This window comes from Polyergus mexicanus, unplaced genomic scaffold (genome assembly GCF_030449975.1).
Source record: "Polyergus mexicanus isolate NDT 795.1 unplaced genomic scaffold, iyPolMexi1.0 SCAF_25, whole genome shotgun sequence".
Taxonomy (NCBI): domain Eukaryota; kingdom Metazoa; phylum Arthropoda; class Insecta; order Hymenoptera; family Formicidae; genus Polyergus; species Polyergus mexicanus.
The window spans coordinates 1212618-1284706 of NW_027223345.1; the positions used below are offsets into that span (position 1 = coordinate 1212618).

Here is a 72089-nt window from a genome sequence, read left to right on the forward strand (position 1 = left end):
TAAAGGTTGCAAAAAGCAAGTGACAGAAGATTAAAAATATAATTATTTCTATCAGTTCAATTACTGATACAATCCCAAACATAGGGAATTAAGATATTAGACTGATTATCTCTCTTAAATCGGACAGATAAATGTCTAAAAAAGTTTAAATCATTCGTTTATTGTTTACTTAAAATGTAAATATATATATATATATATATATATATATATATATATATATAAAATTCATATATTCATTATATTATGAATTCATTTTCAATTATTTATATATTATCATCATCTCATAATTATAATAAATGCCACCTAAGACTCTTGTCTGCTCGGTCGCATATTCTTAAATGACGCGTCAGAAAACATGATAGATTGCTTCACAAAAAATATTCCTCTCTGCGAGATTTATCGTTCCTCAGAGTTTGTCGCAGAGTTTCTGAATCATCCTATACAGAGAATTATCACAAATTTGCTATCATGCCGTACACGGCAAGGTTTGCTCTATTATTTGCGTAAAATGTGCATCACACTATTGCGACAAGCCTTGCCAGCAAAAGCTAAGCTTTATCCGGACACACCTTGTTACAATTTTGCTGTAAAGACATGCTCGGGTTTGCTGCGAACTTTGTGCAAAGTTTGCATCATTTTGCTTGCTGGGTATATTATACTGTTATCTATACGCTTAGATACGCTTAGATACGCGTGCGCGCGTGCGAGACAATAGAACAGTAGAAATACACAATGTTGTCTAATTTCAACATATTGAATACAATGCGAAGTTGCTTTTAATAACACGCATAAATCATGCATAAATATTAGTATTGGTAACAGCAGAACCAAAATTGTCGGTATTATCGATAATTGTGTCGATAATACCGACAATTTTAGTTTTGTTTAGATGAATTTGCGCTAACTCATCAGAGTTCGCTCGTCGCTTTTGGATTCCCTTAAATAGTATATAAAGATTTATAAAAATGCTTGTATCTTATTAAGAATTGTACTATATGTACAACCTATGTTCAAATAATATTTTTTATTTTTTTAATATAAACTACGTGAAACAGTACGATAATAGACCTCGTTTCGTACCGAAAGTGATATCCCAGACAGCACAAGGATGTCCTTAGGACATCCAAAGGGCATCCAGGACATATATGTAGGATATCCTCAGGATATCCCATTGTAATCCTCAGATTTCCTCTGGATGTCCTGAGGAAGAGTAAATGATAGCCGTATATTGACCTCTGGAGAATCCAGGGAGATCCTGTGGAACATCCTAAGGATTTTTATAGGATATGTTAGGGATATTTTTCGTATGTTTCAAGGAGCAAATTTTAAAATTTAAATATAAATTAAAATTATTTTGTGTTATTTACTGCCAATATTAAAAATCTAATATTAAAAATAGTTCACCGTTCTTTAATATTTGAGGCTTTCGTGCTGTACATGAATATTTTAGGTTTGGCTCCCGGGTTTGAGTTGTGTAATATTTTCTAAACAACCCAATATCTGAATTCCCTATATTGGGATTGCATCAGAAATTGAACTGATAGAAAATAATTACATTTGTAATTTCCTGTCAGTTGCTCTTTGCAAGCTTTATATAATTCTCATGACCAAATCTCAAATACGAGTTCGCGTGTCGCATAGCGGTAAACAAACGAACTAGCGGTTGAATACTATTGTTTGTAAAGTTTTTGGAATGTTGCGAACAGTAACATTTCTCATGAAATATTAAATAAATAATAATTTTGGATATATGAAAATGTGCGCATCAAATTCAATTATTAATATTAAACGAAATTAATGTTAACAATTAATTGCACATGTATATGTCCTCTGGAAATCCAAAAGACATCCAATATAATAGACAGGGCAGATATATCCTACAGACATCCAAGGGTTATCCAGTGGACATTTATAGGACATTAATACTTATTATAATACTTAAGATTTCTAAATTATATTAAATAGCCCACACAACTAAAAATAATTATGTATGCATATTAAATTTTTATAAATATATTTATAATAATATCTTAAAACATCCTACAAATATCCTGAACCGTCCCGGACATATTCAGGATGATCCTGAGAATGTTTTGTGCTGTCTGGGATGTAGTGGACCTCGCCTCGCATGGAGTTGGAAACCTATATGGAACTGTGAATTAATATGATTCCTTTTATTAAAATGTTCAATAATTTGTAAAACATTATAATAGTTATAATTATTTAACTAATTATAAATATTGTAAATCTTATGAATCAACTGAACTTACTTAACAAATCAAAGAAAAGCAAATAAAAATATTCTTAAATCATATTATAATTCCAAAAATCTGATTCTGAATTCTGAAAAGTATTAAAGATAAAAAGTATTAAACATAAGAAAAATTTCTGTTTGAATTGTTATTTGATTCGATGAATAAATGACATTTAGGTAAACCTTCGGAAAACCCACCTATATGAAATAATGGGTAAGAATACCCAATTCTTATCTATTTTTGCCTCTTGAACACGAATATGAAACTTAAAAATAGCGATCGGACTCGCAAATCGAAGAAAAACGCAGAAGTCCAACCAAACTCGAAAATTCAACTCATGTCCGAGGGATGCATTTTTATTAGTAATAATTTACTCCTGGGATATAGGTTTGGGTTATGTTTCGGAAGCCCCCCGTAAAGGAGGGGGAAGGATGGAAGTCACTGCATCTACGCATACACTTTTCCATCCATGCAACATTGTGAGGTGGACTTTGCGTCGCGTTGTAAAGTATATGCATGGACAGAGTGGATTTCGCCCTCTCCCCCCCCCCCACCCAACGAGTGGGCATCAGTTCTGGAAGATATAACCTAACCCAAACCTATATTCCAGGTATGAATTATTACCAATAAAAATGCATCCCTCGGACATAGATTGGATTTTCGCGTTTGGTTGGATTTTTGCGTTTTTCGTCGAATTGCGAGTTCGAACGCCATTTTTAAGTTTTATATTCGTGTTCAGGAGGCAAAAATACATAAGAATTGGGTATTCTTATCCATTATTTCATATGGATGAGTTTTCCATAGGTTTACCGACATTTATTACAAGAAAACAATTTTTACCATTTTTCAACGAGATGCTATATTTCTTTAAAACGATTCGATCAGCAAATGCAATAATAAGATATATATTTTATATGTACATATAAATAATAATATAATTTCGTGATGCTTTACAATTTATAATAGTTTTACATATTATAATTTAATCAAGATATATGATCTAAAATATTTCCTTGAAACACAATAGAAGTGCGTGTTGCAATATTGAAATATACTCTTTCATCATTGTATTTATTTTGATCTAATTAAATATTCAAAATGCGTATATCCTATAAATTGTGATACCACGTGTAACATGCTAATTTAAATTGAATGAATAATGTATTTTATATTACATTCTCTACTTCGAATCATATTTACTTTGATTTATTTAAATATTTAAATATATATGTGCATCTGATAAATCTTGATACCACGTGTAACATGCTAATTTAAATGAACGAATAATCTATTTTATATTGCATTTTCTATTGCAAAAAATTAAGAATCAAGATTCTTAAAGTTAGTAGTTTTACTACACATATACATGATTGCTGAAATAAAGGATAAAATTTGATCAATGATTAGGTATGCATTATAGTAATGGAAAAAAAATGTTATTAAATATAAGTAAATTGATGATTAAATTATAGTCTAAAGTCTGAAAACAAAAGCCAAATAATATTGGTTATTATTACAGACCAAAACCAAATATTTTGAGGCTTGCTTATAGCCAAAGTAACATCGGTGCAACTGGACCTAAAATGTCTCTTCTCGGTATGCGCTTGTACTCGCGCGAATTGGTAGTTGTTTTAAAATGAATGTCTCTATAATTATTGCAAAAATTGCAGAATAATACAGAATTTTCCTACTCGATCTATCCGAGTAGAAGTATATCCGATGTACCTTGATAAGGTTTTCTTCGGGTCCAGTAGGTTTGGCCCGAATAGGGCATGAACGGGACCAAATAAACTTTTTTTTATTACCAGCTAACAAAGTCATTTTGGTCGGGATTTAATCCGACCTAATAAAGTCGGAACCTTCTCAGGAATGCCTTAATGTGAATATGAAAATTCATTGAGGTGTTTCAGATGTTATCTCGCATTCTTTTAAAAAATATAATTTTTTACCATTAAAAAGAGATATTCAAAACTCTATAATGTTCAATAATGTGAAGGATTGTACGTACTAAAAGGTATTACTTTGTTTATGTTTGTTCCGTTTTATTACATTTATGAAACATGTTAAATCAATATGCATTGCTAGATTATATAAATATATATAAACTTTATCAAAATTATTTGTATTACATTTACTTGCGTTATATAATGAATATACTTATATCTCATAATCACCCGATAAGAATCTCGATTATATAAACTAAATTCCCGGTAAGATCCTCAGATCAATTCTCGATAGGAGCATTGCGTTACCAAACATCTCAGATCTTGATCGGATGTACTCTCATCAGGATCCGATCATTAATTAAGGCTTGTCTAATCAGTTCTTAATCGGGACCATATAATTATCTCCACTCGCGTTTAATCCGCATACGTTGATACGATTATTACCGCGCGTGCACACTCTGCATGTGTATGTATAAATAGATATATCTTTAAACGCGTTATATGTTTTTAAATTTTTAAATTTTTATGATTTTTAAATCTTTTTCCTTAAAAATAATTAACAAACGAGATATTTAATAAAAATATGATAATTTTGAAAAATGTGCAAAACTATTAAAAGCTTTAAATGCAATAAAATTTGTTACCAAAAATATTCTTTAATGAATAACTTAATATTTTCAACGCAAAAAAAATTTATTGCGTATTCTTTTGATTTTTTTATAACTGCGCATATGTTTTATAACTGCGCATAAGTTTGAACAAACAATGCATCCCGCATTTGAATATAATTTTTAAAATATATTAACTCGCACGTTTGTGATTGCGTAGCCGCTGAACTTTAACACAATATGTAAAATGAGTTGAATGTATAATTGTACTGATTTCTGTTTTTTCCCCCGGAAGTGAATCTGTTATATATTGAGTGATTATCACACAGTTCATATCTGATTTTACAGATAGTATGGCATGTTTTGCTCTGTGGTATAGGTTGTCATTATATTAGTCAAGTTTATAAAGTTCTGTTTTTAATAGAGTTACTGTTAGTTAAAAAAGAAAAAAAAATTATTTAGAAATTGAACGTGGTGAGTATAAATTTTTCTTGTTTTTTTTTTCATAAATATATTTTTTAATTTTTAAGTAAATGATCTCAAAGATTATTTCTATATATAACTGAATTATGTACATAATATAGTGCGCACAATTTGAGCAAACTTGAAATAAAGTTTATAGCTTTAACGGTCTTCTTTTTGCTTTAAATATTCTAAATATCTGTGCTATGTTTTTATTCTGCTAATTATTTTGTTCAAATCTGCTTTTCTGTAAAATTTGGTAATCTTTTTTGTTCCTTGATAATAATGCTACACTTTATGTCTTTTAATAATTATTCTTACATAATAATGATACATTTGTATAGTCATAATTTATTTTAGAGAAAGAACTTTTTCTTTATCGGCAAATTCCTAAATAATGATGTTGAATTTATGAATAATTAAACCCATTTTGTTATACTACCATTAAGTCATTGATAAGAAAACTTTAAAAAACTTTTATTTTATATATGGATCGTTTATTTTGAAAGTGGTGCAAGTCCATTTTCTTTTGTTTCGAGAAAATTAAATGTTAGCAGATCTGACAATTAAAAAATATAGGTTAATTATGTGAAGTCTGGGAATGTTTGTACTAATTTATCAATATGTAATTTGATTATATAAATTTCTTTTAGGCGAATTTAACTAAAATAATATATATTTCCAGGCTGCAAATGGACTTACACCACTTTCATAATTAGTCAATTGTAAATATCATTTAATTTCAATTTTGAAATAACAAATATCACTTAAAATATATTTCATATTAATCCAATTTTATTTATAAATAATAACAAGAAATAAAATAGAATTAGTATTTTTTATTTTGAACGTTAATTATATTTATATATTGTTAAACTTAACACAAGATATTGGTATTATTAATTATTTATGCTCTTCATGTGGCAGTGTTTTGAAATATTCATGATGCACAGGAGGTATATAAGGTAATAGCTGCTGCATATCCTTATATTTTTCGTATGTAATAGGCCTGGCATCGTGATGGAAATTGGACTTACACCACTTTCATAATCAATGGTTACGCAATTTCTTTTACCGGCCAATTTTAAATTGAACAAAGCATTGGTATTTCTTAAGATATTAAATACTAACTAGTTATAAACAAAAAGTTTACACTAAATTAAGCATAAATTACGTCATATCTCATTTTTTTAAAAAAAGGACTTACACCACTTTCAAAATAAACTGTCCATATATTTACTTGGAAAACCATAAGCAATTTAAAATTGTACGACTATTCTCTTTTTCTATACATTTTATGCTAAATTTTCCGTTGTATCAAAAACAGTTTTTAAAATTTTATTTTCTGTTATTCTAAATACATATATATATGTATACCCCTAAAAAATAAACAATAAAAACTAAATATGAAATCAATAATTAATTAGCCAAGTACTTAGGAGTAATTCAGTTTGGGAGGATTTGTAAATTGAAATAGTATTTGTCATAAAATCAATCTTGCATTTATAGAAATATTATAGATCCTCTGGAGAAAATTAAAATGCATTATATTTTTATTAAAAAATTACATTATTATGTTTACCTATGTTCCCCTTCCAAATTAATATTTTGTATAATATATAAAATAATACTATTATATATATTGCAGATTTTATTACAGATAGTAAATCATATAACTACTTAACTCTTACTGCAATAATTTCGATCACATCGAGTCCAATTTCAAATTTAAAAATGCCCCTTGCCAATCTGATCGATTTGTTCTGAAATTAATCATAAGCTTTATCAGATAGGCCCAGAACGAAAAGGATCAAAGTTAAAGTGACATATAGAAACTTGGCGTGCCCGATTTGAAATAAAAATTTGCAAAAGATTATCAGAAATCATTATCAATATATTAATAAAAATATATGATTTATAATGCGACCTGGGCACGCCAAGTTTCTATATGTCCTTTAACTTTAATCCTTTTCGTTCCGTGTTAGTATTTATTTTTTAATTTTTAGGGGTTTTATATTTTTTAGAGGCAAAATTATTTTTTGAGCTATTTTTTAATTTTTAAGGTTTTTTATTTTTTACAGGAAAATTTTTTATAAGCTATTTTTCAAATTTTTTATTTAAAAAAAAAATTTTTTTATAATCTGTTTTTTAGAAGTAAATAATTTTTTAAGCTTTTTGTTGCGTACGCAAGTTGAAATATTTTTTATGTACTTGGCGTATTTTTTTTTACCTTTTTAATGTCTTTTTTAGTGGGACGTCACTGCTTTTTGTAAAAATTTATATTTTCTCTAAAAAATATAAATTACCACATTATACAGTATATACATGGATGTGATTTTTTTAAAGATTTATTTAATAAAAATAAAATTTTTATGAAAGGGATTATATAAAGAGTAAATATTTTTACAAAGCTTATATATACCATAATGAATTTGAGCGGACGCAGTCACGAAGTGTCTTAATGCGCAATCTCTTATTGTCAATTATTCAACAGATTTTAAAACACGATATGATTTTATTTTTACAGATATAGTTTTAATCCAGAAGTTAAACTGTATAGGTATTTTATAGGTATAATTTTAATATAAATGTTAAACTGTATACAAACTGTATAATCAATAATAATATATAAATGGTATAAGTGAATAAATATCAAAATATAGAAAGCAATAGAAAGGAATTTTTTTATTACGAAGCATTATTTAATATGAATATACATTATTATTTTCTCACACGTATGTACCCGCATCCACATATGATCTTGTCTCTTAAAACATTCTGCACATTCAAGCGAATAATCGTACATGAGCAATGTGAACATCGCTTGTGGGACAAAATCGCTTTGTGTGTGTGCGTGCGAGCATAGGTACGTGAGTTGTCTAAAGCTGAAAGAAATATCAATTCAGGTATACGATTATCTTTCCTCAGGATTGACTGCACCAATCTTATTCAAATTGGACGCAACCGAAACCTTGCATCCACATTGTATAAGAAAAGTGCCGTTAGATTTTTGATTACGGCTTTCATTCCTGAAGATTTTTAATCGATTGTTTCTGAGACGTAAAACTGCGGATAACCTACTTGATAGAACCGCAGCCCCTGTACATAGGCAAAACTATTGACAAGCCGGAAGAAATTTTTTTATATATTGAACTTGGCGTCGCGACGTTACCGCGTCGCTTGACAGTAACACTGAAATAAAATTCTGATATCTCTTTTCAGAATTACTTGACTTTGTGGAAAATGGAAACTAACAAGCGGTTCAATCCATATGTCAGCGTAGATGCTGAAGAAGAAATAGTTATCTCTGGCATTGCCGGACGATTTCCTAATTCTAACAACATAAAAGAATTTCAGGACAATCTTTTCAATAAAATCGATCTTGGTTCGAGCGATCATCAACGTTGGAACAACTGTAATAAAATTTTTTCTCAAAATTATTTGGGGAAATCCACATATAAAATAATTAATTTACATAAATAAATAAAATTACATATTTAAAATATGTTATTAAGTATAATTTTTTAGTATAATTTATTATTCATGACTTAATAATATGATAATATAATTATCCAAATTATTTTAAATTTTAAGATATCTTCGAGATGCCTCCTCGAATAGGAAAAATGAATAATATACAAAAATTTGACGCAGAATTTTTTAATATATCGGTCGAAGAAGCTCAGATAATTGAGCCTGGATGCAGAATGTTACTTGAGCATACCTATGAAGCGATTATTGATGCGGGTATAAACCCCGTAGAATTACAAGGAACAAATACAAGCGTTATCTCAGCAATATTTACTTGTGATACATCTACAGATTTAGTATACAAAAAATCTCAGGTATGTGGTTCACATTGTTTATTCTCTCAATAACTTAATATCAGAAATTGATAAAACAAATGCGTTTTTAAAAGTATATAATTATATTAATACGTAAGGAAAAATATTTATATGAAAATTGTTTCATAACACACATAATTGTTAATAGATTGCTGGATTACCCATTCTTGGTTGCAATAAAGGCGTGATAGCAAACAGAATTTCTTATTGGCTCGGCGTTACTGGACCATCGTATAATATCGATACTGCATGTAGCTCGAGTCATTCCGCTATGGTGGAAGCTTACAGAATGATTCGATCTGGCATTTGCGAAGCGGCTATTGTCGCTAGTGTCAATTTGTGCGCCCATCCTAATGCAACTTATCAGTTTTTTCGTTTGGGTATGTGAAAAATAATATTATTGTGTTCAGAGTTGTGTGTTGTGTTGTTAAATAGAATAAATATTTATTGATACATTTACATATAAAATAATAATATGTATATAATAATAATGTTTGTTAATTCATGTTTTGTTGAATGTAGCAGTTTTTGTTTTCGAATGATACAATTAATTCGCTTATATATATCCACATTGAATTTTTCAAGCACTTGGTATATTATTAGAGAAACTGGAAACATAATTATATCTTTTATATCTATTGAATATATAAACTATAAACATAAACTGTTAATATTATTTTAGGAGTTTTATCTAATGATGGTTACTGTAAACCTTACGATGAAGAAGGCTCTGGTTACATGCGTAGTGATGCAGCTGTAGTAGTATATCTACAAAAGGCAAAGGATGCAAGAAGAATCTATGCGACCTTTGTCTATGGTAAAACCAACTGCGATGGCTTTAAAAAAGAAGGAATTACCTTTCCATCACTAGATAAGCAAAAAATATTATTGGAAGAATTTTACGAAGAATGTGATATTTCGCCTCTTGAATTATCTTACATAGAGGCTCATGCAACTGGTACTCTAGTTGGCGATCCTGTGGAACTTCGAGCCATCGATGAAGCTATATGCGCTAAAAGACAACTTCCTCTGTTATTGGGTTCAGTGAAGTCAAATATGGGACATTCAGAGCCAGTTAGCGGTCATTGTCAAATTGCAAAGGTGAATTTATAACAAAACAGGGTTAATAATAACAGCAATAGGCTTAGAGTACAAATAATTAAGTAGGAATACTGACAGATAAGAGCTAAGGCGCGGGTATTGGTGTGCAAACTTATTATTGTTAAGTTTTATTAACAAATGTGCATTAACAATGTAGTCGGACTGTTTTTGATCCATTTTTAGCATAGATATAAATATGTAGAAAATAAATTGGAATTTTATAATCCGACATACCCCACATTTGTTGTTGCAGTTAAATTCTAAATTAAAATTAATAACCAGAATGAAAGGCTCACTAAAACCCGCGTAGAATCTGTACAAATTAGTGAACAACGTCTAAACGTCATATGTATATTATTGATTGTTTACAATATAATGACGACGAATGTTGGTACGGACGGCACGATCACAATAACAACGGTCATAAAAATGGTCATAAACACAAGTCAAAAAGTAAATATGCCATAAGAGAAAGGCTAATGCGGCAAATTTACTTAATCTTTAAATTCAATTCAAACTTTAAAATCAAATTCAAATTTAAGTTTCCCGATCAATCAATTCTTGAATTTTTGGCAAGTTTTCCATTATAGAGGAAATACGTACAGATCAGAAAAACAAATCATAAAACGAAGTAAATACGAAAAAAATGGCGAAAAAATGGCAAATGCATTAATTAATTTTAATTAATTTTTTAATTCCATCTAAATTTTTAGAATTTAAATTTAAATTTTCAAATCTATCAACTTTTTATATTCGGCAAAATAAGGTTAATACAACTACATAATATAATATAATGCCACATGTACCACATATTTTTTTTATTTAAATGTTATTTTTGGATAAAGGTTTTAATAGCGATGGAAACTGGTATAATGGCTCCTACTATACATTTTAAACATCCACGTAAAAATATGGCTGCTATCATTGAAGGAAGAATAAATGTAGTCACTGAACCGATAGAATGTAAGGGTGGTTATATCGGTATCAATTCCTTCGGATTTGGCGGTGCTAATTGCCACATATTACTGAAATCAAATCCAACAATTAAAGTCAATAATGGAGGAGACGATAATTTACCTAGACTCGTAGCTATATCTGGATGTACGGAGGAAGCAGTTAAAATTATATTAGAAGACGTAAGTATACATTACAATTTATTTCACAAATAATCTATTCATTCTTATGCTTAGCTTGTATGTTATTACTGTCATTTAAAATTATTTAGAAAATTAAACTTTTTGTTAACAAAAAATCATAAAGAAATAATTTCACGTGTATTGCACGCACAAAAACACAAATACATTAAACAAATTTATGATAATATATTAAATGCATAAAATATATATAAGATAATATATTAAAATAAAAAAAAGTAAGAGAAAAACTATACGATATAATACTTATATGTAGTACTTTAAAATTGCAATCATTTAGTATTATAAAAAAATATGCAAATATTGAATAATGAACGTAAGGAATAAAAAATGTATTATTATAAAATGAAAGGGAGAAAAGATTAATGAGACTGCTTAAATTTATATAAAAAATTTAAAAAAATTATTGTTATAACTTAAATTACATTTAATTAAAGTATATTAATTATTTTAAATTATTAATTCTAATAATAGAATCTAAATGTGAAAGTTGAAGATAAATTCAAGTTTATTTTAAACCGGTAAAAGCGGAGAAAAGAGCAGAGTATTATTAACAGATCTAAGGTATATTGCATCTGTTGAAGCAAACGCATTAATAGTTAATGTAGCCATTATTCAGTTTAAAAATAGAATATTAGTTGTGTGCAAATTTCAAAGATTTATAATTGAAAATAAGATATTTATATATATATATATATACATATGTATCATGATTATAATATACACTGCTCAAAAAAATTATGGCATAGAAAATATTTGCCGAAAATTGACCAACTTTGACTGTCGATCACTTCACGAAAAATTATCTGAAGAATAAATGATTTTTTTTTTAAATGAAGCTTAACGTTTTTTACTTTAAGAATGTATCTCTATTATTTGCTTGCGATGCATCCCTACTTCTGTAATCTGAAGGCATGTTTGGCATACTGAAAATTGCAAAGTTTGACGGAATGCACGAACGTGAAAAATTTTTTAGCCAGGCTTTATTCAATAATAACTCTTTTATTAAGCGTTATAGGAAAAAATGGTACAGGACTTTTCTGCTTAGTTTACTGTGCTTAGTTTACTTAGTGCTGAGTTTACTACCTGCTCACAAATGTTGGCACAATCTTTATCCCAGACATCCTGTATAAATACATAAACTTTTTTTAAATTAACTTTAAGAGTAATCTGAAAGCTACTTGATAGCGCCGCGACCCTTGTACATAGGCAAAACTGATGCCAAGCCGGAAGGAATTTTTTATGTACTTGGCGTCGCGACGTTACCGCGTCGCTTGATTAAGATATAAAATAATTATCGTATACTTACGATTAGTAACGATATCTCTACAGGTACAGAGCCGGCCAATAGATGTAGAATACATCTCTTTGCTACATCATATTCATAGTGACAATATAAAAGGACATTTCTACAGGGGATATATGATTGCTGGATCTAACGTATCCGATAACGCAATAATTGAAATGAAACGCGACGTATGTACGAGAAGACCGATTTGTTTCATATTTTCTGGAATTGGATTTCAGTGTCTTAACATGGGTAAATAAATCACAAAAGTATCACATTACAATGGAATATTCAACAATTATTAATATGCAATATGTTTGCTCGCATTTTTGGAACATTTAACAATTTTTAATTTACACATATATTAACATTCTTAAGTATTTGTTAAAACATGAAACAAAGTTAACAAGTATATAATATATCTCTCTAGTTTGCAAATTTTGTAATTTTATAAGTTACATTTATTAAGTATGATAACTAAATTTTGATTAAACTAAACTAAAATAGTAATAATAGTGTAGGAAAAATTTGTAAAATAAAGATAAACAATTTTTCAAAGATTTTATATATATATGTTTAAATCAATTAGATAAAATTATTATTTAAGACAATGTATTACACAACATTATAAAATAATGTAATTATATACGAATATATTTTTAAAATATTGGTAGGTCGAGCTTTAATGAAGTTTCCAGCATTCATTAAAGCAGTCCAGAATTGCGATAAAATTTTGAGACCTCACGGTATATCGGTGACAGATATTCTAACAAATAAAGACAAAGATATTGTCGATAACATCGTCAATTTATTTGTAGGCCTTATTGGATTACAGGTATAAACGTATATTTATAAATAAAATATATCTTCTATATATGCTGCAGCATTTTTTTGTATTGTCTAATTCTCTAATTTTTTACAAAATGTTTTATATTTGAAGATTAAGATCTTATAAAATACTAAAATTATTTGTAAAATATATAACTAAAATCAGAAAAAGAATCTCTGAAGGAGAGACATCTCTCAAGAAGAGACATTTCTCAAAGAGAGATAATTATATGTATATAATAATATTCAGAATGCTGAATTTATAATATTTTATAATATTATTTAACAGAAAAGTATATTAGAAAGTTGTAATAAAAATTATACGTATTGCAGATCGGAATAGTTGATCTTTTAACAAGCATTGGTATCACTCCTGATATTATAATAGGTCATTCTATTGGCGAGTTGATTTGTGGATATGCCGATGGATGTTTGACAGCTGAAGAAACGATCATGTTGGCATATTATATCGGCTTAGCATTTCTTAACTCAAAAATAATAGATGGCTTAATGGCTGAAATTAATGTCGATTCTAAAATTATGAAAAATATCTGTCCATCGGATATAGATATAGCTTGTTACAATAATTCACGTAATTTTATCGTGAGTGGACCAACGACCTCTGTAAGAACATTCCTCGCTATGTTACAGGTTTGTAAAAACGCTTAAATAATATTAAATAATCTATCTATACACGGAAAAAAAATGTTCGCTACCATAGCTAATTTGCTAAAGAAATTTCTAAACTCTAGCAAAATGGTTTGCTACTGTACCTAATAAATAGGTATCAAGCTAAGATGTTCGCTGTACATATATTGTATTACGTCTGAAATCTAGTTACCACGTGCAGTTTTTAGCTGCGGCAACTAATTATTTTCCGTGTATGCTTATAATTATATGTTTAATTTCAAATAAATGATAAAGTTTATTCCTATTCAGAATGACAATATTCCTGTAAAAGAAATTTCCTTCGGACGTATACCTTTTCATAGTCGTTATGTCGAGCCCGCAAAAGTTAAACTTTTGGAATACTTGAATCAAATACTGCCACAACAAGCGTCTCCAAGCGCAAAGTGGTTGAGCGTGTTGAATGAGTATTATGAATGGTTCGGCGCATCTCCAAAGTCAAGTGTAGCCGAATATTATGCAAACTATTTGCTAGCACCGGTATTATTTTCAGAAACTCTGCGCTTTATTCCAAACGACGCAGTGACGATTGAGATAGCGCCGCACGACATTTTGCAATACATTCTTAATGATTCCTTAGAGACAACAGTGACAAATGTCGCCTTATACAAATTCTCTCACAAACCAAATATTGAATTATTTTTATACGGAATTGGTAAACTTTATAATGCAGGATTGCAGCCGCAAATCGCAAATTTATATCCGGAAGTTAAGTTTCCTGTAAGTCGTGGCACACCGATGATTTCACACCTTATAAGGTAAATTCTACTTAATATAACACAAGATTTTTCAGTCATATTTGCTATAGAAAAATAGTGAAATTTTAAAAGGCAAAAACGCGAACTAATATTTTATATATTGTTTGATTAATGATAATTATTGTAGATGGGATCATTCCAAAGATTGGTATACGTACCGTTATGTCGGACAAGGAACAATTGACAAAGGAGAAATAATTGCTACTATTAATGTAGAGGAAGATTTTATATATATGACTGGACATGTTATTAATGGAAAAAATTTATTACCGGCTACAGGATATCTTTTACTTATATGGAAAATGATCGGCTGGTTAAAGAAGCAACATTATCTCGATATACCAATTATATTTGAAGACGTCAATTTTCTACACTCGACAATATTATCAAAACAAAGTCTAGTCGATTTAACTCTTATGATCCAAACAGGTAAATTGTATAATTAAATTAATCTTGCAAATAAGAAATATACAAGGAAATAAAAAGTTTTTGCATCAAATACAAATGAGAGATAAGATTTTATAAAATATAAATTGAGATAAGATTTGTATCCAATAAATAAGAGCAATCTGTCAATAGTGTCACCGCATATTTGAACTGGAAATGCAATATTAGCACTAACTGCGTTTACAAGAAATTGATATCGATATTTTTACAGATAGTGGCAAATTCGAGATAATCGAAGGAAGCAATGCTGTCGTTACTGGAACAGTACGAATTCCAATTAATTTCGAAGACGAGAAAATATGTACTACATTTATTGATCGAAATGATAATGATGAAGAGAAGATGAGTACGAAAGATATCTATAAAGAATTGAAGCTTCGCGGTTATCAATATACTGGCGAATTTCGTGGATTAAAAAGCGCGTCAATTAGGGGAAAGAATGGTCATATTGTCTGGACTGACAACTGGGTAACATTTATTGACAACATGTTACAGTTGATGATTTTAGGACTGGATTCGAGAAGTCTCTTCGTACCAACAAGAATTCGTAAAGTAGTAATCGACCCAGAATCTCATATGAAAAAAATTGAGAAGCTTCCAAATGAAGAAAATCGTATGTTTACAGTAATATAAATAAGCACAATATTTAGCCCAATATCATTTTTCGAAAAATATATGTATAAATTCTCGCTATTGTGTCATATTGCAGAAATCCTTGTACAAAATTATAAGCATTTAGATGCTTTGATATCCGGAGGAATTGAAGTAAGCGGCGTCGTGGCTACAGCTATATCTCGCCAACAAAGAGCGATTCATCCTATTCTTGAAGAATACAAGTTTGTTGCTCATCGGGATCTAGATGTAATGTCTTTAGAGGATATAACAAGAATGTCGGTGCATATTGCACTCGAGTGTTACAATATGATAAATGTAAAAATCATCGAATTTGTGGAGAATAGCGATCAAGTGATGCCGGAGGATTTAAATTGTTTATTTGTGAATAAAGTTCTAGATGATTTACCGCAAATTCAATCCGATATCAAACTGGTAGCAACACACGAGCGGTTCAAAGATATCGCTTTGCCTGATAATATTTCCACAATAGAATTCGATAAACTGACGAAAAATGAAAATTGTTTGATGATTCTAGGTTTCGGAATTTTAACAAAAAATAAAAACAAATTATATGAACAATTATTATCTGTCATGATGCCAAAGGGATTTCTTCTAACATTCGAAGAATTCAATGCTATCTACGACTACTCATGTCTTGATAAGTATGGGTTAAAAGTAATTTTGGAGAAACGCACCAACGATAAGACAATTATATTATTAAGGAAAATACACGATATTAATAAGAGGAATCTACAGATTGTGCATGTAAACAATTATGAATTCTCATGGATAGACAGACTTAAATCATTCATGGACGGAGAAAATGAAACTACGAGAATTATAGTCGTCGCAGAAGGGGACTTCGAATGCGGACTAATCGGCCTTGTGAATTGTTTGCGAAAAGAACCGGGCGGTAAAATGATTAGAGGTGTATTCATTCAAGATAGAGATGCGCCTACTTTTTCATTGCGAGAATCGTTGTACATAAGGCAACTACAGCTGGATTTACCCATCAATGTTATACGATCTGGTAGCATTTGGGGTTCTTACAGGCATTTTCCATTACCATTACTACAACCAAAACTCGTACAGAGTGCTTATGTTTCTCAAATGGTACGTCAGAAAGATTCAGTACATAAAAAAAATTGCAATAATGCTTTGTGATATTTTTATTTATAATGATTGAGTAATGATTTAATGTAATTTTAATAGGATTAAAATAATGATTATATTTATTTATTTTAGGTGCCAGGTAATCTCAGCACTTTTTGTTGGGTGCAAAACAGAATATCTTTGATCAACAATGACGAAGAAAATCTGATAAGAAAAGTCTATGCGTCTATCAATTTTAAAGATATCATGATAGCTAGTGGTAGGCTCGTTTCGACTTCTGTCGAACGAAATAATAGCATTTTAATCGGAATGGAATTTGTTGGTTTTAATAAAAATGGACAAAGAATAATGGGATTGTGTTCAAATGGGTAAGATAGTCATACGCACAGATGTCAATTAATATATTTTTTATAAACTGTTTAACATATTTTTGTTTATTTAAATTAAAGAAACTATTAATGAAGTAAAAAAAAAATTGAAAAAATTGTTATATCTTGCAAGTTTCTTTGTATTACTTTACTACAATACATACAGAATGTTTAAGATAAAAAAGATTTTTTAAATGTAATTTTAATATAATAAATAATAGAAATGACTATTTTTAGTGGATTCGCAAATATTTGTAAAGCTGATAAATATCTCAGTTGGATCATACCTGATGAGTGGACGATGGAAGACGCCGCCACGGTTCCTTGCGTATATAGCACATGCTATTATGCTTTGTATTTGAGAGGTAAAATGAAGAAAGGCGACAAAGTGTTAATTCATTCTGGTACGGGAGGCGTTGGTCAAGCAGCAATTCACCTTGCACTTTACGAAGGTTGCGAAGTGTTTACAACGGTTGGGAATATGAAGAAACGACACTTTATAAGGGAAACATTTCCTTCTATTTCCGAGGATCGTATCGGAAACTCTCAAGACACGAGTTTTGAACAAATGATTATGCAGAAGACGGAGGGTCGCGGAGTAGATATCGTATTGAATTCTTTAGCTGAAGAAAAACTGCAAGCATCCATCCGTTGCTTAGCAAAAAGTGGTCGTTTCCTCGAAATTGGAAAGTTTGATATGATTTCCAATAATCCTTTAGAAATATTTGCATTCTCAAAAGGCATTAGTTTCCACAGTATAATATTGGACAATTCTTTTTGTGCCAGACCAGAAAGTAAGATGATATTGTCGAATAAACTAGTAGAAGGTTTAAAGCAAGGAGCTATCAAACCATTGTGCAGAAAAGTCTTTGAAAGAGATGAAATAGAAGCTGCGTTTAGATATATGGCTGCTGGAAAGCATATTGGCAAGGTATGATCATTTTTTGGTATATGTACAATAGAGAGTAACTAGAATTGAAATATTAAATTCACAAAAAATATGATATATATATATATATATATATACATATTCCATAAACAAAAAATAAAGACAGTTTTTATTAATATTTAATATGAAAAACAACATACAGAGAACAAAAACTGTCTACCCTTTTTTTGAGAATTTACAAAAAATAACGAACATACACTTAAGGATAAATATCCTAATAAATTAGTATTATTTGCAGATAATGATAAAAATTCATAAAGAAGATGAACTCTTGGATGCACCTATACTCGCACATCCCCGGTACTACTGCCTGGAACATAAATGCTATATCGTTTTAGGTGGTCTAGGTGGTTTTGGTCTAGAATTAATTGATTGGTTGATTTTACGTGGTGCAAAAAATCTTGTAGTGACATCGCGAACTGGAATAAGGAACGGGTATCAGCGATCAAGAGTAACATTATGGCAATCTTACGGTATAAATGTACAAATCGTTACAGCTATTGATACTTCGAGATATAAAGACTGCGAATCTATATTAAAATTTGCCGAAGAACAAGGTCCTGTGGATGCTATATTCAATCTCGCAGTAGTGTTGAAAGATGGCATATTCAAGAATCAGTCCCCGCAAACATTCGAAGAGTCTTTCGTGTCAAAGGCATGGACGACGAAAAAGATGGACGAATTATCGAGAACAATATGCACTCAGCTTCAACATTTTGTCGTTTTTTCTTCCGTTTCATGCGGAAGAGGTAACGCAGGCCAAACAAATTACGGAATGGCAAATTCCGTAATGGAAAGAATTTGTGAAAGAAGAATGAAGGAAGGTTTACATAGTTTGGCTATACAGTGGGGTGCAATTGGTGAAGTTGGGCTTGTCGCAGATATGCAAGAAAATGACGAAGAACTTGTTATTGGAGGTACATTGCAACAAACAATATCCTCTTGTTTGGACACATTAGAAATATTTTTACTACAAGATCGGCCAATCGTAAGCAGCATGGTTGTTGCTGAGAAAAAAAATTCTAACCAAGCAATGAATCCACTTGAAGCGGTTGCAAATATTATGGGTGAGTTTGTAAACAACTGTAATATAAAAAATTTGTGACGAAACATTTATAGAAAAAAAATTTTTATTCAATAATGTTATTAAAAATATATTATATTGATATAACAAAGTGCATTAAAGAATATACAAGAAATGTAGGCTTCAATAGTTGTTAAGATAAAATAATGTTTGTTTAAAATTATATCAAAATATATAATTTTTAAAATAGGATTAACAAATATAAACATAGTTGCGCCAAACGTGATACTGGCTGAGCTAGGCATGGATTCAATGATGGCGGTAGAAATTAAACAGACATTGGCGAGAGAATTTGATATTTTATTGACAGAACAAGATATTCGAAATCTCACTTTTGCTGGACTTCGAAAAATGACAACCGAGCAAGACAAGATGTACGATGCTACTGAAGCTGCTACAAATAATTTGGACAGTTTCGAATTATTAACACGAAAACTTAAGGATTCTGATTTCAGTCCAGATAATTATGTAGAACTTGATACAAAAAGGGAAGTTACTGAAAACATAATATTTCTTATACCAGGACTCGACGGATCTGCAAGGGTATATAAATTGATAGAATCGGAAATTAAATCTTTGGCGATATGTTTGCAACACGGTGCACTTAATATGCCGGACGTTACTTTTTCAATAATGAAATCAGCAGCATATCTTCTGCCTGTATGTAATTATAAGATAATCTATTTGAAATCATTACTTAAATTGCTGTGTATTTAAATGATAATATTTGATTATACACACGCTCTCACTTTTTCTTTATATACTATTTTATATATGCTTATGTTTATTTTTTTAGTACATAATGGAGAAAATGGAAGATCGAAAAGAATTTTTAATAGTGGGTTATTCATTTGGATCCTTAATTGCTATTGAGTTAGCAAGATTATTAGAAGCTAAGAATTTCGTTGGACGGTTATTACTTATAGATGGAGCTCCTGATTGGTTAAAATTTTTGGTTGAATTTCATAATTATACTTCGCAACAAGAACCACAAAATGCCATTCTACTTAATCTCATGAAAATGTATTTCGAATCTGACAATGAAATGGTAAGTCAATTATTGAGACCAAATTATGATTTTTTACTACGAAAACGGTTTACGTAATAGTGTTTATATACGATTAATATATATGAAAATGTATAAAAAATTATTTATTAAAATATTTAAATATTCTGAATGCCTTATGCACTTTTATATGATAAAATATCTTTTATAAGGTAATATCTTATTTACATATAATACAAATTATAGAAGCTTTGAAGGACTCGTTTAAATGGTTTTCAATGAGTAAGAAAGAATGATAATAATGATAGTATATAAGAATTATATAATATTTACAATGATTGAAATATAATGTCTATTTTTTGAGCACATGTGTAAAATGGATATCAAATTGAAACAATAATCCTTGACTACAAATTATGGCTAATAATTAAAAGATAAAATAATTTGACTTACGTTGTTCAAAACAGAAAAAGTAATTAAGTAATAAGAATATGAACATGTAGTTTGTCCGAAATGTGAAAATATAGTCTCAATTTTAAGTGTAGATTATCATTTTATTAGTATTTATATAAAATACAATATATTATTTACAGTCTGCGTTAGAGCTGAATAAGTGCAGTACATGGGAGGAAAAATTAGAATTATTTACAGCTCATTTTCCGGAGAAGACCAATGTATTAAGTGTTGAAAATCAAAAATTCTTATTTACAACAATTTACGATCATCTATTGGCTATAGAAGATTATGATATATCTTTCTTGCCACCTTTAAAATCATCTATAATACTGTTAAAACCTACACTTATGCCTATTACTTTTCCTGAAGAGGATTATGGTTTACATAAGGTAAACTTTTGATTAAAGAGTACACAAACATATTTCGTCATTTTTAAGATATTTTTTACAAGAGAAATTATCTTTAGGTTACTGAAGGTGCAGTGAAAATACATTACGTACAAGGTTCTCATATTACAATGATGGACAAAGTGGCACCATTTATTAACGAAGAATTCTAAAATAAATAGCTTTGTATCAATATTAAATTATCACTTAAAGAATATTATTGGAAGAATTATATAATCAAATATGTTTCTATTAAAAAAATATATAATATTTGTAGAAATGTGAATACGTGTAAAAGTATTTGACAAAATAAAAGTTAGATGTATATATATTTGTTTATATGAATATGCTGTTTGTCCGATAATAACTGTACCACGGGTACCACTGTACAGCGGGTTTGAGGACGAGTAGGGAAGTTTTCTATCATTTTGCCATAATTAATGAGAAATTAATTTAAAAAAATTGACTAATCCGTGCGAGTATATGTACGCTAAGTTTTAGCTATCACCGGCGCACGGATTAAAATTAATATTAATCGGAAGATAAATCGTTAAAATATCCAATCAATATTCATTAACTTTCGTCCCAGTAATGGAGGAGTTGGCCATTCTATCAACAGCAGTGATGCGGCTGAATATATCATGACGATTGAGAGATCTTGGTTGTACGGTTTTTGCGGTTAATCGATTAACAAGGGAACCTCGCAAACTCGGAAATTCTGATTTTGCTGAAACTTTACAGACATGTAGGGGGGGGGGGTCAATAGATAAATTTAGAAATTTTTGGTTGCTACCCAAAAACTGTTCTAATAGGTGAAAGCACCCCTCATATATAGAGCGGCTTTTTGCTTTTCTCCATATATCTCAAAAACTATTTAAGATATCAAAAAGTGTTCTATACAAAAGTTTTATAGTAAAAGCAGCTCTATTTAACTCCATTAATAAACATTTGAAAACATTATTTTTTTAAAAGATTTCTGAAAAAATTTTCGTTTTAAATTATTTTTTAAAATTTTTGTTAATGTGGTTAAATAAAATTGTTTTTACCATAAAACTTTCGTGTAAAACATTTTTTGATATCTCAAATAGTTTTCGAAATATATCGAGAAAAGCAAAAAGCCGCTTTACTTTTACCCCTTAGAACCGTTTTTGGGCAACAACTGGAAATTTTTAAATTCATCTATTGACCCCCTACATGTCTGTAAAGTTTCATCAAAAACAGAATTTTCGAGTTCGCGAGATTTCCTTGTAAAAATTTGCGATACCTATTTTCCGATTAATTTTAATTTTAATTGCGCTGATGATGATTAAAAGATTAGCCGAAACGTCCGCTCTACCCTAATTTATATTACATTAAGTTGTTTTTACAATAAACTTTTATGCACCCTTAATATTGCGCTCTTATTGCTATTATATCCCATTTTTAATAGATTTTTATATTAAGAGTCTTATTCTTATATTTAATAAAGAAATGTGGTTATACACTTTTCTTCTGAATAGCATTTCTGGATAATTCAATCAGGTAATCAGTTTACATTACTTTTTATACATTATATCCAAATAGTATTTATTTATGATAAAAAAATTATTATAGATATTTAAAAATTTAGAATTTCAGATATCTTTGTCTATACGATTACATCTCCAATACATTTAATACCTTAAATATGTATTACTTTTAAGATGTCTAAAAATATATTTCTTAATAATACATTTTCTTCCTTTTATTACTTTTTTTAAGCAGCGTGAATACATAACATAATCGAAATACAGTCGAAATCTGCTATCATATCTATAAACTTTTTTATTTAATATTTTATACATTAAATATGTTCAATCATATGTTAATACTAATATAAAAATATACAGAATTTTAATAGAGAAATGTCTATTATTAAGGAAAATTATTTGCTTGGACACATTCTATCTTAAGTATACACAAATTGTTTAATAAATTTGGTAAAAATGACGAAAATATGTAAAGTGATAAATTAAACACTGTTTATTAGTAAAAGTATGTTAGAAAGATTAAACTCTCTCTCTCTCTCTCTCTCTCTCTCTCTCTCTCTCTCTCTCTCTCTCTCTCTCTGCAAAATATTTTTTGTTTAACAGCTTGCGTGCATTTTGAAATAAATTATCCAAAATTTATATTTTAAATATGAATTTGATTATATGCTTAGTATTTGAACTTTGATTGATCAACAAGATACGTATTAACGATTTTAGAAGTTGTTGACATAACGTACCTATTTATTGTAATGTCGTATACCAAACACTGTTAGTCTTTGATAATCTTTTGGGATGGTAAAATCGTGGAGATCACATAGATAGTAATGCGCTGATTTATTCCAATTAATTATCACAAAGAGACGTATATATATATCTGCATACAATTCGGTACATGTGTCTCAATATATAGGGTGAGTTATTAGAAATCAAACACTTCTATCTTCTTCCTTTTCTTCTTCTCTTTCTCTCTCTCTCATACGTGTTTAAATATCTAGGCTTAAAATCTTTTTAAGATTTGTATTTATTTTACATCAGAGGTACTATCAGAAATTGATTACTATTAGAAATTGATACTACTGGCATATATTTAAGATTACATTTATTTTACATCACAGAGATTAAATATAATGTTAAAAAGGTGTTTATTTGCTATTTAATAATACATTAAAAATACAAAATAACTATATAATAACAACATATAGTTAAATATACAATATATGTTATTGTACATATAGTATAAATATTAAAATATAAATTAGTATAAATATTAAAATATGTTGTTAAATATAATATATATATTGTGATAAATATAAAAATAAGAAAAATTGAGGAAATAATTAAGAAAATAATTAATTTGATTCAATTTATTTATGAAAAGATGTATTAAAGTTTGGATATCTTTAATCTCACTAAAGTAACGACCAAACGTATATATAACATAAAATAAATAAACTAAGAATTGTATCGATCATATAGGACAGATATATGCGGAACAAAACAACGTGTAACTTTCAAAATATGTATAAAATAATATATTGAATCATATAATTTCTTTGTTGCAAATTCAATATGGTTTTCCATTAAAGCTGAAAAGTTTTCAATTTTTAAATTAATAGTTATAATTTGTTTAAATTTTGGTTATAACTAAATATAAGCTTATTTTATAAATGATATATATATATATATCGAAAATATTATCTCAATTAGATGAATTTGGTAAGGAAGAAAGTTCTGTGCTAAGTTTAGTTTTCTTATTTCTTCTCTTTCTAACAAAGGAATATTTCAGCAGGTATCTGAGGCAAAAATTAATATGGTATTCCTAAAACTATTGTTAAATAGCTGTTTAACATTTATTGCTGCGAAATCTTTTCTAACTGATGCCCATATTGAATTATATGAAAAACATTTACTCAATCTTAACAATATAATATCAGAGCATTATAATGTCCAACTTACTGTACCAGATATCGAGTTAAATATTTTCTACAGCGAATGCAATATTAGCATTAAGATTCTTGTACCAACACAATATTTAACATTGTATTCAAAAAGTAAATGTATAAATGATATAATTGTGACTGATAATCCACCAAGATTTCACGTGTACAATAAGGAAATAATTGTTTATCCGGTAAAATATTTTTATAATGATACGAATGAAAGTTTCGAGATTTTTTTTATATATCAGATATCACCGGGACGTTACATTTTGAATATAAAATATGATGGTATTATTGATGATAATACGAAGCTAACAACTTTTTACAAACAGAAATGGTAAGTATTTGTTAAAATGCTATATACAGGGTGTCCCATTTTAAAGGACCCACTCAAATATCTCAGAAACACTGCGTTAAATTGAAAAATGTTTCAAACAAAAGTTGTGTGGCTTCAAGGGGGCCATAAGATGGTGACAATGATTTGACCTTGGAAAATCATTTGAAGGTCATGTGAAGGTCAACTTTAAAATCTTAAATGGAAATCCCCACTTTTTATTTAGTATTCTTATAGCTGATATCGAGAGCTTTCCAAAACACTATAATAAAGTATTTTTTCATTAAGTACTTTTTGAGTTATTTTATATTTTAATCTGACATATTTTGATATAAAAAATAAAATATTTCGTAAAATATTCAGTTTTCGATAATTTTACCGTAATACTTCTGTGTACAGAATAATAAGACAAATTAATTAGTGCCAAACAAAACAAATAATTGTTTAAAAAAATACATTGTAAATAATTTTCTTAAAAACAATTTTTTTTTTATACTAATTGATTTGTCTCATTATTCTGTACATAGAAGTATTACGGTAAAATTATCAAAAACTAAATATTTTACGAGGTATTTAATTTTTTATATCAAAATATGTCAGATTAAAATATAAAATAACTCAAAAAGTACTTAATAAAAAAACACTTTATTAAAGTGTTTTGGAAAGCTCTCGATGTCAGCTACAAGAATACTAAAAGATGGGAGTTTCCATTTAAGATTTTAAAGTTGACCTTCACATGACCTTCAAATAATTTTCGCAGGTCAAATCATTATCACCATCTTATGGCCCACTTGAAGCCACCCATTTTTTGTTTGAAACATTTTTCGATTTAACGCAATGTTTCTGAGGTATTTGAGTGGGTCCTTTAAAATGGGACATCCTGTATATATATATATATATATATATATATATATATATATATATATATATATATATATCATTAATTTATAAACATGATTTATTACACACATAAACATATATATACGTACACTCTTTTTGTATAAACTATATTATCTTTAATATGCAGATACATATATTATATGTATTAGGTGTACAACTTTGCTTCCGTTTTCCTATAGATGGCTTTAGCGGTAAGTAGTGGTCGAAATAAATAGATCATAGACGTCATGCAATAAACTTGGGCATCTGTCAACATAACCCCATAGAAACATTAGTCGATTTGTGTCTGCATCATAAAGTTATTCTCGATTGAAAATGTCAGTTTACGAGCTAAATTCTCGTCATTTGCGGGAGGTTTTAATTTTCTGCTTTAATATGAAGAAATCTGCGGCTGAGGCTCATCGAATGCTCTCAAATACTTATGGTGAAGCCGCTATTAGTGAAAGAACGTGTCGTGAGTGGTTTCAACGCTTCAAGAACGGTGATTTTCACGTCGAAGACCGGCATAGCGGTGGAAGAGAGAAGGTTTTCGAAGATGCAGAATTGGAGGCATTACTTAATAAAGACTTGAGTCAAAGTCAAAAAGTGGCCAGCGATGGACAATACTTTGAATCATAAATGTATAACCAGTTTTTTTACAATAAAGCCTCGAATTTCGGGGAAAAAACGACGGAAGCAAAGTTGTACACCTAATAATATTAAATTAGTATATTATAATTAATACTAATACATGAATTCTTAATATTAATATAGAAATACCAAGTTTATACATTTTTATACTTCTTTATTAATTTATAATATATATAAACCATACAATAAACTATATAATAATATAAATTCTTAATTTCTTAAGGTAAATCACAATCTTTTCTTTATCAAATAAATTTTATCAAAATGTTTTATTTATTTTTAAGAGAAGTTGATGCTCCACGGTATCATCATTTAGATGACATCTTTGCGGCTTTAATATAAGGAGACGATTGATTGGCTATGGCATTCTTATCATGCGTAACGCGTGACGCGTTCTATGTTCCAGAGCCATTAGTAAAAACAAAGTAACGATAAAAGTAACTGTTAAAATCGTTACTCATTATTGAAAAAATGTAACGGCGTTACCGTTACCGTTACTGACAACGAAAAGTAACACCGTTGCCAATCCGTTACCAAAAAAAACTGTAACGGTAACGCGTTAGTTCTCAACCCTGATATATTGTATATATCATACACATACATCTGTATACGTTTATGTACATATTATATATATACATATTATATACACAGCCAAATATTATTCCTCTTGGAAGATATATGGGAAGACACATAGCCCGTATGAACAATGTGAAATTGTGTTCAAATATGTGATAAAGGCAGACACGTCTATTTACATATACCCAGATAGCCAAGAATGTTAAAATCACGTTTTACCAAAGCTTTGTGACAAGGTGTGCTTTAATTTTCACAACAATTGTTTAGCAAACATTTGTCTTGTTTTGGTTTGTCAAAAAGTTTGAAGCAAATTGACGGCAAAATTTTTTGTCTCACGATGCTGTAAATAATAGAAAAAGGCTTGCGTAAATTTTACGCAAAGAAGAACACGTATGATGCTATTCACGGTGTAACACAAACTTTACATCAATTAGTAGCAAATTTTGTTATACACGCTATAATAGCAAATTTACGACAAGAACAGAGCAAACCTTATTGTACACAATATGATAACATATTTACGAAAAGAACATAACAAAGTATACTCTGGCACAACGAGATGCAAAATTCACGCAAATAACAGAGCAAACCTTGCCATGCATGGCATGACAGCAAATTTACAACTTTACTTTATTACAAACTTTACAAAAATATAGTATTCAGCCGATAGTTCGTTTGTTCATCGTTATGCGACGCGCTATATGCATCCATCTCGTATTTAATTTTTATAATAATTTTATAATAAATTTAATATAAATTTATAATAAATTTTATAATAAATTTTATATAAAGGTTGCAAAAAGCAAGTGACAGAAGATTAAAAATATAATTATTTCTATCAGTTCAATTACTGATACAATCCCAAACATAGGGAATTAAGATATTAGACTGATTATCTCTCTTAAATCGGACAGATAAATGTCTAAAAAAGTTTAAATCATTCGTTTATTGTTTACTTAAAATGTAAATATATATATATATATATATATATATATATATATAAAATTCATATATTCATTATATTATGAATTCATTTTCAATTATTTATATATTATCATCATCTCATAATTATAATAAATGCCACCTAAGACTCTTGTCTGCTCGGTCGCATATTCTTAAATGACGCGTCAGAAAACATGATAGATTGCTTCACAAAAAATATTCCTCTCTGCGAGATTTATCGTTCCTCAGAGTTTGTCGCAGAGTTTCTGAATCATCCTATACAGAGAATTATCACAAATTTGCTATCATGCCGTACACGGCAAGGTTTGCTCTATTATTTGCGTAAAATGTGCATCACACTATTGCGACAAGCCTTGCCAGCAAAAGCTAAGCTTTATCCGGACACACCTTGTTACAATTTTGCTGTAAAGACATGCTCGGGTTTGCTGCGAACTTTGTGCAAAGTTTGCATCATTTTGCTTGCTGGGTATATTATACTGTTATCTATACGCTTAGATACGCTTAGATACGCGTGCGCGCGTGCGAGACAATAGAACAGTAGAAATACACAATGTTGTCTAATTTCAACATATTGAATACAATGCGAAGTTGCTTTTAATAACACGCATAAATCATGCATAAATATTAGTATTGGTAACAGCAGAACCAAAATTGTCGGTATTATCGATAATTGTGTCGATAATACCGACAATTTTAGTTTTGTTTAGATGAATTTGCGCTAACTCATCAGAGTTCGCTCGTCGCTTTTGGATTCCCTTAAATAGTATATAAAGATTTATAAAAATGCTTGTATCTTATTAAGAATTGTACTATATGTACAACCTATGTTCAAATAATATTTTTTATTTTTTTAATATAAACTACGTGAAACAGTACGATAATAGACCTCGTTTCGTACCGAAAGTGATATCCCAGACAGCACAAGGATGTCCTTAGGACATCCAAAGGGCATCCAGGACATATATGTAGGATATCCTCAGGATATCCCATTGTAATCCTCAGATTTCCTCTGGATGTCCTGAGGAAGAGTAAATGATAGCCGTATATTGACCTCTGGAGAATCCAGGGAGATCCTGTGGAACATCCTAAGGATTTTTATAGGATATGTTAGGGATATTTTTCGTATGTTTCAAGGAGCAAATTTTAAAATTTAAATATAAATTAAAATTATTTTGTGTTATTTACTGCCAATATTAAAAATCTAATATTAAAAATAGTTCACCGTTCTTTAATATTTGAGGCTTTCGTGCTGTACATGAATATTTTAGGTTTGGCTCCCGGGTTTGAGTTGTGTAATATTTTCTAAACAACCCAATATCTGAATTCCCTATATTGGGATTGCATCAGAAATTGAACTGATAGAAAATAATTACATTTGTAATTTCCTGTCAGTTGCTCTTTGCAAGCTTTATATAATTCTCATGACCAAATCTCAAATACGAGTTCGCGTGTCGCATAGCGGTAAACAAACGAACTAGCGGTTGAATACTATTGTTTGTAAAGTTTTTGGAATGTTGCGAACAGTAACATTTCTCATGAAATATTAAATAAATAATAATTTTGGATATATGAAAATGTGCGCATCAAATTCAATTATTAATATTAAACGAAATTAATGTTAACAATTAATTGCACATGTATATGTCCTCTGGAAATCCAAAAGACATCCAATATAATAGACAGGGCAGATATATCCTACAGACATCCAAGGGTTATCCAGTGGACATTTATAGGACATTAATACTTATTATAATACTTAAGATTTCTAAATTATATTAAATAGCCCACACAACTAAAAATAATTATGTATGCATATTAAATTTTTATAAATATATTTATAATAATATCTTAAAACATCCTACAAATATCCTGAACCGTCCCGGACATATTCAGGATGATCCTGAGGATGTTTTGTGCTGTCTGGGATGTAGTGGACCTCGCCTCGCATGGAGTTGGAAACCTATATGGAACTGTGAATTAATATGATTCCTTTTATTAAAATGTTCAATAATTTGTAAAACATTATAATAGTTATAATTATTTAACTAATTATAAATATTGTAAATCTTATGAATCAACTGAACTTACTTAACAAATCAAAGAAAAGCAAATAAAAATATTCTTAAATCATATTATAATTCCAAAAATCTGATTCTGAATTCTGAAAAGTATTAAAGATAAAAAGTATTAAACATAAGAAAAATTTCTGTTTGAATTGTTATTTGATTCGATGAATAAATGACATTTAGGTAAACCTTCGGAAAACCCACCTATATGAAATAATGGGTAAGAATACCCAATTCTTATCTATTTTTGCCTCTTGAACACGAATATGAAACTTAAAAATAGCGATCGGACTCGCAAATCGAAGAAAAACGCAGAAGTCCAACCAAACTCGAAAATTCAACTCATGTCCGAGGGATGCATTTTTATTAGTAATAATTTACTCCTGGGATATAGGTTTGGGTTATGTTTCGGAAGCCCCCCGTAAAGGAGGGGGAAGGATGGAAGTCACTGCATCTACGCATACACTTTTCCATCCATGCAACATTGTGAGGTGGACTTTGCGTCGCGTTGTAAAGTATATGCATGGACAGAGTGGATTTCGCCCTCTCCCCCCCCCCCCCACCCAACGAGTGGGCATCAGTTCTGGAAGATATAACCTAACCCAAACCTATATTCCAGGTATGAATTATTACCAATAAAAATGCATCCCTCGGACATAGATTGGATTTTCGCGTTTGGTTGGATTTTTGCGTTTTTCGTCGAATTGCGAGTTCGAACGCCATTTTTAAGTTTTATATTCGTGTTCAGGAGGCAAAAATACATAAGAATTGGGTATTCTTATCCATTATTTCATATGGATGAGTTTTCCATAGGTTTACCGACATTTATTACAAGAAAACAATTTTTACCATTTTTCAACGAGATGCTATATTTCTTTAAAACGATTCGATCAGCAAATGCAATAATAAGATATATATTTTATATGTACATATAAATAATAATATAATTTCGTGATGCTTTACAATTTATAATAGTTTTACATATTATAATTTAATCAAGATATATGATCTAAAATATTTCCTTGAAACACAATAGAAGTGCGTGTTGCAATATTGAAATATACTCTTTCATCATTGTATTTATTTTGATCTAATTAAATATTCAAAATGCGTATATCCTATAAATTGTGATACCACGTGTAACATGCTAATTTAAATTGAATGAATAATGTATTTTATATTACATTCTCTACTTCGAATCATATTTACTTTGATTTATTTAAATATTTAAATATATATGTGCATCTGATAAATCTTGATACCACGTGTAACATGCTAATTTAAATGAACGAATAATCTATTTTATATTGCATTTTCTATTGCAAAAAATTAAGAATCAAGATTCTTAAAGTTAGTAGTTTTACTACACATATACATGATTGCTGAAATAAAGGATAAAATTTGATCAATGATTAGGTATGCATTATAGTAATGGAAAAAAAATGTTATTAAATATAAGTAAATTGATGATTAAATTATAGTCTAAAGTCTGAAAACAAAAGCCAAATAATATTGGTTATTATTACAGACCAAAACCAAATATTTTGAGGCTTGCTTATAGCCAAAGTAACATCGGTGCAACTGGACCTAAAATGTCTCTTCTCGGTATGCGCTTGTACTCGCGCGAATTGGTAGTTGTTTTAAAATGAATGTCTCTATAATTATTGCAAAAATTGCAGAATAATACAGAATTTTCCTACTCGATCTATCCGAGTAGAAGTATATCCGATGTACCTTGATAAGGTTTTCTTCGGGTCCAGTAGGTTTGGCCCGAATAGGGCATGAACGGGACCAAATAAACTTTTTTTTATTACCAGCTAACAAAGTCATTTTGGTCGGGATTTAATCCGACCTAATAAAGTCGGAACCTTCTCAGGAATGCCTTAATGTGAATATGAAAATTCATTGAGGTGTTTCAGATGTTATCTCGCATTCTTTTAAAAAATATAATTTTTTACCATTAAAAAGAGATATTCAAAACTCTATAATGTTCAATAATGTGAAGGATTGTACGTACTAAAAGGTATTACTTTGTTTATGTTTGTTCCGTTTTATTACATTTATGAAACATGTTAAATCAATATGCATCGCTAGATTATATAAATATATATAAACTTTATCAAAATTATTTGTATTACATTCACTTGCGTTATATAATGAATAAACTTATATCTCATAATCACCCGATAAGAATCTCGATTATATAAACTAGATTCCCGGTAAGATCCTCAGATCAATTCTCGATAGGGGCATTGCGTTACCAAACATCTCAGATCTTGATCGGATGTACTCTCATCAGGATCCGATCATTAATTAAGGCTTGTCTAATCAGTTCTTAATCGGGACCATATAATTATCTCCACTCGCGTTTAATCCGCATACGTTGATACGATTATTACCGCGCGTGCACACTCTGCATGTGTATGTATAAATAGATATATCTTTAAACGCGTTATATGTTTTTAAATTTTTAAATTTTTATGATTTTTAAATCTTTTTCCTTAAAAATAATTAACAAACGAGATATTTAATAAAAATATGATAATTTTGAAAAATGTGCAAAACTATTAAAAGCTTTAAATGCAATAAAATTTGTTACCAAAAATATTATTTAATGAATAACTTAATATTTTCAACGCAAAAAAAATTTATTGCGTATTCTTTTGATTTTTTTATAACTGCGCATATGTTTTATAACTGCGTATAAGTTTGAACAAACAATGCATCCCGCATTGAATATAATTTTTAAAATATATTAACTCGCACGTTTGTGATTGCGTAACCGCTGAACTTTAACACAATATGTAAAGTGAGTTGAATGTATAATTGTATTGATTTCTGTTTTTTCCCGGGAAGTGAATCTGTTATATATTATATTGTTATGATTGATTATCACACAGTTCATATCTGATTTTACAAATAGTATGGCATGTTTTGCTCTGTGGTATAGGTTGTCATTATATTAGCCAAGCTTATAAAGTTCTGTTTTTAATAGAGTTACTGTTAGTTAAAAAAGAAAAAAAAATTATTTAGAAATTGAACGTGGTGAGTATAAATTTTTCTAAATATATTTTTTAATTTTTGAGTAAATGATCTCAAAGATTATTTCTATATATAACTGAATTATGTACATAATATAGTGCGCACAATTTGAGCAAACTTGAAATAAAGTTTATAGTTTTAACGGTCTTCTTTTTGCTTTAAATATTCTAAATATCTGTGCTATGTTTTTATTCTGCTAATTATTTTGTTCAAATCTGCTTTTCTGTATCTTAAAATTCAAAATTTGGTAATCTTTTTTGTTTCTTGATAATAATGCTACACTTTATGTCTTTTAATAATTATTCTTACATAATAATGATACATTTGTATAGTCATAATTTATTTTAGAGAAAGAACTTTTTCTTTATCGGCAAATTCTTAAATAATGATGTTGAATTTATGAATAATTAAACCCATCTTGTTATACTACCATTAAGTCATTGATTAGAAAACTTTAAAAAACTTTTATTTTATATATATTTACTTGGAAAACCATAAGCAATTTAAAATTGTACGACTATTCTCTTTTTCTATACATTTTATGCTAAATTTTCCGTTGTTTCAAAAACAGTTTTTAAAATTTTATTTTCTGTTATTCTAAATACATATATATATGTATATCCCTAAAAAATAAACAATAAAAACTAAATATGAAATCAATAATTAATTAGCCAAGTACTTAGGAGTAATTCAGTTTGAGAAGATTTGTAAATTGAAATAGTATTTGTCATAAAATCAATCTTGCATTTATAGAAATATTATAGATCCTCTGGGGAAAATTAAAATGCATTATATTTTTATTAAAAAATTACATTATTATGTTTACCTATGTTCCCCTTCTAAATTAATATTTTGTATAATATATAAAATAACACTATTATATTGCAGATTTTATTACAGATAGTAAATCATATAACTACTTAACTCCTATTGCAATAATTTCGATCACATCGAGCCCAATTTCAAATTTAAAAATGCCCCTTGCCAAACTGATCGATTTGTTTTGAAATTAATCATAAGCTTTATCAGATAGGCCCGGAACGAAAAGGATTAAAGTTAAAGTGACATATAGAAACTTGGCGTGCCCGATCTGAAATAAAAATTTGCAAAAGATTATCAGAAATCATTATCAATATATTAATAAAAATACAATATATGATTTATAATGCGACCTGGGCACGCCAAGTTTCTATATGTCATTTTAACTTTAATCCTTTTCGTTCCGTTTTAATATTTATTTTTTAATTTTTAAAGTTTTTTATTTTTTAGAGGAAAATTTTTTATAAGCTATTTTTCAAATTTTTTATTTAAAAAAAAAAATTTTTTTATAAACTTTTTTAGAAGCAAATAATTTTTTAAGCTTTTTGTTGCGTACGCAAGTTGAAATATTTTTTATGTACTTGGCGTATTTTTTTTTACCTTTGTAATGTCTTTTTTAGTGGGACGTCACTGCTTTTTGTAAAAATTCATATTTTCTCTGAAAAATATAAATTACCACATTATACAGTATATACATGGATGTGATTTTTTTAAAGATTTATTTAATGGAAATGAAATTTTTATGAAAGGAATTATATAAAGAGTAAATATATTTTTACAAAGCTTATATATACTATAATGAATTTGAGCGGACGCAGTCACGAAGTGTCTTAATGCGCAATCTCTTATTGTCAATCATTCAACAGATTTTAAAACACGATATGATTTTATTTTTACAGATATAGTTTTAATCCAGAAGTTAAACTGTATAGGTATTTTATAGGTTGTGACATGACGTTTTTGGGACGCCCGTCACAAGGGCCGAATGGCCCGATCGGGGGCGGTTTTTCGGGGGCCTGCGTCTTCCTAATTTAGGGAGAGAACGGCCCGATGGTCAGATCAGCGGGATCTGACTTTCGGTTAGAAAAATCGAAAATGTAAGCTCGAGAGTAGCCCGCGAATTGGTTGTCGGCACGAGGTCGAGCGGCGGGATTCCATCCGGCGGAAGGAGAGGAGGAGAGAAGAGCGGGAGTCCAGGACACCAAGGACACAGGAGACGTCAGGTCGTATTTGTTAACTATTAAAAGACACTTTTGGTGGCTAGTAAACATCGCTGCCAGTAATGTATATTTCTTACGGCAGGAAAGGAGAGCGGAGGGCCGGAATAATCCGGCCAAAGGGGAGGCCACTCCACCCGCACGAAGCGAGGGAGTCCCAAGGACGGGGCGACGAGCGGACTCTCCGGAACCTATTCCATCAAATAGGGAAGAGAGCCGATCGGGCGCAGCCGTAAGCCCGCACCTTTAAGCCGAACAAGAAAATCTGGGAAATTCCGGGGCGATGAACCCACCAACACGGCCGTGATGACAACAAGGATCGCGAGGACCGCAGGACGGCCCTGCGTAACGCGAAAGCGCCACAAGTGGCGCGATAGCGATTTATCGCGCCGACGTGTCTCCTGCAGGACTCTCGCTCGGCACTGTTCGGCGAGCCTTTAGAGAGGACGCAGGTTTTCCCAGGAGCGAGCGAAATACCGAACCGATTAAGGGAAGCACCGAGAACTTCCTGCCGGTGGGACGAGCGTCGTCGACCGATTTGGTTGCCGAATAATTGTAGGTAATTAATTCGGATGAGTCGCGCCCTTAATAGTTGTCGAGCCACGCGTTTTGGTGGATTAACTTGGTGAATATTTTTGGTAGATTAAGTCGCACGGCCGACGGGCAAATGTCGCTCATCCGAATTAGGTAAAATAGGCTCTCTCTATTCACTTCGCCGTCGCCGACAGTCATTAGTGTTATTTTCGTGTTTGTCTGTATAATATGTTGTGAATTATCGGGATTTTTGCGTTCACGCGATCGATATTCCGACTCGCGCAAAGTATTGCGCCGTGCGACTCGTACACCACAGTCGTTATCGATAGTTTCCGTATTGTTTCTGTGTATTGTTAGCGCGTGTTTTGTGAGTATTGTAAGAAATTAGAGTCAGAAGGAAGCGAAATCCTAAAATTTCGTACAATAAATCTATCGGGTGTCTTGGAGCCCGCTGTTAGTTTCTGCGAGTCATTCGAGCTAGAGATTAAGCATTTCAACGCAAAGGTCACCGTCATTGTTATTGAGACGTATATCGGCTTACCGCGAGACGGACCAACGGACCGATTTGAGTCGTGCAATCTAGTATTTTTTATTATATCGAAGCGGATTCACGAGCGTGCGTAGAGTAGTTACCGGCGTATTCGAGAGATTTCTTTAGCTGTCGCGGCCTAATTAAGTCTCGTACAGCGGAAATCCTCGCGGCCGAAAAGTCGAGTTAAAGCGCGTAAGACGCCCGGTAATTTGATACTGTTGCGCACGGTCGTGTCGGTCTCCGTGGAAATAATATATCTTATTCGCCTGTAAAATAATTACTGTCACCAAAGGCTATTATTTATACGAACGGCTCTATACGCTTGTTTCTTTCGTTTTAAATATATTATTGTTATCTTTGTTTTAACCGACCGAATGCTCATTTTGGCTCCCGTGTTCTCGACTCTCAAGATTTCTCCCGTCTTCCCCGAACCCCCCCCCCCCTACCATTTCAGGTATACTGAATAGCCGCGTAATTTTGCCGTCGCGTTAATTATCGGTCGCGCGATTATCTTTTGGTGTTGCGTTTTTCGTGAATGGTGCGGCCTGCCGTACCTGGCGCCCAACTTGGTTTATTTGTGATTCCGGGAATTTTTGTGGATCGCGAGATCGATATTCGAAATACGCGCCGAAGGTGTACCGTGGGCATCGGAGAACCGCCCGCCGAATCAATAATTATTAATTAAATAATTTAAAAAGAAATATACGGTTACAAGGTATAATTTTAATATAGATGTTAAACTGTATACAAACTGTATAATCAATAATAATATAAATTGTGTAAGTGAATAAATATCAAAATATAGAAAACATTAGAAAGGATTTTTTTTATTACGAAGCATTATTTAATATGAATATACATTATTATTATCTCACACGTATATACACGCATCCACATATGATTTTGTCTCTTAAAACATTTTGCATATTCAAGCGAATAATCGTACATGAGCAATGTGAACATCGTTTGAGGGACAAAATTGCTTTGCGTGTGTGCGTGCGAGCATAGGTACGTGAGTTGTTTAGAGCTGAAAGAAATATCAATTCAGGTATACGATTATCTTTCCTCAGGATTGACTGCACCAATCTTATTCAAATTGGACGCAACCGAAACCTTGCATCCACATTGTATAAGAAAAGTGCCGTTCGATTTTTGATTACGGCTTTCATTCCTGAAGAATTTTAATCGAAAGTTTCTGAGACGTAAAACTCCGGATAAGCTACTTGATAGCACCGCGGCCCCTGTACACAGGCAAAACTATTGACAAGCCGGAAGAAATTTTTTTATATACTTGGCGTCGCGACGTTACCGCGTCGTTTGATGTAACACTGAAATAAAGTTCTGATATCTTTTTTCAGAATGACTTGACTTTGTGGAAAATGGAAAATAACAAGCGGTTCAATCCGTATGTCAGCGTAGATGCTGAAGAAGAAATAGTTATCTCTGGCATTGCCGGACGATTTCCTAATTCTAACAACATAAAAGAATTTCAGGACAATCTTTTCAATAAAATCGATCTTGGTTCGAGCGATCATCAACGTTGGAACAACTGTAATAAAATTTTTTCTCAAAATTATTTGGAAAAATCCACATATAAAATAAATAATTTACATAAATAAATAAAATTACATACATATATAAAATATGTCATTAAGTATATTTTAGTATAATTTATTATTCATGACTTAACAATATAATAATATTATATTTATCCAAATTATTTTAAATTTTAACAGATGTCGTCGAGATGCCTCCTCGAATAGGAAACATGAATAATATACAAAAATTTGACGCAGAATTTTTTAATATTTCACTCGAAGAAGCTGATGTGATTGATCCTGGATGCAGAATGTTACTTGAGCATACCTATGAAGCGATTATTGATGGGGGTATAAATCCAGTAGAATTACAGGGAACTAATACAAGCGTTATCACAGCAATAAATTTTTGTGATACATATATAGGATTAGTATACGACAAACCTCAGGTATGTAGTTATTCTCTAAATTCATTAGTTATTCTCTAAATAACTTAATATCAGAAATTGATAAAACAAACGCGTTCCTAAAAGTGTGTGTATAAATATATTAATACGTATACAAACCTATTGCTAAATATGAGGAAAATATTTATATGAAAATTGTTTCATAACACACATAATTGTTAATAGATTGCTGGATTACCCATTCTTGGATGCAATAAAGGCGTGATAGCAAACAGAATTTCTTATTGGCTCGGCGTTACTGGACCATCGTATAATATCGATACTGCAAGTAGCTCGAGTCATTTCGCTATGGTGGAAGCTTACAGAATGATTCGATCTGGCATTTGCGAAGCGGCTATTGTCGCTAGTGTCAATTTGTGCGCCCATCCTAATATGATTTACCAGCTTTTTCGTTTGGGTATGTGAAAAATAATATTATTGTGTTCAGAGTTGTGTGTTACGTTGTTAAATAGAATAAATATTTATTAATACATTTATAAAAATAATAATATTTACAATATATAATAATAATGTTTGTTAATTCATGTTTTGTTGAATGTAGCAGTTTTTGTTTTCGAATGATACAATTAATTCGCTTATATATATATCCACATTGAATTTTTCAAGTACTTGGTATATTATTAGAGAAACTGGAAACATAATTATATCTTTTATATCTATTGAATCAATGAACTATAAACATAAACTGTTAATATTATTTTTAGGAGTTTTATCTAATGATGGTTACTGTAAACCTTACGATGAAGAAGGCTCTGGTTACATGCGTAGTGATGCAGCTGTAGTAGTATACCTACAAAAGGCAAAGGATGCAAGAAGAATCTATGCGACCTTTGTCTATGGTAAAACCAACTGCGATGGCTTTAAAAAAGAAGGAATTACCTTTCCATCATTTGATAAGCAAAAAATATTATTGGAAGAATTTTACAAAGAATGTGATATTTCGCCTCTTGAATTATCTTACATAGAGGCTCATGCAACTGGTACTCTAGCCGGCGATCCAGTGGAACTTCGAGCCATAGATGAAGCTATATGCGCTAAAAGACAACTTCCTCTGTTATTGGGTTCAGTGAAGTCAAATATGGGACATTCAGAGCCAGTTAGCGGTCTTTGTCAAATTGCAAAGGTGAATTTACAACAAAATAGGGTTAATAATAACAGCAATAAGCTTAGAGTACAAACAATTAAATGGGAATACTGACAGATAAGAGCTAAGGCGCGGGTATTGGTGCGCAAACTTATTATTGTTAAGTTTTATTAACAAATGTGCATTAACAATGTAGTCGGACTGTTTTTGCTCCATCTTCAGCATAGATATAAATATGTAGAAATTAAATTGGAATTATATAACCCGACATACCCCACATTTGTTGTTGCAGTTAAATTCCAAATTAATAACCAGAATGGAAGGCTCACTAAAACCCGCGTAGAATCTGTACAAATTAGTGAACAACGTCCAAACGTCATTTGTATATTATCGATTGTTTACAATATAATGACGACCAATGTTGGTACGGTCGGCACAATAACAATAACAACGGTCATAAAAATGGTCATAAACAAAAGTCAAAGAGTAAATATACCCCAGTAAGCAATTTGATAACAAATTGTTGCCAAATTGGCATCAAATTCGCTCAAAACTTGGTAACAAATCCAGTGCCATCTGTGTCCGCATTAAGCTTGTGTTTTGGTGACAAAGCTTGTTGACATAACCTGACAGCAAATTGACGGCAAAAACCGAGCAAAGCTTGACATGATTTGACGCCAAATTGATGGCAAAAATCGACCAAGATCTGCGCAAGACAATCTGATAGCAGATTGTCAGCAAAAACCGAACAAATTCTGCAGCTTTTGGCCATTCATATAAAAGTATATATTTAAATAGATTTAAAGCCTTAACCCTAAGTAACAAAATGATGATAAGTTTTGGTCATAAAATGACCATTAGATAATTAGACATTATATAAAATCATATATTAATATGTTAAAACATATAAGTAAATTCAAATAACTTAATTTATAAAATTAAAGATCTTTTTGGACAGAAATTGTTTTGAATAAGTGAAAACCGAACAATTATCTGTCCGATTTGCCAAAAATCAATTCAATATCTGAATTTCCTATATAAGAATTATGTCAAAAATTGAACTGATAGAAATATATATATTATAATATTATTAGCATTTTGTAGGCTTTATATACACTCATGACAAGAATTTGAATACGGGTATAGATAATGAATAACGCGCCGCATAGCGATAAGCGACTGAACTATTTTATAATACTTTGTAATAAGCTGCAGATTTTGTTCGGTTTTTGCTGCCAATTTGCCATCAGATTGCGCACTCCAGATCCTGCTCAGTTTTTGCCGACAATCTGATGTCAGTCATGTCAGCAAGCTTTGCTCGGTTTCTGCCGCCAATTTGCTGTGTAGTTATGTTAGCAAGCTTTGCTTGATTCTTGCCGGCAATCTGCCAGCTTAATCGGTAATAACAACTCTTGTACCAAATTTGTAGCCTTTTTGCTGACAATAATTTGTAGCAAGCACTTGGCAATATCTGTTAGAACAGATCTGGCTGACTGGGTACCATAAGAGAAAGGCTAATGCGGCAAATTTACTTAATCTTTAAATTCAATTCAAACTTTAAAATCAAATTCAAATTTAAGTTTCCCGATCAATCAATTCTTGAATTTTTGGCAAGTTTTCCATTATAGAGGAAATACGTACAGATCACAAAAACAAATCATAAAACGAAGTAAATACAAATGCATTAATTAATTTTAATTAATTTTTTAATTCCATCTAAATTTTTAGAATTTAAATTTAAATTTTCAAATATATCAACTTTTTATATTTGGCAAAATAAGGTTAATACAACTACATAATATAATATAATGCCACATGTACCACATATTTTTTTTATTTAAATGTTATTTTGGGATAAAGATTTTAATAGCGATGGAAACTGGTATAATGGCTCCTACTATACATTTTAAACATTCACGAAAAAATATGGCTGCTATCATTGAAGGAAGAATAAATGTAGTCACTGAACCGATAGAATGTAAGGGTGGTTATATCGGTATCAATTCCTTCGGATTTGGCGGTGCTAATTGCCACATATTACTGAAATCAAATTCAACAATTAAAGTCAATAATGGAGGAGACGATAATTTACCTAGACTCGTAGCTATATCTGGATGTACGGAGGAAGCAGTTAAAATTATATTAGAAGACGTAAGTATACATTACAATTTATTTCACAGATAATCTAATCTTTCTTATGCTTAGCTTGTATGTTATTACTGTCATTTTAAATTATTTAGAAAATTAAACTTTTCGTTAACAAAAAATCATAAAGAAATAATTTCACGTGTATTGCACGCACAAAAACACAAATACATTAAACAAATTTATGATAATATATTAAATGCAAAAAATATATATAAGATAATATATTAAAATAAAAAGAAGTACGAGAAAAACTACACGATATAATACTTATATGTAGTACTTCAAAATAGCAATAATTTAGTATTATAAAAAAATATGCAAATATTGAATAATGAACGTAAGGAATAAAAAATGTATTATTATAAAATGAAAGGGAGAAAAGATTAATGAGACTGCTTAAATTTATATAAAAAATTTAAAAAAATTATTGTTATAACTTAAATTACATTTAATTAAAGTATATTAATTATTTTAAATTATTAATTCTAATAATAGAATCTAAATGTGAAAGTTGAAGATAAATTCAAGTTTATTTTAAACCAGTAAAAGCGGAGAAAAGAGGAGAGTATTATTAACAGATCTAAGGTATATTGCATCTGTTGAAGCAAACGCATTCATAGTTAATGTAGCCATTATTCAGTTTAAAAATAGAATATTAGTTTTGTGCAAATTTCAAAGATTTATAATTAAAAATAAGATATTTATATATGTACCATATATACATATGTATCATGATTATAATATACACTGCTTAAAAAAATTATGCCATAGAAAATATTTGTCGAAAATTGACCAACATTCACTGTCGATCACTTCACGAAAAATTATCTGAAGAATAAATAATTTTTTTTTTAAATAAAGCTTAACGTTTCTACTTTAAGAATGTATCTCCATTATTTGCTTGCGATGCATCCCTACTTCTGTAATCTGAAGGAATGTTTGGCATACTGAAAATTGCAAAGTTTGACGGAATGCACGGATGTGAAAAATTTTTTAGCAAGGCTTTATTTAATAATAATTTTTTTATTAAGCGTTATAGGAAAAAATGGTACAGGACTTTTCTGCTTAGTTTACTTAGTGCTGAGTTTACTACCCGCTCACAAATGTTGGCACAATCTTTACCAGATATCCTGTATAAATATATAAACTTTTTTTAAATTAACTTTAAGAGTAATCTGAAAGCTACTTGATAGCGCCGCGACCCTTGTATATAGGCAAAACTGATGTCAAGCCGGAAAGAATTTTTTATGTACTTGGCGTCGCGACGCTACCGCGTCGCTTGATTAAGATATAAAATAATTATCGTATATTTACGATTAGTAACGATATCTCTACAGGTACAGAGCCGGCCAATAGATGTAGAATATATCTCTTTGCTACATCATATTCATAGTGACAATATAAAAGGACATTTCTACAGGGGATATATGATTGCTGGATCTAACATATCCGATAACGCAATAATTGAAATGAAACGCAACGTATGTACGAGAAGACCGATTTGTTTCATATTTTCTGGAATTGGATTTCAGTGTTTTAACATGGGTAAATAAATCACAAAAGTATCACATTACAATGGAATATTCAACAATTATTAATATGCAATATGTTTGCTCGCATTTTTGGAACATTTAACAATTTTTAATTTACACATATATTAACATTCTTAAGTATTTGTTAAAACATGAAACAAAGTTAACAAGTATATAATATATCTCTCTAGTTTGCAAATTTTGTAATTTTATAAGTTACATTTATTAAGTATGATAACTAAATTTTGATTAAACTAAACTAAAATAGTAATAATAGTGTAGGAAAAATTTGTAAAATAAAGATAAACAATTTTTCAAAGATTTTATATATATATGTTTAAATCAATTAGATAAAATTATTATTTAAGACAATGTATTACACAACATTATAAAATAATGTAATTATATACGAATATTTTTTTAAAATATTGGTAGGTCGAGCTTTAATGAAGTTTCCAGCATTCATTAAAGCAGTCCAGAATTGCGATAAAATGTTGAGACCTCACGGTATATCGGTGACAGATATTCTAACAAATAAAGACAAAGATATTGTCGATAACATCGTCAATTTATTTGTAGGCCTTATTGGATTACAGGTATAAACGTATATTTATAAATAAAATATATCGTCTATATATGTTGCAGTATTCTTTTGTATTGTCTAATTCTATAATTTTTTACAAAGAGATTTATATTTAAAGATTAATATTTTATAAAAAACTAAAGTTATTTGTAAAATATAGAATTAAAATCAAAAAGAGAATCTCCGAAGGAGAGACATCTCTCAAGAAGAGACATTTCTCAAAGAGAGATTATTACATGTATATAATAATATTCAGAATTCTAAATTTATAATATTTTATAATATTATTCAACAGAAAAGTATATTAGAAAGTTGTAATAAAAATTATACGTATTACAGATCGGAATAGTTGATCTTTTAACAAGCATTGGTATCACTCCTGATATTATAATAGGTCATTCTATTGGCGAGTTGATTTGTGGATATGCCGATGGATGTTTGACGGCCGAAGAAACGATCATGTTGGCATATTATATCGGCTTAGCATTTCTTAACTCAAAAATAATAGATGGCTTAATGGCTGAAATTAATGTCGATTCTAAAATTATGAAAAATATCTGTCCATCGGATATAGATATAGCTTGTTACAATAATTCACGTAATTTTATCGTGAGTGGACCAACGACCTCTGTAAGAACATTCCTCGCTATGTTACAGGTTTGTAAAAACGCTTAGTATTAAATAATCTATCTATACACGGAAAAAGAATGTTCGCTACCATAGCTAATCATGGTTTGCTAAATAAATTTCTAAACTCTAGCAAAATGATTTGCTACTATACCTAATAAATAGGTATCACAGCTAAGATGTTCGCTGTACATATATTGTATTACGTCTTAAATCTAGTTACCGCGTGCAGTTTTTAGCTGCAGCAACTAATTATTTTCCGTGTATGCTTACAATTATATGTTTAATTTCAAATAAATGATAAAGTTTATTTTTATTCAGAATGACAATATTCCTGTAAAAGAAATTTTCTTCGGACGTATACCTTTTCATAGTCGTTATGTCGAGCCCGCAAGAGTTAAACTTTTGGAATACTTGAATCAAATACTGCCACAACAAGCGTCTCCAAGCGCAAAGTGGTTGAGTGTGTTGAATGAGTATTATGAATGGTTCGGCGCATCTCCAAAGTCAAGTGTAGCCGAATATTATGCAAACTATTTGCTAGCACCGGTATTATTTTCAGAAACTCTGCGCTTTATTCCAAACGACGCAGTGACGATTGAGATAGCGCCGCACGACATTTTGCAATACATTCTTAATGATTCCTTAGAGACAACAGTGACAAATGTCGCCTTATACAGATTCTCTCACAAACCAAATATTGAAATATTTTTATACGGAATTGGTAAACTTTATAACGCAGGATTGCAGCCGCAAATCGCAAATTTATATCCTGAAGTTAAGTTTCCTGTAAGTCGTGGCACACCGATGATTTCTCACCTTATAAGGTAAATTCTACTTAATATAACACAAGATTTTTCAGTCATATTGGCTATAGAAAAATAGTGAAATTTTATAAAGCAGAAAATTAAATTATATTATTTTTAACGACGGTAAAAGAAACGCGAACTAATATTTTATATATTGTTTGATTAATGATAATTATTGTAGATGGGATCATTCCAAAGATTGGTATACGTATCGTTATATCGGACAAAGAACAATTCACAAAGGAGAAGTAATTGTTACTATTAATGTGTTAGAAGAAGATTTTATATATATGACTGGACATGTTGTTAATGGAAGAAATTTATTACCGGCTGCAGGATATCTTTTACTTATATGGCAAATGATAGGCTGGTTAAAAAAACAAAATTATCTCGATATTCCAATTATATTTGAAGATGTCAATTTTCTACACTCGACAATATTATCAAAACAAAGTCCAGTCGATTTAACTCTTATGATCCAAACAGGTAAATAGTATAATTTAATTAATCTTGCAAATAAGAAATATACAAAAAAATAAAAAATTTTTGCATAAAATATAAGTAAAAGATAAGATTGTATAAAATATAAATTGAGGTAAGATTTGTATCCAATAAATAAACCATTAGAGCAATCTATCTATAGTGTGACCCCAGATTTGAGCAGGAAATGCAATATTAGCACTAACTGCGTTTACAAGAAATTGATATCGATATTTTTACAGGTAGTGGCAAATTCGAGATAATCGAAGGAAGCAATGCTGTCGTTACTGGAACAGTACGAATTCCAATTAATATCGAAGACGAGAAAATATGTACTACATTTATTGATCGAAATGATAATGATGAAGAGAAGATGAGTACGAAAGATATCTATAAAGAATTGAAGCTTCGTGGTTATCAATATACTGGCGAATTTCGTGGATTAAAAAGCGCGTCAATTAGGGGAAAGAATGGTCATATTGTCTGGACTGACAACTGGGTAACATTTATTGACAACATGTTACAGATGATGATTTTAGGACTGGATTCGAGAAGTCTCTTCGTACCAACAAGAATTCGTAAAGTAGTAATCGACCCAGAATCTCATATGAAAAAAATTGTAAAGCTTCCAAATGAAGAAAATCGTATGTTTACAGTAATATAAATAAGCACAATATTTAGCCCAATATCATTTTTCGAAAAATATATGTATAAATTCGCGCTATTGTGTCATATTGCAGAAATCCTTGTACAAAATTATAAGCATTTAGATGCTTTGATATCCGGAGGAATTGAAGTAAGCGGCGTCGTGGCTACAGCTATATCTCGCCAACAAAGAGCGATTCATCCTATTCTTGAAGAATACAAGTTTGTTGCTTATCGGGATCTAGATGTAATGTCTTTAGAGGATACAACAAGAATGTCGGTGCATATTGCATTCGAGTGTTACAATATGATAAATGTAAAAATCATCGAATTTGTGGAGAATAGCGATCAAGTGATGCCGGAGGATTTAAATTGTTTATTTGTGAATAAAGTTCTAGATGATTTACCGCAAATTCAATCCGATATCAAACTGGTAGCAACACACGAGCGGTTCAAAGATATCGCTTTGCCTGATAATATTTCTACAATAGAATTCGATAAACTGACGAAAAATGAAAATTGTTTGATGATTCTAGGTTTCGGAATTTTAACAAAAAATAAAAACAAATTATATGAACAATTATTATCTGTCATGATGCCAAAGGGATTTCTTCTAACATTCGAAGAATTCAATGCTATCTACGACTACTCATGTCTTGATAAGTATGGGTTAAAAGTAATTTTGGAGAAACGCACCAACGATAAGACAATTATATTATTAAGGAAAATACACGATATTAATAAGAGGAATCTACAGATTGTGCATGTAAACAATTATGAATTCTCATGGATAGACAGACTTAAATCATTCATGGACAGGGAAAATGAAACTACGAGAATTATAGTCGTCGCAGAAGGGGACTTCGAATGCGGACTAATCGGTCTTGTAAATTGTTTGCGTAAAGAACCGGACGGTAAAATGATTAGAGGTGTATTCATTCAAGATAGAGATGCGCCTACTTTTTCATTGCGAGAATCGTTGTACATAAGGCAACTACAGCTGGATTTACCCATCAATGTTATACGTTCTGGTAGCATTTGGGGTTCTTACAGGCATTTTCCATTACCATTACTACAACCAAAACTCGTACAGAGTGCTTATGTTTCTCAAATGGTACGTCAAAAAGATTCAGTATATAAGAAAAATTGCAATAATGCTTTGTGATATTTTTATTTATAATGATTGAGTAATGATTTAATGTAATTTTAATAGGATTAAAATAATGATTATATTTATTTATTTTAGGTGCGAGGTAATCTCAGCACTTTTTGTTGGGTGCAAAACAGAATATCTTTGGTCAACAATAACGAGGAAAATCTGATAAGAATAGTCTATGCGTCTATCAATTTTAGAGATATCATGATAGCTAGTGGTAGACTCATTTCGACTTCTGTCGCCTCTTTCGAACAAAATAATAGCATTTTATTCGGAATGGAATTTGTTGGTTTTAATAAAAATGGACAAAGAATAATGGGATTGTGTTCAAATGGGTAAGATAGTCATACGCACAGATGTCAATTAATATATTTTTAGTAAATAAACTGTTTAACATATTTTTTTATATTTAAATTAAAGAAACTATTGATGAAGTAAAAAAATTGAAAAAATTGTTATATCTTGCAAGTTTCTTTGTATTACTTTACTACAATACATACAGAATGTTTAAGATAAAAAAGATTTTTTAAATGTAATTTTAATATAATAATATAATAATAGAAATGACTATTTTTAGTGGATTCGCAAATATTTGTAAAGCTGATAAATATCTCAGTTGGATCATACCTGATGAGTGGACGATGGAAGACGCCGCCACGGTTCCTTGCGTATATAGTACATGCTATTATGCTTTGTATTTGAGAGGTAAAGTGAAGAAAGGCGACAAAGTGTTAATTCATTCTGGTACGGGAGGCGTTGGTCAAGCAGCAATTCACCTTGCACTTTACGAAGGTTGCGAGGTGTTTACAACGGTTGGGAATATGAAGAAACGACACTTTATAAGAGAAACATTTCCTTCTATTTCCGAGGATCGTATCGGAAACTCTCAAGACACGAGTTTTGAACAAATGATTATGCAGAAGACGGAGGGTCGCGGAGTAGATATCGTATTGAATTCTTTAGCTGAAGAAAAACTGCAAGCATCCATCCGTTGCTTAGCAAAAGGTGGTCGTTTCCTCGAAATTGGAAAGTTTGATATGATTTCCAATAATCCTTTAGAAATATCTGCTTTCTCAAAAGGCATTAGTTTCCACAGTATAATATTGGACAATTCTTTTTGTGCCAGATCAGAAAGTAAGATGATATTGTCGAATAAACTAGTAGAAGGTTTAAAGCAAGGAGCTATCAAACCATTGTGCAGAAAAGTCTTTGAAAGAGATGAAATAGAAGCTGCGTTTAGATATATGGCTGCTGGAAAGCATATTGGCAAGGTATGATCATTTTTTGGTATATGTACAATAGAGAGTAACTAGAATTGAAATATTAAATTCACAAAAAATATGATATATATATATATATATATACATATTCCATAAACAAAAAATAAAGACAGTTTTTATTAATATTTAATATGAAAAACAACATACAGAGAACAAAAACTGTCTACCCTTTTTTTGAGAATTTACAAAAAATAACGAACATACACTTAAGGATAAATATCCTAATAAATTAGTATTATTTGCAGATAATGATAAAAATTCATAAAGAAGATGAACTCTTGGATGCACCTATACTCGCACATCCCCGGTACTACTGCCTGGAACATAAATGCTATATCGTTTTAGGTGGTCTAGGTGGTTTTGGTCTAGAATTAATTGATTGGTTGATTTTACGTGGTGCAAAAAATCTTGTAGTGACATCGCGAACTGGAATAAGGAACGGGTATCAGCGATCAAGAGTAACATTATGGCAATCTTACGGTATAAATGTACAAATCGTTACAGCTATTGATACTTCGAGATATAAAGACTGCGAATCTATATTAAAATTTGCCGAAGAACAAGGTCCTGTGGATGCTATATTCAATCTCGCAGTAGTGTTGAAAGATGGCATATTCAAGAATCAGTCCCCGCAAACATTCGAAGAGTCTTTCGTGTCAAAGGCATGGACGACGAAAAAGATGGACGAATTATCGAGAACAATATGCACTCAGCTTCAACATTTTGTCGTTTTTTCTTCCGTTTCATGCGGAAGAGGTAACGCAGGCCAAACAAATTACGGAATGGCAAATTCCGTAATGGAAAGAATTTGTGAAAGAAGAATGAAGGAAGGTTTACATAGTTTGGCTATACAGTGGGGTGCAATTGGTGAAGTTGGGCTTGTCGCAGATATGCAAGAAAATGACGAAGAACTTGTTATTGGAGGTACATTGCAACAAACAATATCCTCTTGTTTGGACACATTAGAAATATTTTTACTACAAGATCGGCCAATCGTAAGCAGCATGGTTGTTGCTGAGAAAAAAAATTCTAACCAAGCAATGAATCCACTTGAAGCGGTTGCAAATATTATGGGTGAGTTTGTAAACAACTGTAATATAAAAAATTTGTGACGAAACATTTATAGAAAAAAAATTTTTATTCAATAATGTTATTAAAAATATATTATATTGATATAACAAAGTGCATTAAAGAATATACAAGAAATGTAGGCTTCAATAGTTGTTAAGATAAAATAATGTTTGTTTAAAATTATATCAAAATATATAATTTTTAAAATAGGATTAACAAATATAAACATAGTTGCGAAAAACGTGATACTGGCTGAGCTAGGCATGGATTCAATGATGGCGGTAGAAATTAAACAGACATTGGCGAGAGAATTTGATATTTTATTGACAGAACAAGATATTCGAAATCTCACCTTTGCTGGACTTCGAAAAATGACAAATGCAACCGAGCAAGACAAGACGTACGATGCTACTGAAGCTGCTACAAATAATTTGGACAGTTTCGAATTATTAACACGAAAACTTAAGGATTCTGATTTCAGTCCAGATATTTATGTAGAACTTGATACAAAAAGGGAAGTTGCTGAAAACATAATATTTCTTATACCAGGAATCGACGGATCTGCAAGCGTATATAAATTGATAGAATCGGAAATTAAATCTTTGGCGATATGTTTGCAACACGGTGCACTTAATATGCCGGACGTTACTTTTTCAATAATGAAATCAGCAGCATATCTTCTGCCTGTATGTAATTATAAGATAATCTATTTGAAATCATTACTTAAATTGCTGTGTATTTAAATGATAATATTTGATTATACACACGCTCTCACTTTTTCTTTATATACTATTTTATATATGCTTATGTTTATTTTTTTAGTACATAATGGAGAAAATGGAAGATCGAAAAGAATTTTTAATAGTGGGTTATTCATTTGGATCCTTAATTGCTATTGAGTTAGCAAGATTATTAGAAGCTAAGAATTTCGTTGGACGGTTATTACTTATAGATGGAGCTCCTGATTGGTTAAAATTTTTGGTTGAATTTCATAATTATACTTCACAACAAGAACCACAAAATGCCATTCTACTTAATTTCATGAAAATGTATTTCGAATCTGACAATGAAATGGTAAGTCAATTATTGAGACCAAACTATGATTTTTTACTACGAAAACGGTTTACGTAATAGTGTTTATATACGATTAATATATATGAAAATGTATAAAAAATTATTTATTAAAATATTTAAATATTCTGAATGCCTTATGCACTTTTATATGATAAAATATCTTTTATAAGGTAATATTTTATTTACATATAATACAAATTTTAGAAGCTTTGAAGGACTCGTCTAAATGGTTTTCAATGAGTAAGAAAGAATGATAATAATGATAGTATATAAGAATTATATAATATTTACAATGATTGAAATATAATGTCTATTTTTTGAGCACATGTGTAAAATGGATATCAAATTGAAACAATAATCCTTGACTACAAATTATGGCTAATAATTAAAAGATAAAATAATTTGACTTACGTTGTTCAAAACAGAAAAAGTAATTAAGTAATAAGAATATGAACATGTAGTTTGTCCGAAATGTGAAAATATAGTCTCAATTTTAAGTGTAGATTATCATTTTATTAGTATTTATATAAAATACAATATATTATTTACAGTCTGCGTTAGAGCTGAATAAGTGCAGTACATGGGAGGAAAAATTAGAATTATTTACAGCTCATTTTCCGGAGAAGACCAATGTATTAAGTGTTGAAAATCAAAAATTCTTATTTACAACAATTTACGATCATCTATTGGCTATAGAAGATTATGATATATCTTTCTTGCCACCTTTAAAATCATCTATAATACTGTTAAAACCTACACTTATGCCTATCACTTTTCCTGAAGAGGATTATGGTTTACATAAGGTAAACTTTTGATTAAAGAGTACACAAACACATTTCATCATTTTTAAGATATTTTTTACAAGAGAAATTATTTTTAGGTTACTGAAGGTGCAGTGAAAATACATTACGTACAAGGTTCTCATATTACAATGATGGGCAAAGTAGCACCATTTATTAACGAAGAATTCTAAAATAAATAGCTTTGTATCAATATTAAATTATCACTTAAAGAATATTATTGGAAGAATTATATAATCAAATATGTTTCTATTAAAAAAATATATAATATTTATAGAAATGTGAATACGTGTAAAAGTATTTGACAAAATAAAAGTTAGATGTATATATATTTGTTTATATGAATATGCTGTTTGTCCGATAATAACTGTACCACGGGTACCACTGTACAGCGGGTTTGAGGACGAGTAGGGAAGTTTTCTATCATTTTGCCATAATTAATGAGAAATTAATTTTAAAAAATTGACTAATCCGTGCGAGTATATGTACGCTAAGTTTTAGCTATCACCGGCGCACGGATTAAAATTAATATTAATCGGAAGATAAATCGTTAAAATATCCAATCAATATTCATTAACTTTCGTCCCAGTAATGGAGGAGTTGGCCATTCTATCAACAGCAGTGATGCGGCTGAATATATCATGACGATTGAGAGATCTTGGTTGTACGGTTTTTGCGGTTAATCGATTAACAAGGGAACCTCGCAAACTCGGAAATTCTGATTTTGCTGAAACTTTACAGACATGTAGGGGGGGGGGGGGTCAATAGATAAATTTAGAAATTTTTGGTTGCTACCCAAAAACTGTTCTAATAGGTGAAAGCACCCCTCATATATAGAGCGGCTTTTTGCTTTTCTCCATATATCTCAAAAACTATTTAAGATATCAAAAAGTGTTCTATACAAAAGTTTTATAGTAAAAGCAGCTCTATTTAACTCCATTAATAAACATTTGAAAACATTATTTTTTTAAAAGATTTCTGAAAAAATTTTCGTTTTAAATTATTTTTTAAAATTTTTGTTAATGTGGTTAAATAAAATTGTTTTTACCATAAAACTTTCGTGTAAAACATTTTTTGATATCTCAAATAGTTTTCGAAATATATCGAGAAAAGCAAAAAGCCGCTTTACTTTTACCCCTTAGAACCGTTTTTGGGCAACAACTGGAAATTTTTAAATTCATCTATTGACCCCCTACATGTCTGTAAAGTTTCATCAAAAACAGAATTTTCGAGTTCGCGAGATTCCCTTGTAAAAATTTGCGATACCTATTTTCCGATTAATTTTAATTTTAATTGCGCTGATGATGATTAAAAGATTAGCCGAAACGTCCGCTCTACCCTAATTTATATTACATTAAGTTGTTTTTACAATAAACTTTTATGCACCCTTAATATTGCGCTCTTATTGCTATTATATCCCATTTTTAATAGATTTTTATATTAAGAGTCTTATTCTTATATTTAATAAAGAAATGTGGTTATACACTTTTCTTCTGAATAGCATTTCTGGATAATTCAATCAGGTAATCAGTTTACATTACTTTTTATACATTATATCCAAATAGTATTTATTTATGATAAAAAAATTATTATAGATATTTAAAAATTTAGAATTTCAGATATCTTTGTCTATACGATTACATCTCCAATACATTTAATACCTTAAATATGTATTACTTTTAAGATGTCTAAAAATATATTTCTTAATAATACATTTTCTTCCTTTTATTACTTTTTTTAAGCAGCGTGAATACATAACATAATCGAAATACAGTCGAAATCTGCTATCATATCTATAAACTTTTTTATTTAATATTTTATACATTAAATATGTTCAATCATATGTTAATACTAATATAAAAATATACAGAATTTTAATAGAGAAATGTCTATTATTAAGGAAAATTATTTGCTTGGACACATTCTATCTTAAGTATACACAAATTGTTTAATAAATTTGGTAAAAATGACGAAAATATGTAAAGTGATAAATTAAACACTGTTTATTAGTAAAAGTATGTTAGAAAGATTAAACTCTCTCTCTCTCTCTCTCTCTCTCTCTCTCTCTCTCTCTCTCTCTCTCTCTGCAAAATATTTTTTGTTTAACAGCTTGCGTGCATTTTGAAATAAATTATCCAAAATTTATATTTTAAATATGAATTTGATTATATGCTTAGTATTTGAACTTTGATTGATCAACAAGATACGTATTAACGATTTTAGAAGTTGTTGACATAACGTACCTATTTATTGTAATGTCGTATACCAAACACTGTTAGTCTTTGATAATCTTTTGGGATGGTAAAATCGTGGAGATCACATAGATAGTAATGCGCTGATTTATTCCAATTAATTATCACAAAGAGACGTATATATATATCTGCATACAATTCGGTACATGTGTCTCAATATATAGGGTGAGTTATTAGAAATCAAACACTTCTATCTTCTTCCTTTTCTTCTTCTCTTTCTCTCTCTCTCATACGTGTTTAAATATCTAGGCTTAAAATCTTTTTAAGATTTGTATTTATTTTACATCAGAGGTACTATCAGAAATTGATTACTATTAGAAATTGATACTACTGGCATATATTTAAGATTACATTTATTTTACATCACAGAGATTAAATATAATGTTAAAAAGGTGTTTATTTGCTATTTAATAATACATTAAAAATACAAAATAACTATATAATAACAACATATAGTTAAATATACAATATATGTTATTGTACATATAGTATAAATATTAAAATATAAATTAGTATAAATATTAAAATATGTTGTTAAATATAATATATATATTGTGATAAATATAAAAATAAGAAAAATTGAGGAAATAATTAAGAAAATAATTAATTTGATTCAATTTATTTATGAAAAGATGTATTAAAGTTTGGATATCTTTAATCTCACTAAAGTAACGACCAAACGTATATATAACATAAAATAAATAAACTAAGAATTGTATCGATCATATAGGACAGATATATGCGGAACAAAACAACGTGTAACTTTCAAAATATGTATAAAATAATATATTGAATCATATAATTTCTTTGTTGCAAATTCAATATGGTTTTCCATTAAAGCTGAAAAGTTTTCAATTTTTAAATTAATAGTTATAATTTGTTTAAATTTTGGTTATAACTAAATATAAGCTTATTTTATAAATGATATATATATATATATCGAAAATATTATCTCAATTAGATGAATTTGGTAAGGAAGAAAGTTCTGTGCTAAGTTTAGTTTTCTTATTTCTTCTCTTTCTAACAAAGGAATATTTCAGCAGGTATCTGAGGCAAAAATTAATATGGTATTCCTAAAACTATTGTTAAATAGCTGTTTAACATTTATTGCTGCGAAATCTTTTCTAACTGATGCCCATATTGAGTTATATGAAAAACATTTACTCAATCTTAACAATATAATATCAGAGCATTATAATGTCCAACTTACTGTACCAGATATCGAGTTAAATATTTTCTACAGCGAATGCAATATTAGCATTAAGATTCTTGTACCAACACAATATTTAACATTGTATTCAAAAAGTAAATGTATAAATGATATAATTGTGACTGATAATCCACCAAGATTTCACGTGTACAATAAGGAAATAATTGTTTATCCGGTAAAATATTTTTATAATGATACGAATGAAAGTTTCGAGATTTTTTTTATATATCAGATATCACCGGGACGTTACATTTTGAATATAAAATATGATGGTATTATTGATGATAATACGAAGCTAACAACTTTTTACAAACAGAAATGGTAAGTATTTGTTAAAATGCTATATACAGGGTGTCCCATTTTAAAGGACCCACTCAAATATCTCAGAAACACTGCGTTAAATTGAAAAATGTTTCAAACAAAAGTTGTGTGGCTTCAAGGGGGCCATAAGATGGTGACAATTATTTGACCTTGGAAAATCATTTGAAGGTCATGTGAAGGTCAACTTTAAAATCTTAAATGGAAATCCCCACTTTTTATTTAGTATTCTTATAGCTGATATCGAGAGCTTTCCAAAACACTATAATAAAGTATTTTTTCATTAAGTACTTTTTGAGTTATTTTATATTTTAATCTGACATATTTTGATATAAAAAATAAAATATTTCGTAAAATATTCAGTTTTCGATAATTTTACCGTAATACTTCTGTGTACAGAATAATAAGACAAATTAATTAGTGCCAAACAAAACAAATAATTGTTTAAAAAAATACATTGTAAATAATTTTCTTAAAAACAATTTTTTTTTATACTAATTGATTTGTCTCATTATTCTGTACATAGAAGTATTACGGTAAGATTATCAAAAACTAAATATTTTACGAGGTATTTAATTTTTTATATCAAAATATGTCAGATTAAAATATAAAATAACTCAAAAAGTACTTAATAAAAAAACACTTTATTAAAGTGTTTTGGAAAGCTCTCGATGTCAGCTACAAGAATACTAAAAGATGGGAGTTTCCATTTAAGATTTTAAAGTTGACCTTCACATGACCTTCAAATAATTTTCGCAGGTCAAATCATTATCACCATCTTATGGCCCACTTGAAGCCACCCATTTTTTGTTTGAAACATTTTTCGATTTAACGCAATGTTTCTGAGGTATTTGAGTGGGTCCTTTAAAATGGGACATCCTGTATATATATATATATATATATATATATATATATATATATATATATATATATATATATCATTAATTTATAAACATGATTTATTACACACATAAACATATATATACGTACACTCTTTTTGTATAAACTATATTATCTTTAATATGCAGATACATATATTATATGTATTAGGTGTACAACTTTGCTTCCGTTTTCCTATAGATGGCTTTAGCGGTAAGTAGTGGTCGAAATAAATAGATCATAGACGTCATGCAATAAACTTGGGCATCTGTCAACATAACCCCATAGAAACATTAGTCGATTTGTGTCCGCATCATAAAGTTATTCTCGATTGAAAATGTCAGTTTACGAGCCAAATTCTCGTCATTTGCGGGAGGTTTTAATTTTCTGCTTCAATATGAAGAAATCTGCGGCTGAAGCTCATCGAATGCTCTCAAATACTTATGGTGAAGCCGCTATTAGTGAAAGAAGGTGTCGTGAGTGGTTTCAACGCTTCAAGAATGGTGATTTTCACGTCGAAGACCGGGCATAGCGGTGGAAGAGAGAAGGTTTTCGAAGATGCAGAATTGGAGGCATTACTTAATGAAGACTTGAGTCAAAGTCAAAAAGTGGCCAGCGATGAACAATACTTTGAATCATAAATGTGTAACCAGTTTTTTTACAATAAAGCCTCGAATTTCGGAAAAAAACGGCGGAAGCAAAGTTGTACACCTAATAATATTAAATTAGTATATTATAATTAATACTAATATAATACATGAATTCTTAATATTAATATAGAAATACCAAGTTTATACATTTTTATACTTCTTTATTAATTTATAATATGTATAAACCATACAATAAACTATATAATAATATAAATTCTTAATTTCTTAAGGTAAATCACAATCTTTTCTTTATCAAATAAATTTTATCAAAATGTTTTATTTATTTTTAAGAGAAGTTGATGCTCCACGGTATCATCATTTAGATGACATCTTTGCGGCTTTAATATAAGGAGACGATTGATTGGCTATGGCATTCTTATCATGCGTAACGCGTGACGCGTTCTATGTTCCAGAGCCATTAGTAAAAACAAAGTAACGATAAAAGTAACTGTTAAAATCGTTACTCATTATTGAAAAAATGTAACGGCGTTACCGTTACCGTTACTGACAACGAAAAGTAACACCGTTGCCAATCCGTTACCAAAAAAAACTGTAACGGTAACGCGTTAGTTCCCAACACGTTAGCACCTAACCTAACCTAACCTAACCTAACCTGATATATTGTATATATCATACACATACATCTGTATACGTCTATGTACATATTATATATATACAAATTATATACACAGCCAAATATTATTTCTCTTGGAAGATATATGGGAAGACACATAGCCCGTATGAACAATATGAAATTGTGTTCAAATATGTGATAAAGACAGACACGTCTGTATACATACACCCAGATAGCCAAGAATGTTAAAATCACGTTTTGCCAAAGCTTTGCGACAAGGTGTGCTTTAATTTTGACAACAATTGTTTAGCAAACATTTGTCTTGTTTTGGTTTGTCAAAAATATTGAATACAACGCGAAATTGCTTTTAATAACACGCATAAATCATGCATAAATATTAGTATCGGTAACAGCAGAACCAAAATTGTCGGTATTATCGATAATTGTGTCGATAATACCGACAATTTTAGTTTTGTTTAGATGAATTTGCGCTAACTCATCAGAGTTCGCTCGTCGCTTTTGGATCCCCTTAAATAGTATATAAAGATTTATAAAAATGCTTGTATCTTATTAAGAATTGTACTATATGTACAACCTATGTTCAAATAATATTTTTTATTTTTTTAATATAAACTACGTGAAACAGTACGATAATAGACCTCGTTTCGTACCGAAAGTGATATGTAGTGGACCTCGCCTCGCATGGGAAGTTGGAAACCTATATGGAACTGTGAATTAATATGATTCCTTTTATTAAAATGTTCAATAATTTGTAAAACATTATAATAGTTATAATTATTTAACTAATTATAAATATTGTAAATCTTATGAATCAACTGAACTTACTTAACAAATCAAAGAAAAACAAATAAAAGTATTCTTAAATCATATTATAATTCCAAAAATCTGATTCTGAATTCTGAAAAGTATTAAGGTAAAAAGTATTAAACATAAGAAAAATTTCTGTTTGAATTGTTATTTGATTCGATGAATAAATGACATTTAGGTAAACCTTCGGAAAACCCACCTATATGAAATAATGGGTAAGAATACCCAATTCTTATCTATTTTTGCCTCTTGAACACGAATATGAAACTTAAAAATAGCGATCGGACTCGCAAATCGAAGAGAAACGCAGAAGTCCAACCAAACTCGAAAATTCAACTCATGTCCGAGGGATGCATTTTTATTAGTAATAATTTACTCCTGGGATATAGGTTTGGGTTATGTTTCGGAAGCCCCCCGTAAAGGAGGGGGAAGGATGGAAGTCACTGCATCTACGCATACACTTTTCCATCCACGCAACATTGAGGGGGGGACTTTGCGTCGCGTTGTAAAGTATATGCATGGACAGAGTGGATTTCGCCCTCCCCCCCCCCCCTCCCCAACGAGTGGGCACCAGTTCTGGAAGATATAACCTAACCCAAACCTATATTCCAGGTATGAATTATTACCAATAAAAATGCATCCCTCGGACATAGATTGGATTTTCGCGTTTGGTTGGATTTTTGCGTTTTTCGTCGAATTGCGAGTTCGAACGCCATTTTTAAGTTTTATATTCGTGTTCAGGAGGCAAAAATACATAAGAATTGGGTATTCTTATCCATTATTTCATATGGATGAGTTTTCCATAGGTTTACCGACATTTATTACAAGAAAACAATTTTTACCATTTTTCAACGAGATGCTATATTTCTTTAAAACGATTCGATCAGCAAATGCAATAATAAGATATATATTTTATATGTACATATAAATAATAATATAATTTCGTGATGCTTTACAATTTATAATAGTTTTACATATTATAATTTAATCAAGATATATGATCTAAAATATTTTCTTGAAACACAATAGAAGTGCGTGTTGCAACATTGAAATATACTCTTTCATCATTGTATTTATTTTGATCTAATTAAATGTTCAATATGCACAAATTAAATATATCCTATAAATCGTGATATTACGTGTAACATGCTAATTTAAATTGAATCAATAATGTATTTTATATTACATTCTCTACTTCGAATCATATTTACTTTGATTTATTTAAATATTTAAAAAATATGTGCATCCGATAAATCTTGATACCATGTGTAACATGCTAATTTAAATGAATGAATAATCTTTTTTATATTGCATTTTCTATTGCAAAAAATTAAAAATCAAGATTCTTAAAGTTAGTAGTTTTACTACACATATACATGATTGCTAAAGTAAAGGATAAAATTTGATCAATGATTAGGTATGCATTATAGTAATGGAAAAAAAATGTTATTAAATATAAGTAAATCGATGATTAAATTATAGTCTAAAGTCTAAAAACAAAAGCCAAATAATATTGGTTATTATTACAGACCAAAACCAAATATTTTAAGGCTTGCTTATAGCCAAAGTAACATCGGTGCAACTGGACCTAAAATGCCTCTTCTCGGTATGCGCTTGTACTCGCGCGAATTGGTAGTTGTTTTAAAATTAATGTCTCTATAATTATTGCAAAAATCGCAGAATAATACAGAATTTGCCTACTCGATCTATCCGAGTAGAAGTATATCCGATGTACCTTGATAAGGTTTTCTTCGGGTCTAGTAGGTTTGTCCCGAATAGGGCATGAACGGGACCAAATAAACTTTTTTTTATTACCAGCTAACGAAGTTATTTTGGTCGGGATTTAATAAGAACCTTCTCAGGAATGCCTTAATGTGAATATGAAAATTCATTGAGGTGTTTCAGATGTTATCTCGCATTCTTTTAAAAAAGATAATTTTTTATCATCAAAAAGAGATATTCAAAACTCTATAATGTTCAATAATGTGAAGGATTGTACGTACTAAAAGGTATTACTTTGTTTATGTTTGTTCCGTTTTATTACATTTATGAAACATGTTAAATCAATATGCATTGCTAGATTATATAAATATATATAAACTTTATCAAAATTATTTGTATTACATTCACTTGCGTTATATAATGAATAAACTTATATCTCATAATCACCCGATAAGAATCTCGATTATATAAACTAGATTCCCGGTAAGATCCTCAGATCAATTCTCGATAGGGGCATTGCGTTACCAAACATCTCAGATCTTGATCGGATGTACTCTCATCAGGATCCGATCATTAATTAAGGCTTGTCTAATCAGTTCTTAATCGGGACCATATAATTATCTCCACTCGCGTTTAATCCGCATACGTTGATACGATTATTACCGCGCATGCACACTCTGCATGTGTATGTATAAATAGATATATCTTTAAACGCGTTATATGTTTTTAAATTTTTAAGTTTTTATGATTTTTAAATCTTTTTCCTTAAAAATAATTAACAAACGAGATATTTAATAAAAATATGATAATTTTGAAAAATGTGCAAAACTATTAAAAGCTTTAAATGCAATAAAATTTGTTACCAAAAATATTATTTAATGAATAACTTAATATTTTTAACGCAAAAAAATTTATTGCGTATTCTTCTGATTTTTTTATAACTGCGCATATGTTTTATAACTGCGCATAAATTTGAACAAACAATGCATCCCGCATTTGAATATAATTTTTAAAATATATTAACTCGCACGTTTGTGATTGCGTAGCCGCTGAACTTTAACACAATATGTAAAGTGAATTGAATGTATAATTGTACTGATTTCTGTTTTTTTCCCCGGAAGTGAATCTGTTATATATTGAGTGATTATCACACAGTTCATATCTGATTTTACAGATAGTATGGCATGTTTTGCTCTGTGGTATAGGTTGTCATTATATTAGTCAAGTTTATAAAGTTCTGTTTTTAATAGAGTTACTGTTAGTTAAAAAAGAAAAAAAAATTATTTAGAAATTGAACGTGGTGAGTATAAATTTTTCTAAATATATTTTTTAATTTTTAAGTAAATGATCTCAAAGATTATTTCTATATATAACTGAATTATGTACATAATATAGTGCGCACAATTTGAGCAAACTTGAAATAAAGTTTATAGCTTTAACGGTCTTCTTTTTGCTTTAAATATTCTAAATATCTGTGCTATGTTTTTATTCTGCTAATTATTTTGTTCAAATCTGCTTTTCTGTATCTTAAAATTCAAAATTTGGTAATCTTTTTTGTTTCTGGATAATAATGCTACACTTTATGTCTTTTAATAATTATTCTTACATAATAATGATACATTTGTATAGTCATAATTTATTTTAGAGAAAGAACTTTTTCTTTATCGGCAAATTCCTAAATAATAATGTTGAACTTATGAATAATTAAACCCATCTTGTTATACTACCATTAAGTCATTGATTAGAAAACTTTAAAAAACTTTAATTTTATATATGGACCGTTTATTTTGAAAGTGGTGTAAGTCCATTTTCTTTTGTTTCGAGAAAATTAAATGTTAGCAGATCTGACAATTAAAAAATATAGGTTAATTATGTGAAGTCTGGGAATGTTTGTACTAATTTATTAATATGTAATTTGATTATATAAATTTCTTTTAGGCGAATTTAACTAAAATAATATATATTTCCAGGCTGCAAATGGACTTACACCACTTTCATAATTAGTCAATTGTAAATATCATTTAATTTCAATTTTGAAATAACAAATATCACTTAAAATATATTTCATATTAATCCAATTTTGTTTATAAATAATAACAAGAAATAAAATAGAATTAGTATTTTTTATTTTGAACGTTAATTATATTTATATATTGTTAAACTTAACACAAAATAGTGGTATTATTAATTATTTATGCTCTTCATGTGGCAGTGTTTTGAAATATTCATGATGCACAGGAAGTATATAAGGTAATAGCTGCTGCATATCCTTATATTTTTCGTATGTAATAGGCCTGGCATCGTGATGGAAATTGGACTTACACCACTTTCATAATCAATGGTTACGCAATTTCTTTTACCGGCCAATTTTAAATTGAACAAAGCATTGGTATTTTTTAAGATATTAAATACTAACTAGTTATAAACAAAAAGTTTACACTAAATTAAGCATAAATTACGTCATATCTCATTTTTTTAAAAAAAGGACTTACACCACTTTCAAAATAAACGGTCCATATATTTACTTGGAAAACCATAAGCAATTTAAAATTGTACGACTATTCTCTTTTTCTATACATTTTATGCTAAATTTTCCGTTGTTTCAAAAACAGTTTTTAAAATTTTATTTTCTGTTATTCTAAATACATATATATATATGTATACCCCTAAAAAATAAACAATAAAAACTAAATATGAAATCAATAATTAATTAGCCAAGTACTTAGGAGTAATTCAGTTTGGGAGGATTTGTAAATTGAAATAGTATTTGTCATAAAATCAATCTTGCATTTATAGAAATATTATAGATCCTCTGGAGAAAATTAAAATGCATTATATTTTTATTAAAAAATTACATTATTATGTTTACCTATGTTCCCCTTCCAAATTAATATTTTGTATAATATATAAAATAATACTATTATATATATTGCAGATTTTATTACAGATAGTAAATCATATAACTACTTAACTCTTACTGCAATAATTTCGATCACATCGAGCCCAATTTCAAATTTAAAAATGCCCCTTGCCAATCTGATCGATTTGTTCTGAAATTAATCATAAGCTTTATCAGATAGGCCCAGAACGAAAAGGATCAAAGTTAAAGTGACATATAGAAACTTGGCGATTTGAAATAAAAATTTGCAAAAGATTATCAGAAATCATTATCAATATATTAATAAAAATATATGATTTATAATGCGACCTGGGCACGCCAAGTTTCTATATGTCCTTTAACTTTAATCCTTTTCGTTCCGTGTTAGTATTTATTTTTTAATTTTTAGGGGTTTTATATTTTTTAGAGGCAAAATTATTTTTTGAGCTATTTTTTTAATTTTAAGGTTTTTTATTTTTTACAGGAAAATTTTTTATAAGCTATTTTTCAAATTTTTTATTAAAAAAAAAAAATTTTTTATAATCTGTTTTTTAGAAGTAAATAATTTTTTAAGCTTTTTGTTGCGTACGCAAGTTAAAATATTTTTTATGTACTTGGCGTATTTTTTTTTACCTTTTTAATGTCTTTTTTAGTGGGACGTCACTGCTTTTTGTAAAAATTTATATTTTCTCTAAAAAATATAAATTACCACATTATACAGTATATACATGGATGTGATTTTTTTAAAGATTTATTTAATAAAAATAAAATTTTTATGAAAGGGATTATATAAAGAGTAAATATTTTTACAAAGCTTATATATACCATAATGAATTTGAGCGGACGCAGTCACGAAGTGTCTTAATGCGCAATCTCTTATTGTCAATTATTCAACAGATTTTAAAACACGATATGATTTTATTTTTACAGATATAGTTTTAATCCAGAAGTTAAACTGTATAGGTATTTTATAGGTATAATTTTAATATAAATGTTAAACTGTATACAAACTGTATAATCAATAATAATATATAAATGGTATAAGTGAATAAATATCAAAATATAGAAAGCAATAGAAAGGAATTTTTTTATTACGAAGCATTATTTAATATGAATATACATTATTATTTTCTCACACGTATGTACCCGCATCCACATATGATCTTGTCTCTTAAAACATTCTGCACATTCAAGCGAATAATCGTACATGAGCAATGTGAACATCGCTTGTGGGACAAAATCGCTTTGTGTGTGTGCGTGCGAGCATAGGTACGTGAGTTGTCTAAAGCTGAAAGAAATATCAATTCAGGTATACGATTATCTTTCCTCAGGATTGATTGCACCAATCTTATTCAAATTGGACGCAACCGAAACCTTGCATCCACATTGTATAAGAAAAGTGCCGTTAGATTTTTGATTACGGCTTTCATTCCTGAAGATTTTTAATCGATTGTTTCTGAGACGTAAAACTCCGGATAACCTACTTGATAGAACCGCAGCCCCTGTACATAGGCAAAACTATTGACAACCGGAAGAAATTTTTTTATATATTGAACTTGGCGTCGCGACGTTACCGCGTCGCTTGACAGTAACACTGAAATAAAATTCTGATATCTCTTTTCAGAATTACTTGACTTTGTGGAAAATGGAAACTAACAAGCGGTTCAATCCATATGTCAGCGTAGATGCTGAAGAAGAAATAGTTATCTCTGGCATTGCCGGACGATTTCCTAATTCTAACAACATAAAAGAATTTCAGGACAATCTTTTCAATAAAATCGATCTTGGTTCGAGCGATCATCAACGTTGGAACAACTGTAATAAAATTTTTTCTCAAAATTATTTGGGGAAATCCACATATAAAATAATTAATTTACATAAATAAATAAAATTACATATTTAAAATATGTCATTAAGTATAATTTTTTAGTATAATTTATTATTCATGACTTAATAATATGATAATATAATTATCCAAATTATTTTGAATTTTAAGATATCTTCGAGATGCCTCCTCGAATAGGAAAAATGAATAATATACAAAAATTTGACGCAGAATTTTTTAATATATCGATCGAAGAAGCTCAGATGATTGAGCCTGGATGCAGAATGTTACTTGAGCATACCTATGAAGCGATTATTGATGCGGGTATAAACCCCGTAGAATTACAAGGAACAAATACAAGCGTTATCTCAGCAATATGTGCTTGTGATACATCTACAGATTTAGTATACAAAAAATCTCAGGTATGTGGTTCACATTGTTTATTCTCTCAATAACTTAATATCAGAAATTGATAAAACAAATGCGTTTTTAAAAGTATATAATTATATTAATACATAAGAAAAAATATTTATATGAAAATTGTTTCATAATTGTTAATAGATTGCTGGATTACCCATTCTTGGATGCAATAAAGGCGTGATAGCAAACAGAATTTCTTATTGGCTCGGCGTTACTGGACCATCGTATAATATCGATACTGCAAGTAGCTCGAGTCATTTCGCTATGGTGGAAGCTTACAGAATGATTCGATCTGGCATTTGCGAAGCGGCTATTGTCGCTAGTGTCAATTTGTGCGCCCATCCTAATATGATTTACCAGCTTTTTCGTTTGGGTATGTGAAAAATAATATTATTGTGTTCAGAGTTGTGTGTTACGTTGTTAAATAGAATAAATATTTATTAATACATTTATAAAAATAATAATATTTACAATATATAATAATAATGTTTGTTAATTCATGTTTTGTTGAATGTAGCAGTTTTTGTTTTCGAATGATACAATTAATTCGCTTATATATATATCCACATTGAATTTTTCAAGTACTTGGTATATTATTAGAGAAACTGGAAACATAATTATATCTTTTATATCTATTGAATCAATGAACTATAAACATAAACTGTTAATATTATTTTTAGGAGTTTTATCTAATGATGGTTACTGTAAACCTTACGATGAAGAAGGCTCTGGTTACATGCGTAGTGATGCAGCTGTAGTAGTATACCTACAAAAGGCAAAGGATGCAAGAAGAATCTATGCGACCTTTGTCTATGGTAAAACCAACTGCGATGGCTTTAAAAAAGAAGGAATTACCTTTCCATCATTTGATAAGCAAAAAATATTATTGGAAGAATTTTACAAAGAATGTGATATTTCGCCTCTTGAATTATCTTACATAGAGGCTCATGCAACTGGTACTCTAGCCGGCGATCCAGTGGAACTTCGAGCCATAGATGAAGCTATATGCGCTAAAAGACAACTTCCTCTGTTATTGGGTTCAGTGAAGTCAAATATGGGACATTCAGAGCCAGTTAGCGGTCTTTGTCAAATTGCAAAGGTGAATTTACAACAAAATAGGGTTAATAATAACAGCAATAAGCTTAGAGTACAAACAATTAAATGGGAATACTGACAGATAAGAGCTAAGGCGCGGGTATTGGTGCGCAAACTTATTATTGTTAAGTTTTATTAACAAATGTGCATTAACAATGTAGTCGGACTGTTTTTGCTCCATCTTCAGCATAGATATAAATATGTAGAAATTAAATTGGAATTATATAACCCGACATACCCCACATTTGTTGTTGCAGTTAAATTCCAAATTAATAACCAGAATGGAAGGCTCACTAAAACCCGCGTAGAATCTGTACAAATTAGTGAACAACGTCCAAACGTCATTTGTATATTATCGATTGTTTACAATATAATGACGACCAATGTTGGTACGGTCGGCACAATAACAATAACAACGGTCATAAAAATGGTCATAAACAAAAGTCAAAGAGTAAATATACCCCAGTAAGCAATTTGATAACAAATTGTTGCCAAATTGGCATCAAATTCGCTCAAAACTTGGTAACAAATCCAGTGCCATCTGTGTCCGCATTAAGCTTGTGTTTTGGTGACAAAGCTTGTTGACATAACCTGACAGCAAATTGACGGCAAAAACCGAGCAAAGCTTGACATGATTTGACGCCAAATTGATGGCAAAAATCGACCAAGATCTGCGCAAGACAATCTGATAGCAGATTGTCAGCAAAAACCGAACAAATTCTGCAGCTTTTGGCCATTCATATAAAAGTATATATTTAAATAGATTTAAAGCCTTAACCCTAAGTAACAAAATGATGATAAGTTTTGGTCATAAAATGACCATTAGATAATTAGACATTATATAAAATCATATATTAATATGTTAAAACATATAAGTAAATTCAAATAACTTAATTTATAAAATTAAAGATCTTTTTGGACAGAAATTGTTTTGAATAAGTGAAAACCGAACAATTATCTGTCCGATTTGCCAAAAATCAATTCAATATCTGAATTTCCTATATAAGAATTATGTCAAAAATTGAACTGATAGAAATATATATATTATAATATTATTAGCATTTTGTAGGCTTTATATACACTCATGACAAGAATTTGAATACGGGTATAGATAATGAATAACGCGCCGCATAGCGATAAGCGACTGAACTATTTTATAATACTTTGTAATAAGCTGCAGATTTTGTTCGGTTTTTGCTGCCAATTTGCCATCAGATTGCGCACTCCAGATCCTGCTCAGTTTTTGCCGACAATCTGATGTCAGTCATGTCAGCAAGCTTTGCTCGGTTTCTGCCGCCAATTTGCTGTGTAGTTATGTTAGCAAGCTTTGCTTGATTCTTGCCGGCAATCTGCCAGCTTAATCGGTAATAACAACTCTTGTACCAAATTTGTAGCCTTTTTGCTGACAATAATTTGTAGCAAGCACTTGGCAATATCTGTTAGAACAGATCTGGCTGACTGGGTACCATAAGAGAAAGGCTAATGCGGCAAATTTACTTAATCTTTAAATTCAATTCAAACTTTAAAATCAAATTCAAATTTAAGTTTCCCGATCAATCAATTCTTGAATTTTTGGCAAGTTTTCCATTATAGAGGAAATACGTACAGATCACAAAAACAAATCATAAAACGAAGTAAATACAAATGCATTAATTAATTTTAATTAATTTTTTAATTCCATCTAAATTTTTAGAATTTAAATTTAAATTTTCAAATATATCAACTTTTTATATTTGGCAAAATAAGGTTAATACAACTACATAATATAATATAATGCCACATGTACCACATATTTTTTTTATTTAAATGTTATTTTGGGATAAAGATTTTAATAGCGATGGAAACTGGTATAATGGCTCCTACTATACATTTTAAACATTCACGAAAAAATATGGCTGCTATCATTGAAGGAAGAATAAATGTAGTCACTGAACCGATAGAATGTAAGGGTGGTTATATCGGTATCAATTCCTTCGGATTTGGCGGTGCTAATTGCCACATATTACTGAAATCAAATTCAACAATTAAAGTCAATAATGGAGGAGACGATAATTTACCTAGACTCGTAGCTATATCTGGATGTACGGAGGAAGCAGTTAAAATTATATTAGAAGACGTAAGTATACATTACAATTTATTTCACAGATAATCTAATCTTTCTTATGCTTAGCTTGTATGTTATTACTGTCATTTTAAATTATTTAGAAAATTAAACTTTTCGTTAACAAAAAATCATAAAGAAATAATTTCACGTGTATTGCACGCACAAAAACACAAATACATTAAACAAATTTATGATAATATATTAAATGCAAAAAATATATATAAGATAATATATTAAAATAAAAAGAAGTACGAGAAAAACTACACGATATAATACTTATATGTAGTACTTCAAAATAGCAATAATTTAGTATTATAAAAAAATATGCAAATATTGAATAATGAACGTAAGGAATAAAAAATGTATTATTATAAAATGAAAGGGAGAAAAGATTAATGAGACTGCTTAAATTTATATAAAAAATTTAAAAAAATTATTGTTATAACTTAAATTACATTTAATTAAAGTATATTAATTATTTTAAATTATTAATTCTAATAATAGAATCTAAATGTGAAAGTTGAAGATAAATTCAAGTTTATTTTAAACCAGTAAAAGCGGAGAAAAGAGGAGAGTATTATTAACAGATCTAAGGTATATTGCATCTGTTGAAGCAAACGCATTCATAGTTAATGTAGCCATTATTCAGTTTAAAAATAGAATATTAGTTTTGTGCAAATTTCAAAGATTTATAATTAAAAATAAGATATTTATATATGTACCATATATACATATGTATCATGATTATAATATACACTGCTTAAAAAAATTATGCCATAGAAAATATTTGTCGAAAATTGACCAACATTCACTGTCGATCACTTCACGAAAAATTATCTGAAGAATAAATAATTTTTTTTTTAAATAAAGCTTAACGTTTCTACTTTAAGAATGTATCTCCATTATTTGCTTGCGATGCATCCCTACTTCTGTAATCTGAAGGAATGTTTGGCATACTGAAAATTGCAAAGTTTGACGGAATGCACGGATGTGAAAAATTTTTTAGCAAGGCTTTATTTAATAATAATTTTTTTATTAAGCGTTATAGGAAAAAATGGTACAGGACTTTTCTGCTTAGTTTACTTAGTGCTGAGTTTACTACCCGCTCACAAATGTTGGCACAATCTTTACCAGATATCCTGTATAAATATATAAACTTTTTTTAAATTAACTTTAAGAGTAATCTGAAAGCTACTTGATAGCGCCGCGACCCTTGTATATAGGCAAAACTGATGTCAAGCCGGAAAGAATTTTTTATGTACTTGGCGTCGCGACGCTACCGCGTCGCTTGATTAAGATATAAAATAATTATCGTATATTTACGATTAGTAACGATATCTCTACAGGTACAGAGCCGGCCAATAGATGTAGAATATATCTCTTTGCTACATCATATTCATAGTGACAATATAAAAGGACATTTCTACAGGGGATATATGATTGCTGGATCTAACATATCCGATAACGCAATAATTGAAATGAAACGCAACGTATGTACGAGAAGACCGATTTGTTTCATATTTTCTGGAATTGGATTTCAGTGTTTTAACATGGGTAAATAAATCACAAAAGTATCACATTACAATGGAATATTCAACAATTATTAATATGCAATATGTTTGCTCGCATTTTTGGAACATTTAACAATTTTTAATTTACACATATATTAACATTCTTAAGTATTTGTTAAAACATGAAACAAAGTTAACAAGTATATAATATATCTCTCTAGTTTGCAAATTTTGTAATTTTATAAGTTACATTTATTAAGTATGATAACTAAATTTTGATTAAACTAAACTAAAATAGTAATAATAGTGTAGGAAAAATTTGTAAAATAAAGATAAACAATTTTTCAAAGATTTTATATATATATGTTTAAATCAATTAGATAAAATTATTATTTAAGACAATGTATTACACAACATTATAAAATAATGTAATTATATACGAATATTTTTTTAAAATATTGGTAGGTCGAGCTTTAATGAAGTTTCCAGCATTCATTAAAGCAGTCCAGAATTGCGATAAAATGTTGAGACCTCACGGTATATCGGTGACAGATATTCTAACAAATAAAGACAAAGATATTGTCGATAACATCGTCAATTTATTTGTAGGCCTTATTGGATTACAGGTATAAACGTATATTTATAAATAAAATATATCGTCTATATATGTTGCAGTATTCTTTTGTATTGTCTAATTCTATAATTTTTTACAAAGAGATTTATATTTAAAGATTAATATTTTATAAAAAACTAAAGTTATTTGTAAAATATAGAATTAAAATCAAAAAGAGAATCTCCGAAGGAGAGACATCTCTCAAGAAGAGACATTTCTCAAAGAGAGATTATTACATGTATATAATAATATTCAGAATTCTAAATTTATAATATTTTATAATATTATTCAACAGAAAAGTATATTAGAAAGTTGTAATAAAAATTATACGTATTACAGATCGGAATAGTTGATCTTTTAACAAGCATTGGTATCACTCCTGATATTATAATAGGTCATTCTATTGGCGAGTTGATTTGTGGATATGCCGATGGATGTTTGACGGCCGAAGAAACGATCATGTTGGCATATTATATCGGCTTAGCATTTCTTAACTCAAAAATAATAGATGGCTTAATGGCTGAAATTAATGTCGATTCTAAAATTATGAAAAATATCTGTCCATCGGATATAGATATAGCTTGTTACAATAATTCACGTAATTTTATCGTGAGTGGACCAACGACCTCTGTAAGAACATTCCTCGCTATGTTACAGGTTTGTAAAAACGCTTAAATAGTATTAAATAATCTATCTATACACGGAAAAAGAATGTTCGCTACCATAGCTAATCATGGTTTGCTAAATAAATTTCTAAACTCTAACAAAATAATTTGCTACTATACCTAATAAATAGGTATCACAGCTAAGATGTTCGCTGTACATATATTGTATTACGTCTTAAATCTAGTTACCGCGTGCAGTTTTTAGCTGCAGCAACTAATTATTTTCCGTGTATGCTTACAATTATATGTTTAATTTCAAATAAATGATAAAGTTTATTTTTATTCAGAATGACAATATTCCTGTAAAAGAAATTTCCTTCGGACGTATACCTTTTCATAGTCGTTATGTCGAGCCCGCAAGAGTTAAACTTTTGGAATACTTGAATCAAATACTGCCACAACAAGCGTCTCCAAGCGCAAAGTGGTTGAGTGTGTTGAATGAGTATTATGAATGGTTCGGCGCATCTCCAAAGTCAAGTGTAGCCGAATATTATGCAAACTATTTGCTAGCACCGGTATTATTTTCAGAAACTCTGCGCTTTATTCCAAACGACGCAGTGACGATTGAGATAGCGCCGCACGACATTTTGCAATACATTCTTAATGATTCCTTAGAGACAACAGTGACAAATGTCGCCTTATACAGATTCTCTCACAAACCAAATATTGAAATATTTTTATACGGAATTGGTAAACTTTATAACGCAGGATTGCAGCCGCAAATCGCAAATTTATATCCTGAAGTTAAGTTTCCTGTAAGTCGTGGCACACCGATGATTTCTCACCTTATAAGGTAAATTCTACTTAATATAACACAAGATTTTTCAGTCATAT

At 29.6% G+C, this 72089-nt stretch overlaps 4 protein-coding genes across 4 annotated transcripts in view; all 4 read left to right on the top strand.

Annotated features, from left to right (window-relative positions):
* The first annotated feature begins 8436 nt into the window (after positions 1-8436).
* On the top strand, positions 8437-21732 carry LOC138943203 (fatty acid synthase-like). Its single transcript, XM_070313797.1, has 19 exons — positions 8437-8686; positions 8866-9116; positions 9265-9496; positions 9799-10217; positions 11063-11353; positions 12704-12911; positions 13334-13494; positions 13821-14138; positions 14427-14932; positions 15060-15361; positions 15591-15992; positions 16089-17107; positions 17240-17475; positions 17713-18406; positions 18663-19491; positions 19699-20168; positions 20305-20556; positions 21108-21359; positions 21437-21732. Exons 1-19 carry the CDS (start codon positions 8515-8517, stop codon positions 21527-21529), a joined length of 7107 nt encoding a protein of 2368 aa, XP_070169898.1. The 5' UTR covers positions 8437-8514; the 3' UTR covers positions 21530-21732.
* An 11459-nt stretch (positions 21733-33191) lies between these two features.
* On the top strand, positions 33192-51997 carry LOC138943129 (fatty acid synthase-like). The gene is made up of 21 exons (XM_070313670.1): positions 33192-33318; positions 35078-35906; positions 37776-37968; positions 38154-38404; positions 38588-38819; positions 39127-39545; positions 41367-41657; positions 42992-43199; positions 43622-43782; positions 44109-44426; positions 44718-45223; positions 45387-45691; positions 45928-46329; positions 46426-47444; positions 47577-47821; positions 48064-48757; positions 49012-49840; positions 50048-50523; positions 50660-50911; positions 51463-51714; positions 51792-51997. The coding sequence occupies exons 3-21, from the start codon at positions 37797-37799 to the stop codon at positions 51882-51884; spliced, it is 7125 nt and encodes a 2374-aa protein (XP_070169771.1). The 5' UTR covers positions 33192-33318; positions 35078-35906; positions 37776-37796; the 3' UTR covers positions 51885-51997.
* Positions 51998-64667: 12670 nt separating this feature from the next.
* LOC138943043 (probable polyketide synthase 7) overlaps positions 64668-72089 on the top strand; it is a 22287-nt gene continuing 14865 nt past the window's right edge. Inside the window, exons 1-4 of the mRNA XM_070313562.1 lie at positions 64668-64839; positions 65019-65269; positions 65409-65640; positions 65948-66366. Of these exons, the coding sequence (XP_070169663.1) occupies positions 64668-64839; positions 65019-65269; positions 65409-65640; positions 65948-66366 (1074 nt within the window). The remainder of the gene's footprint in view (positions 64840-65018; positions 65270-65408; positions 65641-65947; positions 66367-72089) is intronic.
* The window catches only part of LOC138943031 (fatty acid synthase-like), an 8315-nt gene continuing 6679 nt past the window's right edge, over positions 70454-72089 (top strand). The window contains exons 1-3 of the mRNA XM_070313549.1: positions 70454-70603; positions 70930-71247; positions 71543-72048. Coding sequence (XP_070169650.1) covers positions 70454-70603; positions 70930-71247; positions 71543-72048 — 974 coding nt within the window. The remainder of the gene's footprint in view (positions 70604-70929; positions 71248-71542; positions 72049-72089) is intronic.

What these genes read in the sequence shown, in the direction of transcription:
- LOC138943129 (XM_070313670.1), top strand. Translation starts at nt 37,797, where the DNA reads ATGGAAAATAACAAGCGGTTCAATCCGTATGTCAGCGTAGATGCTGAA. An exon ending in ATGATTTCTCACCTTATAAG is followed by an intron (nt 45,224 to 45,386) that starts GTAAATTCTACT and finishes TAATTATTGTAG; the next exon opens with ATGGGATCATTCCAAAGATT. An exon ending in AGGATTATGGTTTACATAAG is followed by an intron (nt 51,715 to 51,791) that starts GTAAACTTTTGA and finishes AATTATTTTTAG; the next exon opens with GTTACTGAAGGTGCAGTGAA.
- LOC138943203 (XM_070313797.1), top strand. Translation starts at nt 8,515, where the DNA reads ATGGAAACTAACAAGCGGTTCAATCCATATGTCAGCGTAGATGCTGAA. An exon ending in TAGGCCTTATTGGATTACAG is followed by an intron (nt 13,495 to 13,820) that starts GTATAAACGTAT and finishes TACGTATTGCAG; the next exon opens with ATCGGAATAGTTGATCTTTT. An exon ending in AGGATTATGGTTTACATAAG is followed by an intron (nt 21,360 to 21,436) that starts GTAAACTTTTGA and finishes AATTATCTTTAG; the next exon opens with GTTACTGAAGGTGCAGTGAA.